Source organism: Ylistrum balloti, unplaced genomic scaffold (genome assembly GCF_031769215.1).
Source record: "Ylistrum balloti isolate Yb309-2 unplaced genomic scaffold, AGI_CSIRO_Ybal_v1 Utg370630, whole genome shotgun sequence".
Lineage (NCBI taxonomy): Eukaryota > Metazoa > Mollusca > Bivalvia > Pectinida > Pectinidae > Ylistrum > Ylistrum balloti.
In genome coordinates this window covers 159,679-231,767 of record NW_026782385.1, presented here as the reverse complement: position 1 = coordinate 231,767, position 72,089 = coordinate 159,679, and the positions used below count along the sequence as shown (strand labels likewise).

The following is a 72,089-nucleotide window of genomic DNA, read 5'->3' as shown; positions in this document are numbered from 1 at the left end:
CTTGCAAAAAACATAAAAAGGCGAACACAATACTAGAATATATAGCTTTTTTTAACACACTGACAAAGGAATCCAGTTTGTTCAAGAGTCTAACCTTACCTTTATTCTCTCTGTGCCAGGAGGCACACAAGACTTGGACATCCCTTCTCCACTGTTTTAGATCTTCGTCGGCACGGCGTGCAGAGTTCAAGGTACTCCAGCCAGCACCATTCCGCTCCATCTCCACCATTCTTCGCCATGTTGTTTTTGGGCGGCCTTTTTTCCTTTCCCCCCCTCTTTTGTCCATCCGAGTGCAACAGCACAGTCATCTCGTTGATCCTTCCTCTGGGCGTGTCCAATCCAGCTCCATCTCCTTCTTCTCACCTCCTGGTTTATCTTCATTGTCCCTGCCATCTCCAGAACTGTGTTATTCGAGATATGCTGCTCCCATCGAATCCCGAAGATCCTTCTGAGACAACAATAGCGCACCTCCAAGAATCAATACAACTTCCCATTAGGGAGGGTAAAATAATAATTACTGACAGTATGGAGGCGTCTAGTGATACTTTTTCGAGCATAAAACAATACATCATCCGAGTAACAATATAACATATATAGTAGGAAGTAGAGGTTTGTGAGGAAAGTTGAAAGTAGGGGTTGGTTCGAGAGAGAAGAAAGTGAGTTTCGACACAAAGGAAGGAATAAGGGAAGCAATGGAACAAAGTTTAGGAAAGAAAGTCGATAAGTTCAGGAATATTGAGATAGAAAGGGAAATAGAAAGGCAAGATAAAGTAACAGAAAGCATGAATATATACATATTTAAGGTGAGGGTAATCAACTCAGTCCTGATACAGATTGATATACAATGGTTTGATTATAAATAGCATTGTAACGTTAAGGTACGTTCTTATCAAAGCCGAATAATGTAATCATACAAAGTTGTTTTTGGTGTTTAGAAAGTGAATAGATCAAATCAAAGAATAATAACAGTAATAATAATAGAATGATAACTATCAGTGGTAAATTCCAAGTTTAGAATGACAATAATAATGATGATATTAATTTGAGATGCAATCGGCCTCAACCTGGAGGTACATATGGCGGTGTAAAATTTTATTTTAGCTATATACATGTGCTACTTTCATATCGTACATGTGTATACAAAATACTCACAAGCTGAGTTAGATGTGAACGAAACTTCAAAACAGTACAAACTGTACTCGGGGCTGAAACATAATCAGGGTACCCAAAAACTATATTTTTGTATGTCTTACAGTTCAAAACATTTCGTAAGAATGAACTATGTGTAGAACTAGACACACGATTTAACATGACACATAGTGATGTCAAGTAGATATATAGATACTACCTGTCATGGATATATCTTCTATAAATACAGATTGCACTATGTAGTACATATCGTACGGAAAGAAACAAATAATTCTGTACGTATACACTCAAACCGAAAATGAAACATAATGATCATATATAGTTGTAGTCTCTTCTATTGGTTTTATTATTACAATATATCAAAACTGGCAGCCATACCATTATAGACTTACATTTACATATAAATGATTTCGACTAGCGCTAGCCTGATCAACAAATTTCCACACCTACCATACATTTTATATTTGATTAACCCGTGTTTTTAAATCTATGTGATTTGATACCTGAAATGTCATACTAGATACTATAGACAGGGACACGTGATACTGGTGTGATTTATTTCTTTTAAATCAATGGTGTCAGGCGTTGAAAGCTACGTTCTCAAATGTCATAGAACCAATTAAATTTATTGAATTATCGAAGATCTTTTTTTGTCCTTATTTTCAGTAGCATATTAATAATAAGTAAGAATAAGTAAACCCTGAGTGACTATTTAAACTCTCAAGGAAATTCCAATCATTTCATGTGATATCAGCTTTTAACATAGAGTAGATGATACAAGTAACCACAGGTAAGTCAAATGTAAACGAACAGGTAAATTCATCTGAAATATACTATATTCCTTCTAACAACATCCCACTGGCCATGTTATTTTAAAAAAAGTGAGCAAATCGGGATACACCCAGCCGCCAAACCAGTGGTATAACCGACAATACCTGTACATTTCAATTTATATCTCCAAATGAAAATGATTTACATAGGCGTTACATAGCAAATGCGTGACACCTGTTTAACTTTTTAGGACGTCTCTGATTATGTGCGGCAGACCATATCATATTCATTACCACAGCATGTCAGGTAATGCACTTGTAATTGTACCACGCAACACATCACCATCCTTCGACTGTGTTGCATTTAATAGAGACGAGCCTTTTGATGCTTACTAATGGTTTTGGCTTCATTTGCAATTATTTATTTTTTATGTATTCATTTGTATTTTCTTATGCTCATCGAACCATTTAGGGGTGGGGGTTGGGAAGCATATAGTCTCCACCTTGTCCGTCCGTCAGTCCGTCTGTCCTTTCGTGTCCGGAGCATAACTTTGCCCACGAGAAACAATGATCATGAAATTTGTTGTAAATTTACCAAATATCCTTCGACGCCTCAATTAGAGTTATTGCTTTTCGTGTTTCGGAGCATTACTTTGCTTGCATTTCAATTAGAGTAATGAAACTTCTTGTATACATTGATCATACTGAGACTATGTGCAGTGTGCAAAATTCATGACCTGCAACCAATTAGTTAGGGAGTTATTGCCATTTGCGAAATGTATGTGTCTCTTTACAGCAAAAAACTTTTGATTGCTTGCACGTAAACTAGGATATCGAAACTGGGTTTATAAATTGTTTATACAACGACATTGTGCAATACAAAAATGTTAGGGCCTACAACCCCTCAATTACAGAGTTATTGCCCTTCGATAACACCTTCTTGTCCGGAGCATAACTTTGCTCACTATTAAGCAAGTATCACGGATCTTAGTGTATACACTGACTATATTAAGACAATATGCTGTGTACAAAATTCGGGGTCATCAATCCTTCATTTACAGATGTATTGCCCTTTGTCAAATATCATATCCAGAGTATAAAATTGCTTGCGTTTAAAATAGGATAATGAAAATTGGCGTATACATAGATCATACGATCTCACGGTTGATCATTATCACATTCTCATCGAAAGTGCTGTTGATTGGAGGAAAGTATTAAGAAAAATATGAATATCGATGTCATCATTAGATAACGATCTTGCTAGCTTTATCAACATGATATTATCATTAATGTTGTCCACAACAGAACAATATTTAGACTTGATCTAATAAATACAAAACAATTCCACCACATTTACCATGAAGTCTTTGGAACAAAAAACTTTCATGCTTTTTCCATTCTATCGCGTTATCTTTTTCAACCCAGTATTCACACGGACAAATAATATTATGTTTTGTTATAATATCAACAAAGTCTTCGGACTCTAATTTACCATAAACATCTACAAATGTTCCATGATGATATAGAGATTCCCTCCACACAATCCTTACAGCTGATATCTTGTTGGCGGTGTCTGTTATACCTTGGTCTTGCTTCAGAAAAAAATGCACAATGTCAGCAACGTTACTTCCAACGCCAAAGGCGGGCTGTGGGCTGTTGTTGTATCAAACATGTTACTTATGGACTGTGCAGATTCTTCAAATTCTCTTCTTTTATTCCGGATTTAGAACTGGTTAGTTACCATCAGTTCTATTTTCGCTTTGCAAACCATACTTTTTCAAAAACCGATGCGGTTTCTGTTTCGTAGACTTTCGATATTGTTGAATCTACCGCTTATGTTATATAGAAGCTTTGTCTACCAGTGTGCACTTTGTGATTAAAGGTTGAGTCGGCGAAAGCTTTCCCGTTCAGACGTTTATACATCACTGCCTTACTTCCTATTCTTTGAAACCAAACCAGCAGATGTCAGACATTTAACCGGGAACATCATGATTCGTTAAGAGTAAAAATGAGCTCGATTTGTTAGAATTTATTTATTAAATTTCACGATCTCAATGACGCTGACAAAGCGTTATTATGCATTTAGCTTGCTGTTGCTGAATCTTGCATTCTAAATAGAACTAGTAAAATGGTAAAACTTCATATGATATACTCAATATGCGTGTTGATACCGTATACGTGGTTATTTTTTATTAATAATATTTTCAACGTGTCCGCGAAAATTTAATCCGTGAAATAATGAGACACGCATGTCCTTTTATATCCAAGTAGCAACATAGCAATATTTTCGATCGCTTTAAAAGAAAGAAAGACGAAAATGCTTAAAACAGCATGTACAGCTCACTGTTTCTGTACAAAGACGACCAGTGCTTCTATCTGACTCCGGACTAGCTATGACCATGATCTGAAATGTAATGAAGCTCTGACCACGAACTTAGATGTAATGATGCACTGACAACGAACTTAGATGTAATGATGCACTGACCACGAACTTAGATGTAATGATGCACTGACTATGGACTTAAATATAACGATACACTGACCACGAACTTAGATGTAATGATGCACTGACCACGAACTTAGATGTAATGATGCACTAACCACGAACTTAGATGTAATGATGCACTGACCACGACCTTAGATGTAATGATGCACTAACCACGAACTTAGATGTAATGATGCACTGACAACGAACTTAGATGTAATGATGCATTGACCACGACCTTAGATGTAATGATGCACTGACCACGAACTTAGATGTAATGATGCACTGACCACGACCTTAGATGTAATGATGCACTGACCACGAACTTAGATGTAATGATGCACTAACCACGAACTTAGATGCAATGATGCACTGACAACGAACTTAGATGTAATGATGCACTGACCACGAACTTAGATGTTATTATGCACTGACCACGAACTTAGATGTAATGATGCACTGACCACGAACTTAAATGTAATGATGTACTGACCACGAACTTAGATGTTATTATGCACTGACCACGAACTTAGATGTAATGATGCACTGACCACGAACTTAAATGTAATGATGTACTGACCACGAACTTAGATGTAATGATGCACTGACTACGAACTTAGATGTAATGAATCACTGACCACGAACTTAGATGCAATGATGCACTGACCACAAACTTAGATGTAATGATGCACTGACCACGAACTTAGATGTAATGATTCACTGACTACGGACTTAAATATAATGATGCACTGACCACGAACTTAGATGTAATGAATCACTGACCACGAACTTAGATGCAATGATGCACTGACCACGAACTTAGATGTAATGAATCACTGACCACGAACTTAGATGTAATGATGCACTGGCCACGAACTTCAATGTAATGATGCATTGACCACGAACTTAGATGTAATGATGCACTGACAACGAACTTCAATGTAATGATGCACTGACCACGAACTTAGATGTAATGGTGCACTGACAACGAACTTAGATGTAATGATGCACTGACCACGAACTTAGATGTAATGATGCACTGACAACGAACTTAGATGTAATGATGCACTGACCACTTAGATGTAATGATGCACTGACAACGAACTTAGATGTAATGATGCACTGACCACGAACTTAGATGTAATGATGCACTGACTACGAACTTAGATGTAATGATGCACTGACCACGAACTTCAATGTAATGATGCATTGACCACGAACTTAGATGTAATGATGCACTGACAACGAACTTCAATGTAATGATGCACTGACCACGAACTTAGATGTAATGGTGCACTGACCGTGAACTTAGATGTAATGATGCACTGACCACGAACTTAGATGTAATGATGCACTGACCACGAACTTAGATGTAATGATGCACTGACCGTGAACTTAGATGTAATGATGCACTGACTACGGACTTACATATAACGATACACTGACCACGAACTTAGATGTAATGAATCACTGACCACGAACTTAGATGCAATGATGCACTGACCACGAACTTAGATGTAATGATGCACTGACCACGAATTTAGATGTAATGAATCACTGATCACGAACTTAGATGTAATGATGCACTGACCAAGAACTTATATGTAATGATGCACTGACCACGAAATTAGATGTAATGATGCACTGACCGTGAACTTAGATGTAATGATGCACTGACTACGGACTAGGTTTAATGATGCACTGACCACGAACTTGATTTTAATTAAGCTCTGACCACGGACCACTTGATGAAGCATGGACCACGGACTTAAACTTGGAGGAGCTCTCGTCTCAGACTCAGATTTAATGAAGAATGGACAATGGACAAAGATTTATTAAAGCATTGACCACAAAAGGAGACAATAAACTGACGTTAAAGTTAGCTAGTTCTCTTGACACATGAATGTCATCACTATGCCTAGTCGAATAGTGACTAGTAAAGGAAATCTTTAATGGCAGTGGAATTCCAATTTGTCTGGAAAAATATTCTCCGTATAGTAATTTTTAAATGCCAGTAAAAAGACTTTACACATTATTATAAGATATAGGTATGCTTCTAAATATTGAAAAATGAGACACGAAGGTGCACACTTTTCTCAGATCACTGTAATCTGTTTGAATGGTTTCTGATAAATGCTATATATCTGCAGAATATATTCACCCATCATTTAGAAACACATTTTGCTGATATATGAAATGAATTGATTACTAAGTTATTCATTAATAATTTTCATGTTAAAAAATTTTAAAAGTGATTGTTGATTTATATCAACCTCACTGAAAACGACAAAAACATTCAATTCAATTAAGATTTGTTTATACATCATTAATCATATTATGGCCGAATTTCTTGTAGATGTATACCTCGTCGGTTTAAATATATATGACATATACTGCAGCTGACAAGCTGTTTCATTACAACTCTTCATTATCATTCCCTTCGGGTGTTAATAGCGCAAAATAATCATTACAATCTTATGGCAGTTCAACAATAGACAGACACAACAGAAACATTAACAATTACAAGGGCTACACTGGTACGCCAGAATGCATTATTGTGTGTTTTTGGTGACATGAAAATCGAAAGCCACATGTCACACAATACAACACCTGGTACTTAAAACTATAGATGAATCGGAATCAGGACGTTCTGTCCATGCTTCAACTCCATGAGTTATACACATACTTTGTGATCCATAATCTCCTGCACATCTCCACCAACGCCGTTCGTCACCAGCTGGCTAGCCTATCTCTTTGCACTATCATGTTATCTGTCCTCTATTCTAAAGATATTTTTTTTCTGTTCGGACTTTGTACTTGTAATTATTCTATTTTTCATATTTTTACATCATTTTAAAACATGACAGTAACAATGCATATATCCACAAACACACACACACACACACACACACACACACACACACACACACTGAAGTTTCACTTTTCATCCATTTCCATCATCATCTTCATCGTCGTCGTCGTCGCCCTCTTCATTGTCAATGCCAATCATCACAATCAGTTATCATTATAATCAAATGTTCCCACAATAATCAACCATCATCAGCAAAATCATCATCACGATTATCACCGTTACAATTAATCATCCTCATTATAATCATTAATCATCACTTTAATCGTAAATTGGAATTAATCGTTTCAAATTATCCTTAGAATCAATTGATCAATCCATCATCATCATCATCATCATCATCATCATCATCATTATCATCATCATTTGCAGTTAGCAAAGAATTCGTCATTGCTTACAAGCGCATCATTCACACTCGCCACCTCCCCTTCCGCCTTGACACTAGGGCCATTGTAACTTTTAATTCTGGACAAAACACAAACGGCACAACCACTTCATTTATAAGTGTTTCTATCATTGTAGCTATTTTTTAACCTCCTGACATTCCCAAAGAAATGAGGGATTACTTATTGTTCAGAATTGCAGAGATTGATGTACAGACTTATGACTAATGTTGCCTTTAAAAGTCTGTAATTTGTTGTAAGAATGCGGTGAGAAATCATAAACTGGTGTCACTGAAGCTTAATTTATTTTTCATTACCTGCAATGGTCTTTTTAAAGAGATTTTTTTTCAGTTTGTGTTGGTTAGTTAAAACTGTTTCCCTCTATTTTGTTTTACCGGTTTGCTACGTTCATGTGTTCTTTAAAGTATTATAAAAATCCTTGTCCATTTGAACTTTACCAGAAAATCTTAATGTAAAATGATATAATTGGTCGCATCACATTGTTCTCTAAATGCTATTTATTTGATAAGGTTTTAATTAAGATATTATGCCTTAATCTTTAAGACATTTGGCTGTCACATTATATATCTGTAAAACATCTTCAAAACTCAGACCAGATTCACTACTATCAGTCTCTAACAAGTCAGCTATAATTGTTTTTCCTTTTCTATACAATTGCTTGTAAAAACATGTTCTTCATAAATGGTGATATTCTTATTAAATGTAGTAAGTATTTCCAACATCAACTTCTTCCTTTCCATCTACATTTCTTTACAGATCTATAATTCATACCACACTTCAAAGCCATATTTTCAAAATTTATCATTGCAAGCCCTTTGGCAGTTTTTTTATATACTCATTTCCAATATTGAGTAGAACATCAGTATTTATTTAGGTATTTGATATCTAGAACCATGTACCTGGTGTGTGATAAAGTCTTCATATCCAACTCAATTTCAATGAATCTGCAAACGACCTTACATTATCTATTTTAAACCACCACTTAAATAGTTTTGGAGAAGGGTTTCTTTTTTTATTTTGTCAACATAACTATTCAACAAAAATTTTGATAAATTTGAATTGATCTTGTTAAATGTTTTTTCATCTTGGTTTGGTTGTGCTGTAAAAAGGTGATTGAATTGTGAAATCAAAAGAGACTTGATTATATGTATTTTTCCCTTTGGATTTCTTTTCCAAGTGCTTTTAATTTTGTTATCTTCTTGTCATAATCAATTTTGGACATAACATGTAGGTTAATATCAAATTCTACCCAAGAAGATCGAACATTTCCCGTCCCATTGCAGATTGAGTTCTGACATATATATATCATGGCTATATTTTTAGACCTATCCCTGTAATCAATGTTTACCTTAAGTCATGTGATACTTGAAGAGCTGTTTAGCTTTTTTAACATTGAGGTCCCTCTATCCTGAAAAAGCATCGTCAGCGTATCTATACTATCTAACATCTGTGTATATATTTTTTTTATTCAATATCCCTCGTTCTACTTTTTATTAAGAAATGGATATAGTTTCACCTAAGATATTCAATAAAAGAGCCTCTAAAATAACTGATAATTAATAGTTAATTGCACGTCAGCATCCAATATTTGGTATATCCATCCATGTTAAACAGGATCAGTCACCACATACTACAGTTTTTCCCTCCACACACATCACACACAATACAACGATTTACGTTAGGGTGATTTTTCATGGACTGATATAATGAAATTGGCGATGAATCTAATTTTCAAATGAATCTAACGCTAATAAAGCATAGCCATTGCAACATGTTTTTTTCTGATCATTGTTAACTAAAGCAAATATATAACAATCATCAAAATAACCATGGAAGAAAAGTAGTCAAAATTTCATTGTTGGCTTTCAGAAGTGTATATCTTAAGTTTTTTATGTTGATAATATTCTTAATTTTGACGGATAACTTAAGGAAACTAAGAATTGAAAAACACTAATTACACTTATATATAGTGAAGTTTACTCAAGCTTGAAAAGACACAGAGGACAAAATCATGAAAATGATGTAAGAACCTCAAATAGCCTATTGGCATACCTTTCTAACTGTGTCTCTCTGTTTCCTTACCTTTTTTATCTTCATACAGGGCTGAATTTACAGAAGAGCATATAAAAAGTAGGTCACAAAGACCCTTTGAAGAGCTTCATTTTCACTTTTAGATATATTGATGAGGTCTTGTTTCCCGTTATTGACCATGTCCATCGTAAACACCTACAACAAATGAAAATCAAGTCCACGAAAAACTCTTATCAAGTGGCTGTTTACATTGACCGTTTTCTATAACGAAACCAAAAGCGACAGCTTTCTACTAGTGTAATGAATAGCGTTATGTTGTTAATTTCCTATTTGCGATCTTTTCACTTTTGGATAGAAGCATAACAGCATTTTCAATCTATTGATTACATGTCCCAGTGTATTAAATATTGAAGGGTTTGTTCCCAATGTCAAAACTATCGTGCAATTGTCCGCAACTGACAAACTCTCAAAAAAGGTTTATGAAAAGTATGGAGAAGTTTTATGGTCGTTGTAATTGTCACTGAGGGAAATAATATGTTTCCTTGTGCGATGTGAAACTTGGCGTGTTTTTGATGCTCTTTAATTTGGCTGGTGGGTTCGTTACTATTAACCATGTTCTCATTCGGGTTTCTTTATTTGCATGGCGGATGTCGTCGATGAAGCAGAATATATTTACCCTTCCGAAACACTTGACCTTATTCCCCTATGTATCTTCTCATATCTCACCGTGTAAATTTGTCTTTTGTTTATATCTAGATTCAGTTTCATCAAATTCAGACTGCATCAAGATTATTTTACAATAGCGACGACGACTACGACAACTGAAAAACGATGTTTACAGGGATTTAAAGTTTCCTTTACTCTTTCACTCAAGTGGTTTTCCTATTAGTCATCCCGATGAATATGTACATTGACACACTAAGGTATCGCTCTAAAATTGTTGTTTTATCTATTTCACCCGCTAACGGAGCATTTACGTAACTGGTATCTGTATATCAGTATGCCATAAACAAACTGAGTTTGTAAGAGCGCGTCATAGAGAGACTGCCACGAAATGCATCACATTAACCAGGTACATTATACATAGGTGCAAGTCATGAGAACATGAATGATCACACACTTAAATGTACAATCATGTAGATTGAAACGCAACAGCCGTTCTTACATAAGTTTATGTGGAGACGCTATGTTTGTACACTAATGACCGATCATTTGCTTGATCGACGTTAACCTCACCACCAGAAGTATATAAAATCAAGCGATTTTAAGCATAGTAAAATCACTTGAGTAAAGGAGTTAAGGAAATGTTAAATTACTGTAACCGACAACTTTGGTAAAAGAGGAAATGAAACTTTAGATAAATTTTGGTAAACTATCTCTGGATTTTAAGTTTTATTGTGAAACACTTGCCTGATCATTCCCCCGAAGCGGTAAAAAATGACTTGGTTTGATTTGCGATTTATTTGTTACTTTCGTTTATATCTAGTGTCTACAATCAATCAGTTTATCTTGTATGTAAAAAGCATATACATACATATTTATATATAATATCTTAAAGCATTGATGATTGATATGCAACATAAAAGAAAATATCTCATTTATAATTTTACTAAGTTTTCAAACAATCTATCTTAATGTCAAAAATTCAAGTCTCTTATGGTTTTGCAGGTTTTATAACCCGTAGGTAAAAAGGCTAATCCGGACATTGCGGTCCGCCTTCCGTTAATTAGAAAGAAGGTGGGAAAAGAATTCGAGGTGGCAAAATGTCAAGTTACCCACCCTCCCTTCCCAATGCAGGTACTTTTCTGGCGCCAGTTTTATTTCTAATTACAGTTGCTGTTTTGAACACTGATCGTCTTGGTATTGGTCTTTAGCTGATTCCTTAGGACAGTTTGGTGGAAATTGTGTCAGAGACTGTTTTATGTCTGGCTGTGTATGCCTAGCATGTGGCATAAATTCGCGATCACCTTTTTCTAGCTCAGCTCAGAGGTAAATTGACACACCTCAATTTTCAAGTTTGCTATAAAGTTTTTGGATGATTCAGTGTTCCCACTGGTCACTCCAAATTATTTTGTATATCACGACAATAACTTGCCAAACCAAATAAATATAAATTCAAATGTATTTCCTGTGTTACTTGATTTGTGACTAATTGATAAATGTTTTATTATTTCATATCTCCTATCAATAATCCTTACGAGGAATAAGAACTGGCCCACGTGACAACTGAAGAAATGGGCGTCCGTCGACCCACAGAATTGTAAAGAATCGAGGATGACCTAAGGAGAATTTAAGGTACAAGGACATTAATTGTGAACATGTCTTTATCTATAGTGTTGATATCAATCATTTGGACAGGCTATTAAAATTCCTTTAAAATATAAGACGACACTTTACTCGTAAGAAATGAGATATGTTCTAGTCCAAACACCTGACCTTAGGATGATCAAAGGCTGTAAGTGCTGAATAGGAAAACATAATTTAAACATACCAATCAGTTCGGTTTTCACATTCTCCATAATAACCCCATCGTTGATATTAAAAATATTAAACTCAGACATATTTTTACATGTTTTGTCTAGACATGCACCTGTAATCTACATATTTTAGCAATTACTATTTTTATTATTCTGAATACATTCTACCTGACATGAGGTATGTATGTGTTGACTCGTAATGTGTATATCAAAAGATGTAAGATAGATATTGACAGAGACGTAACACGCTCTGTGTTATACACGTGTCTGATATTGATGTTTTGGTTCTTACTTCAGAATCATTTTGATAAGGGTAAAAATTACATGTAATCAATCGCTGACTCAGATATTTTTCACTGTCTTGTATCTGAATGGCATAAAGTTCATGAAACTAACTCTGTTTTTTTCCAATTTTGGCAACAATAATCAGTGTTGGGTGTCATAGTTCCATATTTCAGTTTTTAATTGTGTTTTGCATTTTTTCAAACAAGATGTTTAACACCCATAAGCATATTCATCATTCACAACATAATTGTGACAATTTTGGTATTACCACAAATAACAGAAGAATAAAATATTCTATTTTGAAATCCATTTCATGCCTGTAACGACTCACATATTTTTGACAATCACTAAGAAAAGTGTTTATCTAAATATCTTCAATTGAAATATGTGAAGACAAAATAAGAATAGTGTTCCCTTCGGCCTTCCGCCATTTTCCTAGCGTTAAGGCGGACATTTTCGCATTTTTGTTTGTATACCTGTTCTTTCCTGGGGTAGGTGTATAATTTGTACTCGTACAACACGTCGGTTTATATATTTGATAGGTCTTATGATATAGGTAACATACATATACAAAATGTTTACTCCTGTGGTAATTACATAACAGAGAAAATACAGGGGCGTTAGGTGACGACCGGCACATTTTTCAAAATATATTTTCTACGAAGCTCAATGCAATTATTGAATGTAGATTTCACAACTTGGCGGGAAATTATTCTTTCCTACCTACAGATGTAAATCACAGCAAATGAACTGATACAGTATATAAATATACCATTGAAAAAAGGCGAAGATCGTAATACATAATATCTAAAGTTTGAATTTTATGACGGTATAGCAAGAAAGGATCAGATGATTTGTATAAAACTGAAATAAGAACTGTAGAAAATTTGTTAATTATATTCAAAATGCAGTTCACAACACATGTAGGTAAACAAACATCTTGACAATTGAAGCGATTACAATAATGAGTTATATTTCTTCCCGCATTAAATTTGTAACCGTTTGCAGCTGCACGCATATACTTATACTTAATTTACTCCAGGTTCACGCCCCATCGGAAATTGAAAGCGCATGGACACGTTAAATGTAATCGTAGTCTGTGATAACAATGAACCTAGTTTGAATGTCACTTTGACAGTTGAAGCTTTCGATACTTCAATATAGTGACATTGTTACTTGCTCAGTGATCGGGATTATTCGAAAGACTTACACTGAATTGCAGAATATTAATTTTGATAATTATATTTTAAGTCTATGATTCTAATTATGTTCTACCCTTAGTAACGCCTACCTGAATACCCAGATGCAGAATCGGAACAATCGACATCTTTGAACAACTCGGTATGCTGATAAATCCAGTTATATCATGTATATGTTAATTTGAGAACAATGGTGCAACCGAGGAAAGTGTGATCTTTTATGTTGATTTCATACATTTCATGCATTGTATGTCACACAATTTCTCACTTGACTAAACAGAAACTTAACAGAAGATCGGTTTGATGCTGAAGTCGCAAATATTTGACTTGTAAATGTACAATATACATATACAGCGAGATAACATCGTAATCGCGTGACAGTAGCCGTTAATATTAAAAAATAATTCCAGTCACCCGTCACCTTGGCGATTTCCCTATTCACTGATGCACGTATCTCTGAACCGTATACAATAAGTACATCCCTGTGGCCCGACTTCAACGCGATGTCGCGGCGGCTGGATCTACCAATTTATCCTGCGATACCGCCGCGATCCACCTTGCGATCCCGCATCGGCTACGATCGACAGGTCAGCAAATCGAACTCTCTCGCAGGGTTTGAGAGCCAAGTCAACTGTACTGTACGTGTATGGAATGGAAGTTTGAATATAAATGAATGAACGAACGAACGCTCGAACGAACGAACGAATGAGTTGGGCCTTATTATGTGTGTTTCCGCATATATTTTGTATCTTTGAAAAATATTTAAGATGTTTTCACAAAAATAAACTGTCATCATCAAGGTCAAAAATGATTCTGCATTTGAATATCTGTTGCTGGATTTATGTGTATGAAATAGTAGGTTTCTTTTTATATATAAATGAATAAATGATGGATGATAACATGTGATCAAATCTAGATCATATGAACGACCAAGGCATGAGGCGATGTTGACTGGAGTAGGACATACATATATGAATATAGCCGTCCCGAATTCCCACCTGTGTTTGACAGTTGGTGGATCTATAAACTGTCTGTCGTATTGATCATATTCGATTATTTCATCACTCAGGGACGCGATAAATGTACATGCCAGGCAGCTATGGTTGATATGATCTCGACATTAAAGTATGATAGAAACGACTCTAAAAGCTTGACAATAAAATATTGACAATGCTTCACTAAATGGGAATGTTTTATTCAACAATTCGTAAACCATATCTTTGTTCGTAGTAAAAGCCATTTTAAAATCCTCAAATCCAGACGTCACTGTTTGTAGGTATGACTACAGATTACCAAACATAACGTTGACCTTACATATGCAGCAATTTCTACGGAATATCATGGCACGAGAGCCCACAAGTAGAATGGGGCCAGTCATGGATGAGTGATTTTATCAAACTTAGTAGGCACCATTTTACTCGGAGACCCGTAAAGCCATAGTTATTTCAATTTCAATTTTATCTCATTCTGTATGCAACAGCATATAAGGTTGACGATATACATACAAATAATAATATTTAGCCATAACCAATAAGATTAAGACACAAAATTCATAAGTAAAATATTAACACCATGGTATCTACCCGTTTCAACATTCAACACATGTGAGCTCAGCCTATACTTAGACAGTATCATTTTTATTTTCATAGTTAGTGGTTTGTTGAGGCACGATTGTGTAACAAGCCGATCAATTATATGTTTATACGATGTACACTTTGAGGAGCTTTCAAATCTACTTCCTAAGTCTTGAACAAATATATTCTGTATACGTTGTTTATATATCAATAAGAAATACATTTCATTGGAAACACATTGTGCCAACAATACATCACCAAAACCAAATCGATATAAATCTTGTTTCAAATGAAAAATCCAATTTGACTTACAATTAGGCTTCTTGGTATCAAGATCAACTAATTCATAACAAGCTCTTAATATACCATTATCTGTCTTCAAAAGTTGTAACCAATACTTAACAATAGTAACCTTTCGCGGAACATAATAAGGAAAGCGACATAGCTCAAAATACACCATAGCATTATTAACAGTTTTCGTCACGCCCAAAAGAGATTTAAAAAACGACAAATGTACCTTTTTCAATCTGTGGTGCTATATCAAAGCCCTAGACCTCGCAACCATAATTCAAAATACATGATACGTAAGTATCAAATAATGATAACTTTGTTTTTGCATTCAAAACAAGCTTGTTTATTCTACGACTGAGAGGATAATACGCCTTTCTCCCTTGTGCAGCTATGTTTTTATGTGCTGTTGTAAATTTATCGTTATAATAGTATACCAATCCTAAATAACAAAATTTATCTACAATTTCTATATATTTTCGATCAAAATACCACCGTTCATTTGGTATTAATCGTTTACGTTTTCTAAATACTACTATCTTGGTCTTATCGACATTCGCTGTCAAGTTCCAATGATCCGAATAATTAAAAAAAAAACAATATTTTGGAGCTCCACAATGTCTTCAGAAAATAGCACAGTATTATCTGCATACATGATTAAAAACAAATTATGGAATTGTATATGATAGCTTTGACAACTGGATACAAGAAGTTCTTATTCCATGTCATTAACAAACAAGGAAAACATAATCGGTAATAAAGATTCACCTTGTAATAAACCGACTTGCAAGTCCTATATTGGAGACAATTTACCATGCAACTTCACGCACGATTTAACATATTCACATATAGATTTTATCACATTCAGCAAACTTCCCCTGGCCGCAGATTTCCACAACTTTAACCATAACTTATTATGTGAAATGCTAATGAACACTTACTTGCAATCAACAAATACACGGTAAAGCTTTTTGTTACTTTGTAAGGATTTTGTAATTAAGAACGAACATTGCATCTCTAGTACCACTACCTAGTTTAAAGCCAAACTGAGCATTCGACATAACATGTTCGCTCTCACTCCATTTAAGCAAACATTTATTCAAAAGAGACGTAAATAACTTAGTTATTAGTTATTAACCTTATTTTTATCTCCCTTGTTATGTAGTGGTATGATAGCACCTTGCGACCACGCTTTAGAAAAATAACTTACATGTGATATGGTATTAAACAACTTTAATAGAATCAGTACAAACACGTCCCTATAATTAATTAAAAAAAACTCATTAAGTATCCTGTCAAGCCCTGGTGACTTACCACTTGATAATCCCTTAATTGAAATTTTCAGCTTATCAAGACTAAAAACACTAACCCAGGGTAAACACATTCATTATCTGTCACCTGTTGGTCAGTTTTTCCAGAGTATTAAACATCTATATCAGAAAGCGCTCTAAAGTAATTGTAAAACTGCTCTAGAAGTAAATTCCCCACGTCCCGAGTCTTAGGCCTCGGAAATGTTTATAAAATGATTTTGGGTCATTCCTCTTTAAAATGCTTAACATGTCACCTTCCATCTGGAGATATTTACGTTTCACTCTTGCTACATACATCTTGTTTATTTTCTTTTGGCGAACTAAGAATTCCCTATTGCCTGGAGAAAGATAAACAAAGCATTCCTATACAATTTATGAAGACGCTTACATTCATGGTCGAATCATGGCTTACGACTTTATCTTTGGAACAAAACCTATCACAGTCATAATGGATATTATTTAGAAACACTTCAAGACAAGAATCAATACTAACTTCGGTATTTTCTAACCCGTATACTGAGCTAGCAATTAATTATGTGTTTTCATTTAAACATTCAGCAGGATTCATTCTAGCATCGTCTGTCCAATTGACAGATTTTATTGTACAACAGTTATCTGGTTAATCACAACATTTACAACGACTAGTAGCTGCATACAAGCTAAGATACAATGGTGCAAGGTCAGAAAACTAATTGAAATTATCAACTCTGCAATGTTCAATAAAGTCTATATGATCTGAATGGACAAGAACATAGTCTATAGCGTTTGTTCCTAAAGCATTAAAAATGTACGTCTACTGTCAATACCGCCTGAAGTCCGACCATTCAAAATTCGTAAACCATTAACTTTACACAGTTGAATCAGACGACGCCCAAATTGATTCACACACGAATCCTGAGAATTACGAATGACATTACATTTATATTTTCATGTGAATAAAAAGTAAACGCTTTATCATATGAGTACATATGATCAGTTATTTCGATAGTCGCGCCAGTAAAACCCCAACTGAGAACCCCTGTAGTTTACTGGACAGGTGTGAACTGTAGTCATTTCTTTCATGGGCTAATTTCTCATCGTCTGACTCTATGTCCTATATGATTTCACACATTACTACAGTCAATAAACGAAGAAATCATCTGATTTGGTCAGGGGCATATGGATTACATCCCTGGATTTGGTTAAACGAATAAAACTGCAATGATCCAGAATTTGAAAATACATTTGAACAGAACAATTGATTAGTTCTGGAGCAATTAAAATTTTAAGATTAACAACTGAAAATTCTTCATCAAGGATTCGGATGGGAAGGGATCTACAACATCTACCGTTAACTTTATCTTAAAGTAACTCATTACACTAAGGAAAAGGACAGTGATTAGAAATTGATTAACCACAGCATTTTAGAAGGACTTTTTCCTCTACTGTGGCCATGCTTCTATCCGTTTCAAATACATAGTACAGAGCAAATATCGAATTAATTGAACTCGTACATTTTATGTCTGATAAGAATATGACTTACATTTATAAATAGCAGTCAATAAGTCAACTTTTTTTTTGTAATCCACATTTGCTTTGTTGTTACAACGTCAGACTATAGTCTTCATTTTTTTTCAAGACTAAAGTAATGATATACAATGTACTACATGCGGTACTAGCTCGCCAACATAATTAAATCTTCTTTTAAGCAAGTCTTGCAAATCAGTTTTTTTCATGTTAAATCAGAAACATATAATGGGGGGATTTGAGACTGTCTTTCTACCGATTTCTAGATCGTTTCAAATGCTAGAAAATGCATGTTTGCATCTATTTTGATATCTGATTATTATTATTGTCTCGAGACGTGCTACTTATAACGTATAAATTGATAATTTCTGTATGATTATTGTATTATGGAATATATTGAATTAAAATACTGTACAAGTTAGAGTTAATAAGCGCTGCTGTGTTTGATTGCCACTTTTCTCCGAAAGTTCCGAATATTTTTTTTCTAAACAAACAGTGTAGTAGAAATTTCAATACTTGAATTGATCTCGCCAACTTCTGTGACAGATACCGTCTGTTCACTTTAGATTTTTTTGAAAACAAAGGTATTCACAACTGAATTATCACCCTATATCGAAGAAAGTAATTTGGGAATCAGTGGCACTAGAAATCTCAATAATATCCTGTCTGACTAATGTAATTTCTATGATCCGTCATTTTTATCTATTAGTATTATTTTTGTTACGAAAATGAGATTCTGTGAATGGGGCACACGTAACAAACAAATTGAAGGCTTTCACGGCTCAATGAGCTCACAGAAAAGCTAACACCCTCTGTAATATGTCCCGGGGCAAAATGACTGTTTATAATTTTGAATCTGAGATCTAAATGGCTCTGTTTTTATTTTAACATGTTGGCCGGCTCGGGAAGGAAAAGGTACGGCTTGATAAGTCGTGGTTTGCTTTAATGATTGGAACGGGTAACAGGTAAATACAGCACCTATATAAAACAGACTATAATTACCCTCCCTTTGATGTTTCTACCCATTGCCCTAGACATCTATGCGTTCCGGGAACAATGTAGCAATAATGAAATTTGGAAATTACCACATTTAACACCCCATTTGATAGTAAATTCACAATAGGCCATTCATTATCACGTCATCTCTGATAGGACGGAAAGGACAAAAAGCCTGCCGTCGAGGTGTGAAGGCAACTGCCTGAGGGCGTAGAAAACAATCATTAAAAAGTACCATGTCTAGGACACGGGTAAACATAATAATAACAACCCATTTGGTACCTGGGCAATTTTGGGGTGGTGTGACAAACGTCTCAAATGTGAGTTGTGCACAGATGATGTAAGTATTGTGAGAAAATAATTATTATGTTCACAATGCGCTATAAATAGCCGTGATGTATAAGGAATTGTCAATTTAAAAGATTTGATCGGAGTTACTCAGTATCTCCTTGCATATTCATATAGGTATATGTACAAATGTGTGTGCACTTTACTATTAAAGAGGGGTATGGAATAGATTTCGAATGACAAGATGTTCTGTATAACTTTGCACAGTACAACAATTGTCATTACGACCATTACTTAAGGATCACTTCGTCCGATAGTTATTGACACGGAACTGGTTATAAAAATTAGTTATAGAAACACGGACATTGATTGAGAAATAACTGAAAAATAAAACAAACAGACAACAAAGCATTAGCCGTGACTTTTACGTGATCATGTCCGTACACGTTTTTTCTTAAAAATCTAATCGAATAGGTCTATCTATTATTGTATGATATGGACGTCTCTCCTACCTGTTTAAAATTCCCGAAAGTTTATGAAAACATTCTGAACCCAGATAAGACGAGATCAAGAAGGAATATCATCTTGTGATATTACGACAAAGACCGAACTGTTTTGCGGCAATGTTTACTTCCGTCGACTCACACACGTGTTTTTGACAGATGGCATCGGGAGGTTCCCCAGCCCTGAAGGAAAAAGAAAAAATATACATGTTTGCATAAACTTACCATTTGACGGAAGTAAAACATTGCCGCAAAACAGTTCGGTCTTTGTCGTAATATCACAAGATGACTAAGTTATAATAACGAGATAACAAAGTCGTAATTATGAGATAGTTAAGTCGTAATTACGAGATAACGTAATCGGAATTACGAGAGAGTATGTCGTAAATACGAGATAACTAAGTCGTAATTACTAGATAATTATGTCGTAATATCGAGATAACTAAGTCGTAATTACGAGATAGCTATGTCGTAATTACGAGATGCTAAGTCGTAATTACGACTTTAAAAAAATTTAACTCATGAAATAATTGGCACTAACCGGCTTCCGTATTGTTATGATCATGCCTGCATCATACACTTTTCTTAAAATATACATTGTACACTTCTCAACAAAGCACACATGATTCGTCATTATCGTTTTATTTACTGTAAGTGAATCGGTCCGTATATATTCACATCAATGATTACAAATGTCAGTCGGAAACTGTAAACATGCCTTAGAAATTGCATTGCATATATGCAAATATAATGTATACAGTGATAAACTTAAAGATAAATAAAGAGGAAGAAAAAGATAACCGAGATATTAAGATAAACTCCAGTGATTGTTGATATTCACATAACGTATATCATCTGAGCCCAAAAATATTATAATCAAAAATTATATAGTGGAAATGATATCACAATAGTTTATATTATTTTGGAATATACAACAAAAATAATATAACATCATTAAAAATTGCATAATAATTACATGTACATTATGTCACCATATATATTTTCATTATATTACGTCTTTAATTATTTTTATTTTATTTCCTTTTTTGGCTGAGTTTTTTTTTTATACATGTACAGCCAACATATTCTATTTTAGTTTAGGGCAAAGGTAATGTTGTTACAGGGGGAGAACAATAGGTACTCATGATACGTACGGCATAATAATTACATGTACATTATGTTTAATAATTACATGGGAAACAGCCATTTTATGTCTACACGGCATAATAAACATGTACATTATGTCACCATACACGGCATAATAATTACATTACATGTACATTATGTGCATTAATTACATGTTTATGTCTATACACGTAATAATATATTTTACCAGCATAATAATTACATTATTAGTGTGAATCTTTGTGGGTCACGCACCATATATATTTTTGTGAATCTCAATTAAAATATAATAATTACATGACAGTTAATTATAATTTATCATTTTTACATAATACAAAAGTAATAATTACATGTACATTATGACACCATACACGGCATAATAATTACATGTACATTATGTCACCATACACGGCATAATAATTACAGTACATTATGTTGTACATTATGTCACCATATATATTTTCATTATATTACGTCTTTAATTATTTTTATTTTATTTCCTTTTTTGGCTGAGTTTTTTTTTATACATGTACAGCGTACGGCTATAGTCTGTTTTGGGAAACAGCCATTTCTCAGGTAAAAACTTACCTGTAGCATTGTTCTAGTATTATATTTTAGAGCTCTTACTTATTAGTGTGAATCTTTGTGGGTCACGCAAGATATATATTTTTGTGAATCTCAATGAAAATATTGACAGTTAATTATAATTTATCGTTTTTACAAACTCAAAAGTTGTCGATGATTCAGCTAATCTTTGGAGGTTGTTGTCTTGTCCTAAACACTATGATTCTCTCTCCCGTGGCGTTGCTATCATCACACAGAAGGAAGCGGTTCCCGGATGATGTCTCCTTCCATCTTTCTTGTAGCTCTATATCTCCCTGGGTAGCTGGAAGCTTAGGCATGACCTTCGACTGGCTTCGGTATAAGGAGGATTTACAACTGTTGAAAGTTGGAATCTTCTGAATCATTTCCTCAACATCAGCATCAAAATCCCTGTCGTAAAGATTTCCAAGTTCCTCATCAAACACAGACGGCATTGGCTCAATCTCCTCACGGCATCTCTTCTTCACGTTGTTAAGGAAAAGGCAAAAGCAGCGAGACCAATGGTATCGCCAGGATGGTTATGGTTGTTTGTGAAATTCACAGGGATGTTGTTGACAGTTGTCACTGTCGCTGGACATTGGCGATCAACACATCTCCAATAACATCTATCATTTCGCCTTGTCCTCACTGAATACTTGAATCCGTCTTGAACTAAGTAGTATCTACCCCCTAAGGAAGTCTACTCTAATCTGTGTATTTGACATGGCATAAAGATGGCTAGTAGTTTACAGTATAAAAGTCAAACAGTTTATAACTCTACCAGAAAAAATGATATGAAATAAAAAATCATTGGTACAAATTTCATAATTACATGTATATTACCTACTCACAGTTAGAGTAAATAATAATTAATTGATTTTATGTTGACAACAAAAATGATTTTAAAACCGGAATCAATGCTTTAATAAACTGTTATGATCTTATTATTATTATTGATCTGAAGCAATACAGCTTATGGATTCTAATACATAAATATACAACATGTATCGTATACAATAGAGGAGAGACAGACATTGTTTCTATATTCATAGTTACATACAAAAACTTAGTGAGTTTATTACAATAGACTAGATCGCAGTTTGAGAGCATGATACAAATACTTTCCCAAGTTACATCAAGAGTTTTAAGTAAATCTACTAATTTGAAAACGGAGGTATTACTCCTATCGTATGATTTAATATATTTACAACGCAAATTGTTATAAAAAGGACATTTAGTAAACTATATCTAGTTGTTTATAAAAGACAAGTATTCAATTTGGTTGAAACAACACATTGAGATGCCAATATAAAACGATATAATTGATTAAACTTTCATGAATATATATTTTGAACTTTGTCTCTATAATGACAATTATGTAAATGTATTTTAAAAGAAGTTATTTTTTCTTCCTCATCTTTACTACTTTTTATTTTTTTTAAATACATTTTTTTTTATTTCATTCTGAGTTGAACAGATAATTTGATTCGCTCATAAATACTGAAATAGACTAAAGCCAACTTTGCCCAGAGGCTGAGAGATAAGCAAAATATGATGGCAAAGATAGCAGTTTCTTCAAAAGGTAGAATATATCAATATCTTATAGACATTCACTGTATTCAGTTTTATCTCCTTAAATCTATTGAGTCTAAATACAAATGTGTGCTAAGTTTAGAAATCGTCTCATAAATTAAATATCGAAATAGGTAGACACAATAACATCATTCGAAGAAATAGGAACTGTAGCAAATGTAACTTGGAAGACGTCGAGGACGAGTTCATTTCATTTTTTTAATGTCCTTTTTATAATGATTTGAGGTCAAAATATATAAAGAAGTATTATTATAAAAGTCCATCTGTTTACAAACTTGTCCAGCTATTATCTGTGAATAGCTTTAAAGAGTTGTCAAATTTAGGAAACTATTTATATCTAGCCACTAAGAGGCGTAATTGATTAGTAAGTCAGTTATAATTTTGTGTGTTCGTAATATGTTCAGTGTTTATAGTTTGCACACGTATGCATTAGACACTCTCCTATAACATATATACATGTATATGAATAGCTTGCACCTATAAGTCGTAAGACATTTGGTGAAATAAAGTACAGCTATATAATCTGTAGTTAAATATCGTTCACCTGGAGCGAGAAAAGCGCGTATGCGCGTCACGGTGTGGTCCTCAATAGCTTCATATGAGGAGCGCTATGGCGTGTAATCAATATTCATCATTTCCATAAAACATATTGGATGTCCCTAGATATGAATAATTATGTACGAAAGTAATTGCTACAATAATCAAATGCCCTCAACCATTTAACTGAAACAGCATCTACACACAACCTCTATGGTCACAAACATTGGATGTTTGTGTTTAAATCTTAAGAATCTGCAACATTAATGTTGAACCGGATGTTTTGTCAGTATTATGATCAAGATGTTGGAAGGGATAAAAGAGAACGGACCATTACACGATGGTGGAAATCGGGGTTAATTAGAATTTCATTACGCTGAGGTTTATTGGGTGTAATACCACGGGAAAAGGCTCGCTGACAGTGGCTTAATCAATTTTACGCGCGTCCTGGAAGTTCAGGGCTTGTCTTCAGTGGTGAATTGATCGGTAGTAAGAATGTAGGCCTAGTAGACTGTACCGTGGAGAATATGGATTTCAGGTAAATGGTATACACTTGATTTCAATGAGCTGCTGTTACAAACAGTTGCCGTGAACTCATTAAATGTTACAAGATCAATATTCGTAACGGTTAGGGAAAACCAGTTGTTTTAACTTCGCAATGTTTCTCATACACGGAAAGTAAATCGATTTGTGGATAATATTTTATTTGAAATGAGATTGAGGGTAAAAGATACAACTACTTTCAAATTTATCATTTTCTTTATTGAAGAGGTGATCTCAAATCTGACATTTCAAAATGACGGCTCACTGGTTTTCATGATAAGGGAAGTAACTGCTGGTAGGACAACATAGCCACATTGACTCTGCCAGCCTCGAAAGAGTTGTCTCCCATACCAGAACAACTGTTCGTATTAACATCTGCAAAAATGTGACAATTGACAAAATAAAATATATTACAAAATTAATTTCAACTAAAAATTTTAAATGAAATAATTTCTGTAATATATTGATTAACTAGTTCAATGAAAATGAATAGATTGAAAAACAAACGCTGTAAATCTGATTAGTGGGAAAAACAAACGCTGTAAATCTGATTAGTGGTAAAAACAAACGCTGTAAATCTGATTAGTGGTAAAAACAAACGCTGTAAATCTGATTAGTGGTAAAAACAAACGCTGTTAATCTGATGAGTGGTAAAAACAAACGCTGTAAATCTGATTAGTGGTAAAAACAAACGCTGTAAATCTGATTAGTGGTAAAAACAAACGCTGTTAATCTGATGAGTGGTAAAAACAAACGCTGTAAATCTGATTAGTGGTAAAAACAAACGCTGTAAATCTGATTAGTGGTGAAAACAAACGCTGTAAATCTGATTAGTGGTGAAAACAAACGCTGTAAATCTGATTAGTGGTGAAAACAAACGCTGTAAATCTGATTAGTGGTAAAAACAAACGCTGTAAATCTGATTAGTGGTAAAAACAAACGCTGTAAATCTGATTAGTGGTAAAAACAAACGCTGATTGATTAGTGGTAAAAACAAACGCTGTAAATCTGATTAGTGGTAAAAACAAACGCTGTAAATCTGATTAGTGGTAAAAACAAACGCTGTAAATCTGATTAGTGGTAAAAACAAACGCTGTAAATCTGATTAGTGGTAAAAACAAACGCTGTAAATCTGATTAGTGGTAAAAACAAACGCTGTAAATCTGATTAGTGGTAAAAACAAACGCTGTAAATCTGATTAGTGGTAAAAACAAACGCTGTAAATCTGATTAGTGGTAAAAACACACGCTGTAAATCTGATTAGTGGTAAAAACAAACGCTGTAAATCTGATTAGTGGTAAAAACAAACGCTGTAAATCTGATTAGTGGTAAAAACAAACGCTGTAAATCTGATTAGTGGTAAAAACAAACGCTGTAAATCTGATTAGTGGTAAAAACAAACGCTGTAAATCTGATTAGTGGTAAAAACAAACGCTGTAAATCTGATTAGTGGTAAAAACAAACGCTGTAAATCTGATTAGTGGTAAAAACAAACGCTGTAAATCTGATTAGTGGTAAAAACAAACGCTGTAAATCTGATTAGTGGTAAAAACAAACGCTGTAAATCTGATTAGTGGTAAAAACAAACGCTGTAAATCTGATTAGTGGTAAAAACAAACGCTGTAAATCTGATTAGTGGTAAAAACAAACGCTGTAAATCTGATTAGTGGTTGCTAATGACAAACTGTCAAATCCGTTGTTGTACATCAAGTCGCCAGAACACCGACATTAGTCGGCAAGACACCGCCAAGGGATAGGGCAAGTCAAGGGGACGGAAAATACGACACCAACCAACTACCAACCAACCAAACAAACAAACAACTGCTGTTGTAACCCCATGTATGAGCCTTTTTTTCAATGGAACGTAAAAGATGACACTATACAGTACACGCCACAACATGGCAATATCTTAAAGCACACACACACAAACACACACATATACACACACACACACACACGCACGCACGCACGCACGCACACCCTCACACCTACACACACACACCCCTCCACACACAAACACACACACGCACATCCTCAAACCTACACCCCCCTCCCCCCCCCCACACACACACACGCACATCATATATATATAAATAAATAAATAAATAAATAAATAAATAAATAAATAAAAGATAATAAATTATCATACAAATTGGAATTCATGGCTTCATATTCCTATTGCTCGTTTGTTTTTCCAAGTGACCATAATGTGCCGGATTAGTGTAATGTTTGTATATGTGATTGTACCCATCTTATTATCTCATTATTGTTCGGTCTTGTTATCGGAAATCTCAGGCTATACCCGATAATTGGCATACAATTGGTAGGTTGCAACTAAACGTATTGCCACATCAAGAGCATTTGAATATTATTACATTTTCTCTATTTTTGTTTTTTTTACAAACAATCTTATTCACGACAACTGAAAATATTCGTTACCCATGAGCCGTTTCTATTTTAAACTCAAAATATGATCATTTCACTTTATTTCTTGATCTCGGTGGAAAAACGAAATTTTTGGTGAAAATTACAAAAAAAAATAATAAATAAATAAATAAGCACATCAAACCCCCATGACACGCCCCTCCCCCTCCCCCTCCTCCTCCTCCTCTACCCAACCGTTCACAGATTCCGGATCGAGTTGGTTTTAATTTTATTTAATGCACAATATATCCGTTCCAAGTGGTTTGACGTCGTCTGCTTCTGCAAAAATTGCTTGACATATCATCAAGAAAGAAAAAGAGCACAGAGAAAGAAACGGTAATGAAACATGGCGATATAATGCTTAAAACTGTTTAATTTTACGGCTTCCATATAAACACACTAATTCCAAACACTTAACTATACGATAAAGCTTGAAGTACGCTGTCGTGTTTCTCCAGTTGTACGAGTTATGTCCCTTTATTCATGTAAACTAGCTTGTCATGATAATGTGAATGACGAATGACTTCAGAAATTCGCTTTTTACAATTCGAACTTTACTTCAAAATTATTCTGGCACAATGATCTCCCTGATATGGTCTGTGCTGTGACTAAGTGATGTCATATCCAATTTGAATTGACTTTTCATTGGTAATTAGTTTGGATATTGCGATTTTCCTTGACAATTTTATACACTGTTGAAATTCTTTTATAAACAGCGACCAGGCTATGGAGTAGGGAAATCTAACCTATTTCAAGATGAATCGGGCGACATTGTTAGACAAACAAAACAACTATAGAACTTTACTCGGAAAACAACCAGGTGGGTAATAGCATAAACTATGTATATATATATATTAAACGAGATGATATGGAAAATCAACTTGTCAGTTATTGTATGTACAGGCACATATATACATGATACTGTAATTTGATTTGTTGGTAACGCGTTATCGTATGACGTGATTTTTAAATCATCATCATATTTTTTTTTGTGTGAAGGCGTGTGTGTATGGTGATTAGCCTTTTGTGGAAAATACAGTCGTTTTGATTTACAAAATAAATAAATAGCCATTATCACATTTAGAGAAAAGAAATGGTTGTCAGTGCAAAGGCGAATCTTACTGTAGCTGCTTTTAGAAATGAAATTTTTATCAAAATGTCTGCTATTGAAGGGTCTTGATTTTTTATTTATCGCCTACATTACCATGACGACCATGACGATGCAATCAGACATTTTTTTAATGATAACAAGTGAAGGAAAGCTTTATATAGCACTGTTCTAATTCCCTCCGATTATACTAACACCTAGCGATATCATTGGGATTGGTAGATCATAGTTGTAAGTGTCATCATTTTGTCTTTAAAATCACAAAAATTGCAAATGCACTGTACTTGTCTGTAGCATTAAAAATCACGATAATGGGTCCACAACCAGCGCTATCTACTTTGAATGATAACTGACAAAATGTTCAATAAAACATATGTATTATGTTTATCTACAAGTCTACGTAAGCTTGCAAATATGAATATAAATAAAAGTAACTTCAAATAAAAATTCTGCTTTCAAATAACACCAGAGTGACATCTTAGCGTTAACGAAAATTGTGTTTTTTATAGCGCGGACATTTTTGCTCGACGCTTCGCCTCCTTTGCCAAATCTCCCTGTAGCGGAGGACTTGTGTGCCAGCTTAGAGAATGTCCTCTCGATGGCCTGTAACATAGGAGGACCGTCAAGGATGCCATTTCTTAGCATGCTGGTACTTACTTCCTACCCAGAGGTCAGTTTATAGAGGGTTCTTGTGATGATGATGGTATTTAAGGTATAAAGTGTTTTTGAATGTAGTTACAGTCGATATAACTGCACTTGAAAGCCAATGAATGGTTTCTTGGAATAATACTGCTTGTATTTATCTTTACGTTACCAACATTTTTTATGCAATACCGGGAATATTCAGTAGGTTCCTGGTTGAATTTAACAAAAATGTTCATCTCATACGAAGGAGTAAAGCCAGTTACGTGAACAGCCTAAGCATGGAATGGCCAGCAAGACCTTTGTGATGTCACAATACAGCGGGCCCTGTTGTATTAATATTGCTTTTCGTTATAGTGACAATCTACTACTGTTGTTGTAATGGAACGACTGCAGACAAATTTTAATATAACGGTGAGCAAATGAAGAAACCAAACAACGATAAGTTTTCTCGGGAATGCAGATAATAAAGTCTGAGAACATCGAAATGTCTTCATCTGAAGCGCTAATGCTTTTGATGATTAACAACTAAGTTTGTTTTAATTACATTAGTTGACGGGGTCAAACGAATTCTTGCTAAGAGTCGTAGACTCAGAATGAAGATATACAACACAATACAATAGAGATTGTTAAAAATATGTCATCTTTCGGATTTGATGATTTCGTGCGCTCGACCTCCTGAACTCTGGTCGCGAGGAAATGATCGTCTCGTTAAAAAATGACTTTTTTGATGCTCGTTAGTAAGCCTGTTGGTTCCTTTGTTTTATACCTAGTTCTCATTTGTGAACGTGACGTTACTACGTCAGAATGACCAAGATTTCCATGGCGGGTGTCGTTGTTGAAGCAGAAAGCGCTTACTCTTCCGGAACACTTAGTCTTATTCTACTTGTATTTTTTTCTGGAGTCTCAGTGTAATTCTTTCTTCTGTTCATATTTTGCCACATTTTTATGGAAATTGAGTTTGGACTATGCGTATGTTGACATGTTGGTATGTTCTTGATGTTTTTTCATGACGTCATCAGTTTAAAACAGATTCATCTCAGTCCTTAAACACCATTTTTTATTACATTTTATCTCCTAGCTTTCCGTTGTGTAATCAAAACATTTCTAAAATTTGATGCCTATGAATATTTTCATTATATGATAAAAACTAGTTTGATTATAAAATCCATTTGATATATAGAAAAAAAAATCTCCGGAAGTGACTTTTTTATATTTCAGTTGTTGCTCCCACTGTCCTACGTTAAAAATAACTTTGTGAGGCTACAGCAGGCTTGTACAGACCTGAGAACGGCTATAGGCGATGCAAGGAACCAGACTGTGTCCGGTGGTAAGGGTTGTGTGGTTCAGGGTCTACAGGAGGCATGCGCACATTTTCAGAGACAGACGCACAACATGGTACAGGTACGTTTGCTGGTGCCCATATTTCTTGTTTTGTGCAAACATTATTGAGTGATATATTGTAACAGATATAACTGTAGTTATAATCAAAATCACAACAAAGGATTTCGGGAGAAGCAGGTTGATGAAGAGTACGGCTGTTTCACAAATGGTATCGATCATTATCTCATTGGAAAACATTCAGTTTCCGAGAGCGATAGAAAGTTTGACATGTTTTACCGTTAGATTGTATGTTAGGGAACACAGCATTTCTTACCCCGATTGGCGAGTATCGTCGATGAAACAGAAGACACTTCCCCTTCATGAACACATGGTCTTATCTTCTGCGACTCTTTCAGAGGTCTCCATGTAAAGTTTTCTTTTTTTCATATTCTGTCCTCCTTTTAGAAGATCCAGATTTGAATTAAGATTCTGTTGACCTGTCGGTATCTTTTGTTGATTTAATGATATCATTGTAAGCGTTTGTTTGTTTGATTTTTGATAAAATATCATTAGGGAAACGCCCATTTAAAGTTGACTTATTTTATTTGTGAAGTATATATATATCTATACAAACATAGCTTGTCGGAAACCCGCGAGACTGTGCTCTGTCGTTTGACTCAAACGACAGGCTCTAGGGTTTCCGACGATAACAAACACATAGGTATACATAATATGCATATTAATTTTAATAGAATACATCTGAAATTATAGGATAATTTACGATAGTTTGATGCCCAGTGAGAAAAGTGACTTATTTGACACGATCTGTTTCAAGCAATGTTCATCATTAATAAATAAGGCACTGAATACCCGACATGATAATATATACCACGTAGAATTTTTCTAAAAAATGATTAAAATAATAGACATACCACCACTTAATTTTATATCTCACTTTTCCGATTCTAGTTTGATTATTTTTTTATATAAAAAAAGAAAAAAAAAGAAAAAAATTTGAGAATCCATCCGAAACGAAAATCCGATATCTTTTTACATTTTGAAATACCCTGAAAATATGAAAAGTCTACAAATTTTCGATTAAAGTTCTTTTTCTGGTGGTTCCTCAGCCTATCCTCAATATCTGTTCTTGTGCTGCCTTCAGTATCACACCTTCCTATTGTTGTCTTTCATTTGTTTTGATGTCTCTATGGTTACTGTCCCTTCCCTTTTTGTTTACTTTGCTTTGCTTTTTTGAAATATGTATTTCCTTTTGATTCCTTATCTTGTAGGCTCCTGTATTTTGTCCGTTTTGTTACCGTGTTCTATTAGTGCCTTTCCCGTTGTTCGGTTTCGCTGTTTTGTTGTGGATTTTCTTCGGTACCTAGTGGTTTTTGTTTTAGTGTATCTATGTGTTCTGTCCTTCCCTTCGTTTTCGGTATGCATTTAGTTCCTGTAGTTGTCTTACCGACAGTTTTGATAGGTGGTGATTTATTCTGATCCTGTTCCTTATCTATCAATTTCGAGTTCGGATGTCAATCTACTAGTTAATTTGGATATTACTGACTTGATTTGAGTTGTATTGAAGAAATAGATACCTGGATAAGACACCGGTCATCAGAAAGGTACCTTACGAATCCTTGATATACTGTAACGATGCATGTTTAATCTTTACAAGAGAAAATACTACATTCAATTATGTATTCCTTAAATTTTTGAATGAAAAGTAAATTTTTGTTTTAGTATTTTCAAAATAGCGGAGAAATTTTACAGAACGAAGATATGAAGGAAAAAGAAACTTTTGCGAGACTTCGAATGACGTTAAATCTGACATACAGTTTTCAGTGAACACTGTAATTGCGGAAGAAATTCGTAGGTTAAGATTAGAAAAAAAACCCCGTAATATTCACGGCTGAGTACCAGCTGCCCCAATTGATGATATCTTTGACATATGGTCATTGTTTGACCATCACTCTAATTACTGACCACAACAAGAGTTAAAGATTACTTTGAGAACAATATGCGATTTCATCAGGTAATATGCAAAATCTTATAATTAAGGTATAATTAATTTGGTGTTTATTATATATGTAACGGATATTTGACCATAATCTAGTATCGATAGACTGATCAATTATCAACAAGGTAGTTCGCTGGCGGCTATAACGTTGTTTACAAACAAACATAATTCAGTAATCCTGTGTTTATTCTGCATGATCAATGAATAGGATTGATGCCAGAGTTTGATAGAGTATTATTGTACTTGACCTCCCTATGATTACCAATGAAAAATGTAAATGAAGCAAACTTTGTAAAAAGTCGAACATCAGCACTCGTAAACCTAGCTATGGAACAGTTCTACCTTCTTTGTCGGATCAGTTTCATGACCTAAAGACGTAAGGTCTGCCCAGTGATACTTTTACTACATGTTCAGTTTAATGAGTCTGTCGCCTCAGATTGATTCTTTGTTTAAGTACAAGTTGTACTGAATATAATTTAGATATAATGCTTCACTGATTATCTAAAATTCTGGAATAACATCTATCTACCAGTATAGTGATAAACACTAGAAAATAATAGGAAAAATCTTAACAAGAATAAACGTTTGAGGACATCATGTATAAACACCAGAGTATACAATCAATGCTAAGTATAAGCTACATTTTTATATTATTTCACATATACTGGATTACATGTGCATAACATTGTGATAAACGTTCATAAGCTTCTCAAAGTTCATATGTATATTTCAGAGACGTTCCTTTCAGTTGCTTGTCCAGGAACTCGTTAAACTTTTCGTTTTGTGCTACGGTAAACCAGTTCTTCCAGTCTCCAACAATTCCTGTGAGGACCAGAAATGTTAATGTAGATCTTGCATTCTATATTTAATTCATCAATCTAACTTTATCAGTTGTGATTCGTACAATCTACACACAGGTAGTGTATTTATATTGACAACAAACCAAAAAACGGACGAAAGATAGAATACAAGTCCTTACGTATAACACAACCATTAGATCAGAGCCAGAACTCATAAGAACTTATATTCTATTGACATTACAAACCAGAAGAAAATGTTTCCAAGTAACTGGCGCCAGATTCATTGATATCGATAGCAATGATATAGCCTCAATTTTACTCTCCTGTACATTCATCAGCGATCTACAAACGTTCATGATCAACAGTATAATAATAATGTCGTACTAATCAAAACATCAACGATTAGATAACCTAAATATGTCACTAGCTCCGGAAGTTCAAATCGGTCAAACGGCAAAAATGACAGGAAGAAAGCGAATTAGGAATATGAGCTGCTTGCTATGGTTTTACGTCACGTGACTGAAATATTTCGTTATCTCTGTCGTTATCCTTATATGCTTGAGTGGTTTGAATAGACTGAGTTTTTGACGTATTAGATATTTACCTTTCCTAAAAAGGAAATGATTTCCGCCTTCCACAATCTTCACTGGACCGGTTTTTATAGTGACTACTGCATCCAAGAACTTTTTGAATGAGCATTTATCTGCAATTTCCTTCGCGAGTTCATCGTCTTCAGGCAGCTCTAGATGCTTAGCAAGGCGTTTGATTTCTGTCACTGGATCCTGCAAGAGAAATACATATATATTCTTACATAAACAAACAAAATGAAAAAAAGTAATGTTTTTCATACTTTTTTTTCGAGGTAAATACATGTTTTTACTTGTTGCCTTTTCCCTATCCCTACTCAGGACATGTAAGTGCATGGGGACCATTTGATAGTTTATTGAGCACCAAGATGAATTGTTTTTAAGCTATTCGTACAAAGGAACTTTCCAAATGCCACGACCACCGCATGCTATACAAAGCGACATGTAAGACATGAAACACAACTCAAATCTAGAATTGTGTCACGTCATTATGGTCTACCAATCTTGCAGTTGCCAACTATAAAACTTTTTAATGAATAATTTTCAATACACTTATTGGAAAGGATTAGAAGAAGATATATTCATTTACTTTTGTTTAAAATAGGCGTACTGTATTAACATATATGTAATATGAGAATACATTAGTCTTATATATAATCGACAGATCAGTTGAACGAATAGTAGCCATACCCTCTTAAGTTCCTCATAGAAAATCGTATGCACATTTGTGACTTGTTTTGTCCTGATGGCTTCATCCCACGCCTTCTCGTAATTAAAGAAACCATCGTAGAAATCTGAAAACAAGAGATGAAGAAAAGCATCAATAAAAGATCCAATATGAACCATCACAAATGGAATTGATTTAGAAATATCAGATATTACGTTATGTGGTAGAACCCTATGTGATCAGACAGGATGATGATCCGTATACAGAATTTTATGAGAAAACGAAATCCATCTCGAATGACCATGATACAATGCCATGGTCGCTTATCTCTATTTTGACATTTCCTTATTTGGACACTACCTTTAGCAATTTTTTTATATGTTTGTTATTGGAAATGATTTACATTTAAATAAGATCTCGATAAATATACTTTTTTCACGAGGAAATTGAATTGGAGGGTGTGTGCTTAATACTTTGAACCTAAATATACAGTCACTGACCATACGTATTGGCTCATAAAAATGACGTCATTAAGTAGATTTAGTGAATTCCTATTGTTTTCAGATCTATCTTTTTCCAAACAGCACATATTCTGACGAAACTTATAACGGAACAATTCGCAGGATATACGACAGTTTGTATACATGTACAATGAAATAGTGTTGTACCCCTACTCTGTGTTTATAATGTCGTCTGCCAGTCGATGGCTCCCAAAGACCCCGAATTGACACAGCAGCTAAAAAAGACATTGTAAAATTGTTTAAAATGTTATTTTGACAAAAAATGTTTTTTAGAACTTAAACCAAGAACTGATCGGATTTTTTAAAGTGGTTCCATGAGAAGGAAAGCATAGAAATTTTACCGAGAAGTGGGCGGGGCAGAAAATCAGATGTGATGGTAGGATCATTCGGATCGTTTAAGAACAATAGAAGAGGGACTTAAAATGATGTGACTTCACTTTATGATAATGCTCCGATAGGTAATTTGCCAATAAGAAATGTTAGAAGAAGACTTTTTGAGTTTGGATTTCAAATGTGAACTGTTTTAAAGAAAAGTACCATTGGACATGTAAACAAGGAATGACGGCTTCACTTTTGTTGGCCAAAACTTCATTGGACAGTTGCAAATAATTGGTCAAATAATGATATTGAATGATGAAACAAACAAAAAACTCGGTGCTGACAGAAAGTGTTTGTATGGAGGAAAACAAGTGAGTAGTTACATCCCGACTTTGTGAAGGTTGTATCAAACACTGCTCGAAATGTGTGTTTCTCGGCGATGTTTTTGGGATGCATTTCTTATTTTGGCGTCAGAACACATACATCTGTTGATGGAAAAATAAACACTGATAAGTATATTTCCATTCTGGAAGAACATATAAGGCCTGTTGTTGCGAGACATTATGCAATTACACACAGGATTTTACAAGATAACACGCCGTGTCATGTCTCGGGGAAAGCTACCGAATGGAAAACATTCAATAATGTCAGAAGTTTACGTGGCCATCCCAAAGTGCAGATCTTAATGTGAGTGAACACGGGTGGAAAACTATGAAAACTCGACTGTCAGAGTTGTAAATGACATATGGTCAAGTTTGCCTTTGGTGCTATATTCGGAATCTGTACAATTCACTGCCAGTGAGATTACCAAGTGTACTTAGTGTAAAATTTGCATGTAATTACCTTATTTGTTTATTGAGATATTCAACTTTTAAATATCCCCCCTCATGAATTTTCAGCTGAAACATAAATCACGTCGCCGAAATGCACCAATACTAATGACTAGTGACTGTATGAAATTGAAAGGGAACATACTATGTTTGTTTTCCATCTGATCTTTGAGGAAGTGCTCCCAAGTTCCGGGAAATTCTTCATCCTCTGATGTACTGGGATTAGAAATACGCTCGTCATGTTTCGAGTGGTTATACCAAGATACGAAGACATCTTTAGGATTGCGACGAGAGAGGATTATTTTGCACCCCTTTTCCAAGTGCTGCTTTGGTAGATGGCGAAATGGAACATGCGTACTCAGAATACGAGGGGACTTTAACTCGTCCAATTTTGAGAAGTCCTCTACGGCTTCCAGCATACCTGAATGATCGATGCAATTTTATTCGGCATTTTTATAAGTCTAACGCCTCTTTTCAATAATATAGTATACTTTTATTATTATTACTCGTGTTATTTTATTACTACCCTATGATAGGGAGTCATGACAATTCCTTGACAAATTGAAATAATTCCTATTGTTGAGAAATTTATGTCGTATATTAAGAAAAAAGAAATATAAATAAACAGTAATAACCTTAAATGTATGTTTATTGCACACTTTACTTTATATATTGTTTTTACGTAAACATAAAGCATACAATGTCACAAAAAAGGAAAATAACATTTCAGCTTTAGTATCTTAATATAGACATTTTATTGCGAAGGGAAATACGTTTTATTGGATTTATATTTTATTTAAAAATATTTAAGCTTTAAAAAGGTTTGAATTAAACATACCCGCTATTTTAGCCCCCTTGGCATACGTGGCGTGTCCTTGTACCAGCATTGACAATATTTCATAGCACCAATTAGTACCTGTAAATGCAAAGTGAAAAATAGATAAGTTGTAATTCATTTATGGTAAGAATATAAAGGCCTTATAAGTTTATAGATGTTTGCTAATTTTTCTAGTCAATTTGATTTTAACTTTGAATAGATATGTAACTGTAAACATTGCTAATTCAAAACTCTTTTAAGTTGTTTTACCTTTAATATATCCGTAAATATCACGGCAAAATCTTGATATCACACAGCATTGGGAACGACCAGAAAATACAAACACGTGAACAAAAATTTAAACTCAAGATCGATGAAACAGGGGGAAAATTAGGACAAAAAAATGGTTTAGACATCGTCATCGACACCCGTCATTTAAACCGTGGACAACACATGTGAAAACAGTTACGTTTGCAAATGAGAACACAATGTATAATTTGAGTGTAATTATACTTTTTAATACATGAAAACTGAAACACCATGGTCGTTCTACCTGTTTTGGGGATACTGCAGATTAAGATATCGCTATCTTTTGATTCAAAGTCTCTGACAGCAGCCATTTGTTTATCTGGTACAGGAAGTAGAGGCGGAAAGCTCGGTAAAATGTAACCATCGTATACTGGAAACACACTGCAGTGTTCACGTTTCGAAGACATTGTTGATTTGATACCTAAAAGAAGACGATAGATGTCAATTTTGCGATTGTAGTTTTGATTGTTAAGTACGATTGTAGGATTATCACTGGGAATCATCTTGATAGTAGCTATAATTTTACATGTAACTTGTGACATCAGTTACTTTATTTTGTACTACAAACGTGTTCATAAATATATCAACCAGTGTATAGTGATATAATATATCACAATATATAAACAATATTCTTTATTCATAAATGAACAGGTATAGACTTTTATATTATTATCCATACATTTTGCTGTTCGATTAAAACCACGGTCAAATGTTATGTTCACTCACGCACAAGGTAGACCCTATCGTACACCAGTCATATTGATCGTATTTGAACGTAGTTGACAGTATCGACATGTTATTCAACCCATTAAAACTTTGTGGATATTTCCTCTTTGATCAATTTGGGACGTTCTGCGAACCTACTTTAACCATCTTCAATTTAGTCACCGTAGTAGTGTATAAAAATCAGAGATTTCCGTTTAAAACTTTCCTACTCACAGCCAGTAAAATTGGTTTGATTATTTACACGATGATAACTAGAGTCGTCCTATTTATGCTGTACAGCTTAAGTTGACAGTGGAGTGATTTCTTACCTGTGATAGCTAACCTGATACAGTAGTCATGTTAACTGGTGAAAAACTGGATGAGATATAAGATATGAGAGATAAAAGCAAACAAACAAACAGTCGTGAACGCCATGAACGGACTCATATGACACATCAAGGGGGAAAGGGGCAACAACGAGGTTTCCGTCAAAGGACACAGATTCATTGATAAAACCTCCATAATATGAGAGTTAGTTTGAAATACACAAAATGCATGTATGTGGACTGGTCTAGAAGACAGATATAAGAATGATTGTAAATATCTATATAAAAATGCATGTAGGGTGGATTGGTCTAGAAGACAAATATCAGAATGATTTTAAATATCTATATAAAAATACATGTATGTGGACTGGTCTAGAAGACAGATATCAGAATGATTGTGCATATCTATATGAAAATGCATATATGTGGACTGGTCTCGAAGACAGATGTAAAAATGATTGTATATATCTATATAAAAATGCATGTATGTGGACTGGTCTAGAAGACAGATATCAGAATGACTGTACATACTTATATAAATTGCATGCATGTAGCCTGGTGTTTACGATTATCGCATTCACTAAACAATGGTTACATCATGTAACAGCTAACATGGTTGAATGCTTGATTATTAACAAATGCGTAGGTACACATACTTCCTCGTAAATATCTTTTTTACGCTAAGTTTGCACTTACTTACTGAAAACAGGTTAAGATCGTATTGGAATGCTCATTTTGAAACATTGTATACATATATCGTGGCATCACTTGAGGTGGATACAATAAGCAGCTTTATGAATGCCATTTGCCAGGGGTGAATCATACAGGATACATATACATTTGAATGCACATATACAATTTGGGTAGCAATGTAATGTATGCATTACATGAACGGAATCAGTACAAACTACAATACAAATATACTCGCACAGATATGTGTTTTCATAGGCTGTAATGTGTAATCACAGAGAAAGAAAAGTCCTATTTAATCTTACCTGTTTAATGTTTATCATCAAAGTAAGTCCTCCTTTGCCAAGATGATAGGTACATGTGCTATTGCTTGTTGAGATATGACCTATATAACAAAATCAGCGCCACCTATTGGTATTTTATTTATAGACGTACTTAAAGACACACAAGCATAATGCTACCAGCGCAATTTCACTCAAAATAATTCAAAATGAAAATGTTGTATAACTATCTCTATAAAATTGAGAATTTCTGGCCTTCTTAAACATTAGATTTTATGTTTGAGTGGGTGGAAATTGAAGTAATTCATATTAATGTACAGGCACGAATTCAGGTGATAATGATTATGCCTAACGGAAAAGTAAATGGATTTTACAATACATATTTCACATGAGTGAGCGAGATCTGTGCTGATATTTTCAGTCGGTAGATAGTTGCTATAAATGACCTATATATCACGTCTCATTGCAGATTGTCGTTGACTTACACAGGATAGTAGTCGACGAGAATTAACTTTAAGCAGTATATCTCGTATAATACCATGTGATTCAATGCAGCTGTGTTGGAATCAATTGATAAATGTACATGTTTATATTTTGAACTGCCTTCATATACAATGTTAATAAAGATCATGAAAAGTTCCCAGATTGTGTATGATTATAACATGTGTAGTAGTGGTTCGGGATTATAAAGTAAGTTTGTATATCGTGTTACAGTGGAAGTTCAGATGGTTTTCACTCGTTTCTGAATGGTTGCCATACGAAGGCTGCATATTTTGTTAATCATCTTGGGAAGCATTAATGAAAAAGAATTGACTTCCATTATTCATACCTTATGAAACCATGAATGGCACGAGGTCTCTTTCAAGGTTACAGGTTATGGATGAAATGTGATAAATTTTCTGAAATAACCAAGAAGCCAGAGCTATGATATTTGACCAGAATTTTGATATTTGGCCAGCAGCATACTGGGGTAAATTATCTAATATCGGCTACTTCTTTATAGCCAACAAGCCCTTAGTTGTGATATTTGGCTAGCAGCATGCTGGGGTAAGGACGTTCAAATTTGTACAAACGGATGATTCACATTCAAGGTCAAAAGGTCTAGATATTTAAAGCTAGGCATGCTTGACAGAAAATCTTTCCAGTTTTCTTGATTGTGTAATCTATCGCATTATAAATAGTAGCAAAGATAACACTTATAAGCTTAGTTAACTAAATGACATTATTGTTGCTTTAAAATGAAAAGATTTCAACAGATTCCAAGAGAACAGTATAAACACACCGAAAGATCATCAACTATTTATGAACTGTAAGAAGAGCCTATTGTCATGGTATTTTATCCGTAATATAGTAAGGAGACGGGCTCACAGTTACTTTACAAAGTCGAAACAATGGGATGTGCTCCCCTTACCAACAGGAATTCATAATGCGATTTTTGAAAAAATTGTATACTGTTGTTAGATTTTAATTGAATGGTTCATCTTTGCATATTTTAACGTCCTGCCAATAGAATGTGTTTGCGTGAATGATACAGGGTGAACGAGTCCCTTGTTGGATTCTATAACTGTAACACGTGGCATTTTACTTTCTTATATGGTTGGAAAATATGTTGTACTGTGAAAAAGTGAGAAGTTCTATTGAAGAAAAACGCCTTATATCAATGTAAGAAATTTATGATAAAAACATAAGATGTTTTTGGAAAGTTCCGTAATTACTCAATTAACTATGATGAAAGTAATTTGTAAAAGTGAATGAGCCTTTATTTAAGCCATTCATACTTTGAATGTCTTGCTCACTATAATATAGATTTTTGAGATATGTTCAATTTTACAGCAAGGAGGACTTTGTAACCAGTTGGAAGTAATTATAGTGTCCTGTCGGAAAGCAGAGTCCATACAGAAACAAATTGAAGATGCAATCTCGTCATTGGCTTTAGAAGCCCTCAAAGTGAGTATAAATATCATTATGTCGTTTTAAATCTGCAGCGTAAAAAGACGAAAGACATATGTGTAACTAAAAATGTATCAGACGTTAAGGTTTCACTCTTTTCAAATCAACTTTGTTTTAAAAAGAATATTTGTGATGCTCCAAATCCATCCTTTTTACATTATCAATGCTATCTGCTGATTTCATATGTCAGACGTCATATAAGAGATCTTGGAAAAAGAATGTAATTCAAGTTTGTTTTCCAATGAAAACTAGGACGTATGTGTAATTTTGTTGATTATTGAATGCAGTATTGTTTACATTAAGAAGGCCTATTTAATTGAAAAGTAATTGAAATTCTCAGAAAGATGTGTTCTTACAAATCGGTATATTGTCCTCATTCGACCACTGAGAATTTATTTGATAGAAGTGCTGAAGCGACACCTGGTTTTAAATGTATATCCATATAACTGGTTTTAAAATATTCACTATAGCTTGTCAGAGGATCAGATGTGATATCCTAATTTTGAGAAGATTTTTTCTTTTCATTTCCCCAGATCAAATTTTGTACAAGCTTGCTGCTATAAATATATTCATCTCGCGGAAAAAAATATTTCGAGATTATTTTTTAGATGCCCTGTCGAAGGTTTTAATGCATCTTTATTTTCGCTGTACTGTTAACTTTTCCCAGGTGCATTTCATGATACGAATAATAAAACAAGACAATTTAGCGAATTACAGTCACTAAACGAAAGTGATATTGTATGCCAAGAATATACTTTAACTGAACCCATGCCTCAAGTATGAAGTTCTAGTCGCAAAAAGTGTAGGAAATAGAGCTCATGGGTCAAAACATGCAGTGATGAAGTGTCATAGATTAATACGTAAGTCAGAGTGATCAACGTTTGATACACGACACATTGCCTTACCAAGGTGAACCTTCAGCCCAAATGTGAAGTTACAGTGACCAGTAGTATCGGAGATAGAGTCTTGACATACCTTTTCTTTGATGAAGGTGAAAGGTCAAAGAGTGACCTAGTTTTTCATTTCCTTACCAAGGTGGACACATACCCTAAGTGTGAAACTGAAGTAAATAGTTAAGTTGATTAAGCCCAGACAAACGTTTCCTTTGGTGTAGGTCAGAGTCACTTCTGATACACGACCTTGCCGAGATGAACCAATATCCCATGTATAAAGATCACGTGACAAAAAGTGTGATAGATCCTAGAAAATTATCTTTAATGTCGGTCAAAGTTCAAAATGGAAATACTTGTGACGTTATTATAATACATGACATGCCGCTTTACCAAGATAAGTATTAAATACCTGTGATATGTAAAGATCCCTGGCAAGGCAGTAGACGTACGCCGGGTCACAGCTCAAAAGTATAGCCCCCTCCCTCGATTTCTGAACTTTGCAAAGAAGGAGCAATGTGAACATTTAATGTAATAATTCAAAATCAATATTAGTATCCTATCCTATCACACGATGTACACGATGCTATGAAATATATTTCTAAATATGGATATATTGTCCTAGGCAGACCAGAATTACACAAATGAAAACTGAAGAAAGATTTGGATAACAAAACACTAATCAAGAAAGTGGTTTCCTACTTTCATTTTTATATCGGGTGTTTATATAGTCTTATGTCGTCAAGAAATTAGTTTCAAAACGTAATGAATCTCGTTAAAAGAAATACTGATTTTCGCAAGCTCTGACATTACACGAAGTAATGATTTCATCAACACCTGGAGTGTGGTGTGAAAACAATGGCAATTTGATTTATACAGTTGTAATATCGTACAACGCACCAAAATCTTCGCCCGCACATCGTATCTAGTGGTGTATTACCTAGCCACTATTGTGCTATCGGATCGCACATTTTGTGCTGTTTGGTAAAAAAAGGGGTTGATTAATATTACAGATTGAAAATTAGACGGAAAACTGGTGTAGTTATGACTAAAAAAACGGTCATAGTGTATTAAATATTGACCGGTGATTATTTTGAATTTGACTTTATCGAAATACAACCAGACCATGACCGGAAGTTGGAAATTAGTGTAACGAACACAACTAGGTAGATGTGGCAACTTGTGAACAAACAAACTGTCTGACCATTAAATCAATTCCTTATTAGGAAATATACTCAGCTATATATGAAATACGTTTACCTTATCCACACTTATTCAAAAGTGATTTCTGAATTCATATGAACCACGATAGCAACACCTTTTCGATAGAACCGCATATCGTTCGCACATCGATGACACATTTCGTTTAGTTTTCCTATCGTGCTCAAATTGCATATCGTGTGTAACATTATACGTTCCCACTACTGTAGCATGTTGTCTTGTGGCGACATACAATGCGATCGTTTTTTCACTATTATAAATTTTAACCCTCCTCTTCTATGTTCAGCGAATTCAAGTGGTGTCTTTAACTAATCTAACTGATTCAATGGCTGATGAACAATCTGATGAGTGCACTAGCCAGGGAAGTGCTTCCTCCAACAACAGTGGAATCAGTGGTCTTGTTGATGTTGTTCACTTAGATACAGGTAATATGACGAATTGTATATAAGATCTTATTGAATTGATAATTAATGGGAAGTTTGACGATTCCGATAAAGCAACCAATAAATAGTTTACGTGTTGGTTTTGTTTTTCCTCTATTGTTATTTTCATTATTACACTTTGGAAACGTCGGCGTTATTGAAAAAAAGAGAACATATAGGGAAAATGAAGACTTCGAGACGGCAAGTAGTAGCGGTAGACAACGCCGGTGGACTTTAAGTTCCTGGTATTTGCAGTATCGTGCATGCCACGTTTTCACTCATTTGATTGGTGGAACGTTTCAGGATATACACATGTATTCGATATTCTTCTAAAGTCATAAAATAAATATAAGTTGTAACATTTACTGAATCATCTGCTAAGTTCACCTTCCCATCTAAATTTTGACATTTATTTCTTTCACTTTCGATTTGGCTAGGTCGCCTGTATGTTTGAAAACCAGACCTTTAGTATAACTGACAATTTAATTCATTGTTTTGCTCTACAATATTTACTTGTACCTTAGGTTCAAAACGTGCTTTTCACTTGTGTGAGTGTTTTGTACAATTTGTTGTTTTTTTTATCATTTAAATGCAAAAGAGTTTCAAGTAAACACTCTCCATTGTGGATATTTTTGTCCGATTGGGTAAAAATCTCAATCTTAATTTTGAAAATGTATTTGGCAATAACCTAAAGCTAAGAGAATGTTTTTACTAGAATAGAGGTTACCTGAACATTATACACAATATGGAAACATCTTTTTATCTCAGTCTTTGTAGAAGATAAGCTTGCGAACTATTTGTGTAAAACACACTGATGGCTGTATAGAATACAAGGAATCATGATATTCATTGAAAATGTACTCAATATAAGAAAAGGCGTTACAATAGAGGAACTATACAAACACCATTAATTACATATTTATAATGTCGTATGAACTAGAGGTTTGATTAAACTATAGCCTTGTCAACATTGAAGAAACAATGGGGACGCATCAGTTTAAATAAAGAGCAAGACTTGGAATTAGCTTCAAAGTTAAACACATGGAAGACTTAATTTGTCTGATTTGTCGTCGGCCCTTGTTACCAATGATATACTGAATCCAGATCACAGACGCGTATAGTTTTTGTAACGCTTCAATGCTCCGTTGTGAAACTGTAAAACTAACATTGCATGTATATTACATGCTGGGATGACCTTTACTTAAACAGGTTTTACTATGTATGTAACAGCCAATAATTTCTGTAGAGTATATAGATTTGATGTTAATCTGGATTTAAACCTTGACCAGTGTCATTACCGCACCTTATTTTGGCGCCAGTGATACTCTTAATTACGACGACTGTTCCAAAGTTTATTGACCCTGTAATTAGTTAGTACTGTCGAATAGATTAAATTTCTCTCCAGCATCGTTCGCACATATTGCTACATTTTGAAAGGTAAGGTTTCATCTCGTACAATTTGTTTTAATGACTTTAATGACCGAGGTGGTGACTCAGTTCATTCGATTAATTTCTTCTTCTTGACAACGTTTCCCTTCAATCGATCGGACCCAAAGCATGTGTTATTACAGGAGTATATCATTGCAAAGCATATCTGCCTTGAACAATTATTTTTTCTAATAAAATCCATCCATCCATCCATCCATCCATCAATCCAAGTTTTACGCATTTTGACCCGTTAAAGCTATTTTTTTCTTATTCTTATTACTTTTATCCGCCTCAGGCGCTATTTTCATTTTTTCGTTAATCTTAATGTATTTTGTCCAATCCTCTTAAATTGCAGCTGTACTTGTATACGCATGTCCGGTCACATGCCGTTTAATATATCTCTACATTTTCTTAATATATCAAACTTATGCCTAAGGTTTTTTATTATTTCTTCATTGCATCTGTTCATGTCCATTGATGAATCTTGTATGTCATTTCAGGAAATATATCTCCTTCGTTACCTTGATTTCATAGTTGTATTGAATTGTCATCTATTGCACAAATAAATTCTAAAACAATACCCCAGCATCCATATGTTTCAAACACCATTCATGTCCCGTACATTAAGGCGTCAGTTACATTTAAAATCTTACCCACGTGTGTATTTAGATAACCACGATTAATTTACCTATTGTTACATACATTTTGTATCGTTAATGAACAGTGTAACTGCAAATTAAGTCATAAAAGTCAGTTCATGTTGATTTTTTGTTAACTTGCTTTGACTCCAAGCGCTTTTCAAACTTTTCTGATCAAATGCAGTCGAATTTCAAGCGAATCTTTCTCTCTCTCTTTTTATCTCTTCCTTTTCCTTGTTTCAAACATATAAGTAACTCTTCAACCAAACAAACTCTGCTTATAAAGCTCATTTTGTTATTTAAATGAGGTACCCTAACTTAGTTTCAATTCCTTATCAAAGATAGAGTTTCGAAACACATCAGTTTAGTTTCCTAAACTTCCGTCCCTGTAGATGAATATTTTAAGGTAACTTACTACATTTATATAGTGACAGAAGTGGATATAGATCTGATACATTATGATTTTATCCAATATACATTTCAGATCCGCTGTGCTTACAAAACTTCTTCAGTAGTTGGTTAATTGACAGCAGTACGGACAGTGAACATCTGCATATTATCCTTCCACCAGCATTAACAGGTAAGAGTTTGTAAGTGTGCGTGTTTCGTTTTAAATAACTGAGATGTGAAGTCTTTCCCAGACTAAATTTAAAAACTGCTGTATAATAAAATATACCATATGACATGATATGAGATGATTCATAATGGACACAGGCTTCAAGCCTCTATATCCATATCATAACATACATGTACAACAAAATAATCTTCAATTGTCAATTGAGAGTGACATCGTCATGTTTACAGTTTTGACCAAAGTCAATTTCAAACTGTAGAACATTTATTCGACTCCACTATATTCTGAGGAAGACTGTTCCGTACATCAACAATATGGAAAGTATAGAATAGTTTTCCTAACACCAAGATGACAGTGTGTTTTTTAAACAATGTGAATTACCTCTTGTTCTTTTATTTCTGTCACGCTGAATTATGCTTTCTGTCAATCATAAGGTCTTTAAGGTTAGTAGATTTAGTCTCTGCAGACGCTCTGTATACGTCATATTTCTATATCCGAGTATGATATATTCTCGTCTTTGCACGTTTAAATTAAATCAAAACCCTATCCTCTTATATCCTATTCTATCCTTGTGTGATTCGTCAAACGCGGAAAATTATCACCGTATTTGCTAATTTCGCCATGTATAGATTCAAAACCAATTTGAGGAAGCAACGATTAAGTTCGTTCCAACATTATATAATAAATTGCTTAACTGTTTGGATATTGTGACAATTTTGAATTAAAACAAGAAATGATAGATCTGTGTACACAATATGTTCGTTAAAATATGCTAACTGTGACGTTGCATTTTAATGGCACATTTACCATCGCATTTCTTCTTTACTAGCATGTCCTTGTACAGATTCGGTTAAAGATGTCAACACGCAGATGATGTATTAAGAGATTGTGTCAAAAATGAAACACTACATAAGACATTGAACGTATATCTTTATCATAAAAATATATCACAAACATCAAGGATTCAAAAGGAAACAGGATGCGGTATCCAAAAAAGAAAACCCTCATACTGGGTAATGATGTGCCGGGTATTGGACCCTTTATTATTACGGTTATGTTAGGTAATTATGATATCGAAAACACACATACATAATTAAAACTATATACCCGTGTTTTTCTTTGTATTTCGCAATAAAAAATAAAAATAAATAAAAAGACAATTTAGAGTAAATGCATAACCTGCTTATCGAATGATATGTCTTCTTTCAGCGTTTAAAAATTCAAATTGGTACAGCAGCTATGTATGTAGTTTTCTCATTGCATTACTTCCTCTGCTCCCATTGTAAATTCTATACTTAAAAATTTCTCTCTTTCACATTGTGTGCAATGTACGGTAATAAACTCAACAAATAAAACGTGTATCTTGGTTAATGTGAGAGTTTTGAAAATATTCTTTGTGCGGCATGCAGTTATATATGTTTGATGCGCGTTAGTATGTCTGACGGAAAAGTTATGTACATTCTACTGTTAATGTGTTTTGCCATTGTTTCATCGATTTTAGTTTGAATTAATTTTCTGTTGATATATCTGTAGCAATATCAGGATCCCCCAGTTTTCCCAGTTTGGTCTGATGTATACCTGTAGTAAAAAGGAACTTGGTATAGTATCAACCAGGAGTCTGGTATCAGAGATATGGGGCTTGATAAGGGAAATGTCGGTTCTTAAACATCCTTCTTCGGTATAAGGATATTGATATTGTCAAAGTGGGCATGAAACATTTTTTTGTAAATGGCAAATCTGACGTCTGTTTACCACAAGGCAGAGATCAAATAGGGAATTTATTTCAGAAATTATTTGACATATTTAAAATTCTTTGTTAAATGAATGATGCAGGCCACATGAGCCTTTTGTAGATCTTAAAATAATTAATGATGGAATCAAAGCAACACGTTTCTTAGTTAATATTGATTATAACGAAACGATCGCTGGCAATATCATTTTATTGTCCGAAATTACTTGAGACATTTCCCCAGTGTCTTAAGTCATAGCTGATCACGTATTCTCCTCTTTACTCACCCGGATTTAACAAACGATGCAGCAATCAGACGTAATTCTCTCTCATGTTTAGTCACTAGTCTTTTCTTGGTTCCTATTTCTTCAGCTTCTTTATCTATTCGTTTTGAATCCAATTATGACGTTCAAGATCACGATTTCAACCTATGACATTTTTTTTTACCTATATGGAAGAGCATTTGTGTTTATCAAATCGCCACTCGTCGTTCTACATTGCCTTTTTTACCAAACAAAAACCACAACAGCGCACATCAGCATGTCGATCCGATGTCTCGACATGTGAAATGTAACAACACAGTAATATTGATATAGTGAAATCCAGCTAATACAAGATGAAATGATGCACACACAGATTCTTCCGACATGTCTAGGGAGAACTAAACATATATTGAACCCAAGGTCGGTTCTTATCAAATTATTACATGAAGCCAACTACAATTTACCGCAATTTTTCAGCGGAAACCAAAGTATTTTATTGTAAACGGATTAAAATCTGCAAGCATGATTGATACGATAAAGTAGATAAATCGAGATTGATTGCGCATGAAACCTTTTTCATTTATTTTAGAATGAAATTTCTCTGTTAGCCTCTATCATTCAAAGATTGATTGTGTCACAAGCAGATTATCAGATTAGAATATCTAACTGATTAGCGGTCACGGAATACTTTTTAAAACCTTACAACTGCATGTATTCCTGTTATTCAATACGTAATTTCACTTGGCTTCTTTAGTAGTTGATAAAAACAACAACGCTCGCTATGAAATGAATCATTCCGCATTCATGTATAGTTAGCTCTTTGAATGTAAGCAACACAACAATCAGATTACCTGATAATACTGTTTTGAACTTGAAAAGTGTTGGCTTAAAAGGTAATATTTATTTTACTGGAACTTCAATAAGAAATGTCCATTAAAATGACATCGGTATTAAATTAAAGCTGTATATACGCATCGAATGTTTACAGATCCTAATCCGCAGCTCATTTAGTATCTCCATAAAAATGTACATTTGCACCGGCTGACATGTTATTTTGTTATAATGTTTTTTCCTTATTTATTGTATATATTTTTTATCTCATTTAATCTTATTTATTTTTTGTATTTTTTATGTGTCACTTGAAACGAAAGTGTTAATTGAACTTTATTTATCTTACAACAATTACGGAAAAGATTTTCCAACTTACTCGCTTACTCAATCCAGTTGCCTTTTACGCTTTTACTGTGGTAGAAACCGAGGTACACGGGGAAAACCTACGTTGTCGGGCAGCTGACAACCTTACGTTTTCATTCCTGGAATCAAACCTCGGACGCCTAGGGAAAAGCGAGTGTGTTACCACGTGCCTCCCGACCAATCGAAAATGTAAGCAGCACCGTATGATACCAAATATAAGCGGAATCTTAGCATGAATACACTTTCATTTTCTACTACGCTTCAGTATCGGCTGTCATGGTTTAAGTGGACTTATTTTACCAGTTTGTTGCATTTCTTTAGATGATTATTGTCATGCAATAGCAAAACGAATACCGCTGATGCTGATTTTTCGACGTGTCACTTATGTCATAGAGTACATAAAAACGCGGAGGTGTTTCCAAAACAGCATTAATCATACTCAGACATTTTTTCCTGATAACATGTCTCTGAACTTGATATTTAAATGAAACCCACATTTAGAGGGATAAGCATTCGCATGTGGGGCAGTTTTAAAATTCCCGGATAATTATGTATATACGTTTATTCAGTCAAAAAGCTGCCCTAATTAGAAGACTGGCAGATTATTATGCGAATGATATCTTAAATAATGTGAGCTGAAACTGCTTTTTACATATGGCTGTACACTACCTTTAATGATTTACTAAGTCAAATGGGAATCCGGTTGCGTGATGTATGGAAACATGTCACTCTGATGAAAACATTTGAGCTTTGTTGACTTCACGTGAAAAATTAAATGTAATTAGTTGATAAATTGTCACTGAGGTGATTTTTTGATAAATTTTTTATTTAATGCTGTATTAACGTTCATGTCCTTAAGTTAACAAAATTGATTAACGGCTTTAAAACACTAACACCATAAAATAAAATTTATCAAAATTATCCAAGGCAAAGACACATGTTCATACCAATCGAAAATCGAATAGAAAATTGTGCATTTCTTTGAATTGATACATGCAGATGCATTAGAGTAAAGAAACAGAATAGAATAACACAGAAATTGGTATTGTACATTAAACATGAAATATATATGATACAGACATGGAAGTAGACATGTTAATATTTCGTATGTAGAAACCAATGATGTAAAAATAAAGAGACAAAACAGACTAAAGGGAAAATGACAAAACGTGATTCCCTATACATGTAAAACGAGGGACGACGTCGCCCTTGGCTGACATACTGTGGACGGGAATAGCAAGCTCAAAGGTGGGACTTGCCTTACTTTAACCGCTTTACCACGCAAGTAAACATCACAACATGTAATTAATTAGTTACAATGTAATCAATTTACAACAACACTGTATGTTGCCGAAAGGTTAAACGTAGTAATTTAATCGGATCAAACGCAAACTGCATAGGATTTCTGTTATTAGAAACTTGAGATATGCCTTTGGTTGTCAACAGTACTGTCGTCAGATTGATACCATGGGCATCTTTTCAAGGCTGCGCATGATATTGCTGTTCATAGTTCACGGTGTTTCATTAATGCAGAACACAGTTTTGCTGGTTTGTCGCCAATTGGAATGCAATTTAATATGAAGAGCAACTTGTTATTGTCACGATTAATGTTTGTTACACATGAATATATATAATGTATATTGTACCTGAAAATGATAAAGATTGACCAAGATCGTAAAACGGATGTCCTCGTTGAAGTAGCTGACGCTCAACTTCCGGAAAACCTGGCCTTATTCTTTTCTGACTTTATTTTAACAGATTCTTTTGTTAGTAATTCGTTTCCATGTATTTTGTTTCGTCGATTTTGCTGATGTTTGATGCTCGTTAGTTTACCTGCGGATAATGTTGTTAGTTGACCTTGTTCTCATTTGAGAACATGCCATTACTTGCTTGGAACGACCGAGATATACAAGACGGAAGTCTTCTGGAACACATGGTTTTATTTTCCCTGCACTTTTTCTGGACTCTCCGTCTAAAGTTTTGTTTTGTTCATATTTTGCCCTAGTTTTATTGAATTTGAGTTTGGATTATGATTATATTGACATGTTGGTATTTTCTTGTCGTTTTTGGCCTTTGATATTGAAAACACGTGTACATTTTTATACTATTTGAAAGTGGTTCATTCTGACACCAAAGTATCAAAGCATCAAGTTAAAGCTATATATATGTTGAAGGTCAAATCTCACTAGTGCCCTTTAGAAGTTAAACAGCCTGTATGTAAGATATCTTATGAAATCACATACAAATAAACCATTTTCCGATCAGAGGGAAGAGGTTAATTCAAGCCAACTCCTGCTCCATTTCATGCTTGTCTTTCGCCAACAGATGGATTGTCTATTGGTTACTGTTGTATGAATCGATAGCACAAGGTACACCAAAACACAAACATTAAAGTTGTGCAGTGTCACGTACATGTATTTAGTGATATTGCCCTCGACAAAAAAAGGAGTATTATGGATGTTATGTTTCGAAAAAAATCAGTATCAAGTTATTTCTTTCAAACTGTTTAAGTCTTTAAGTGATTAACTACATAGTCATCCAGCTGAGTCAAGAAATCAGTTCATCAGTGCATCGATGAGAATAAATGCAATGGTTTAAATATTAGATAGAAAAGTACATGCTTCCATCAGTGGTTCCGCAGGTCAGATGTCAGAGTAAATCGCAATAGATGACTTCACAAACACAAAGGTGACGACGCAAATTGTAATACTAGTTTTCATTGGAATATATTTGAGTACTATTAACAGAAGTAATGGCAGAATATATCAAAGGTTTGCGTTTATGTGAAAGGATAATCATATATGATGTAGTAACATGTGATTAAGTTGACGGATAATGTTACCTTAACTGCATTTTAATATATAAAAGTGCACAAATTTCTGAAAGTTTAATTTGAAAGGTACGTTAATCGAAATTAGGGAGATAATGTGGCATTAATATCACGTAATTATTTGTCTTGTCTAGTTTTAAATGTATCAACGTTATATCCCTAATATGTTATGTGAGAGAACATGTAGCATGGCTTATGTATCTGAAGTTCAAACTCTATCGAAAGTGCGTCAGATGATAATTGCAAATTATTGAAAGAAAGTTGTTGATCAGAGCTTCTTTTACGCCCTTAAATATAAGTTACTCATATGGTGGGTTATTTTCACTGCTTTGTTTTAGCAAATTGCACACTGTTCAGTCGTGTCTAATCCAAGATCCAGACAACTTTTGATCAAATTAACATGACAATTACTTGTTTCCGGAACTTTGATACTAACTTATTTTGTAATCACACCACTAAATTATTACATACAGCCAACAGTGTTTCTACGTATGACTTGATACTGAACCGTTCTTCATGTCATGAACACTTTGACCGTTACGCTTGACCCCTAGACCTAAATCCAGACATGAAAATGCAAACAATGGGATTAGCTGCACCATCAAAGTAGATTTATACATGTAGATTTTTTATGATGATTGTCTAGGTTGCTAATGGACACGTATTCAATTAAGTCATTCATTTTATGTGAGTGAATAAGTAGATTTAGAATTCTTAAATCACAATTCAAAACAGCTCAATACGTAATTACATGTAATTAGGCTGGATTGCAATAAAATTGCTGACTTTTTCAATAAGTGCAGTCGTAGGACTGGAACGTGGTTATTCAGTGTTTGCATTATCTGATTGGCATATACTTGTACAAATATTTGAATTGTGATATATAATTTATTACTGAGCTGATATCTTCGGCATTGCCAGTGTACCTGTGTTTTTTTCCAGATCAATGATGAGATTATTACCAATAGGAAGACGCAATTTATTAGCTGTGTAGAAAAATCAGTTGACATGCAGCCTCTAAATAAACATTAAAGATATTCTATCAGTGAATAGAAATCGCTACTAATCTGAGTATAATCAATGAATGTTCATCCCAAGGCATCCTCTAGACACTGTTGTTTTACTATTAATATTATCAGCAAACATCAGGCATGCTTGTCACAATAACGATTGTCCTCATATTGTTTATCGACAATGCAATTCATCTCATTGTTAAGAAATCGAACAATGGGAAAGAGCTGACGACAGATTTTGTAGTGTAATACGAGTGTTGCCGGGGTAATCAGGTTTAAGTGATGTACACAAGCATCGATGGAAACCGCTTTAAACACTAATTCAAATTTCAGATTTTCAATTATTTACATTTATTATATGTGACATAACCAAAAGTTAAATGAGTTATTTGACCAATGAAACAAAATCCATTATAAACTAAGGTAATACCTGTCTTTAAATATCCCAGCTTGACTGCGTAACTGTAGTTTATAGGCAAACAACATTACTGCTTTCAATAGAAACATACTTAAGGCCATTTTGATGGTTTTTCATTGAACGGTTATTACACTGTGTAGTTATAAAATCACAATTGAGCACTATGTACGATATCGCATTGGTTTAAGCACTAAAATATGTTAATTTTTATTTACAACGATGAATGGAAATTGACCAAACAAACCGGATATGTCGTCTTCAAGTCGTAAATTTAACCTAAAACAATTTGAAGTTTAAAACGTTTTACATCTGTCGAAACAAATTAATGCATGGGATTTTCATTGCGTTTCATTGTTTGTAAAATAAATCTGCATTTTCCAGCGAATACTGATGTTGTTATCAAATGTGATTTACACGAGAGACTGATTAATCCGGCACAGCTACCCTTTCACGGACAATTTGTAAGTAAATTTGGTACGCATAATGGGCTCATAATACTTGAAATGATGAACATTATTTCGACACATTTGCTATAACACGATAACATGATCCCATAAACGCTGAAATACGTTTATAAAGGAAAACAAAAAGTTGGGATTTTTGCCCCCGTATGAAATTCAGCACCTGTTGTACTATCAAACAGCTGCAGTAATATTGACACCCAATGATCAATAGTTTGCATATATAAATGTACTGTTGTGATTGTTTTATAGACCTTACATCCTGACTCTGTCATGATGAAAACGTTCCCAACAACCAGCAAAGCTCTTGGCATATCATTGCCGATATTTCGGATACAGGTGAACGGATTGATGAACGCAAGTGCTATGTGTGATTCTATCGTCTTTGGAATGGTAGGTATTAGTAAACAGAAATACTGCCTACTCTATCAATTTTGTTTTCAAGGTATCTGTTTTCACTTCTTTCGAAGATTGAATAAAATTGTTAACATATCTGTTTCATTACTTGTGTGAAAAAATTTCAGTTTTGCTGAAATATTTGACAAAATCTTAAGCTTATTAAAGCCCTCATTGATTAATATTTACATGATATGAAAGATTTTACCATCAGAGATACATCAAAGCGAACATGTGATAATTAATTTCTCATTCTGCTTTTTATGTTTCATTTTTTTCAATCACGTTCCTCGAAGCTCACTTATGGTCTTCCGTGCTTTTTGGTTTTTTTTTTTTTTTTGTCATTTTCGTGCGGCAATATACATGTAAAACAGCTTTTATGAGCGTTTGAGTATACTGAGTGTTACGGTCATGGCGAATCGTTAGAAGATCCCGTAATCTGAGTTCGAGAAGAAATTTGCTTGCTACGCTTGGAATGTTTGTGTTTATATCTCGATTTCACTTTTCAGCTGCATGTACCTGCATATGTCCTATTAAAAATCCATCTACTGATTATATCGCAGCCATAGAGATGTTGAGGAGGATGGGGGTTACGGAAATTAAATAATTTTCCATACACATGTAGACAGGACTTTATCATTGTAAGCAGAAAACATAGTTTTTTCAGAAGGCTCTTTCAAACCTCATATAAAATTGTACAAAAGACACCCAAGTCCATAACATCTTTAAACTGCATTATACAGTTCATTCGTTCCTCAGAGACCCGTCAGTGACATTAAGGGATACATATTTGTAACCTAGGAGGCGGCCAAGGAAAATACAAAGTGACAGAAAAATAAGATGTTGAAGTGCTCTAGCCACATTAATCAATACATTTCATAATTTGTACATATTTCATAATTGCAAAAAAATGTCCAACATATGGGTATGTTCGGAACTACGATGGCTGATTTTGCCGTATCGTTATTTCGTCTTTTCTCCCAGAAAAGATCAGAATTAACAAACATTAATCCACGTCCTGACGAAAAGACGATAAACCACGCTCGAAAAAAGAAATAAATGAACGCTTATTAGTGACCTTTATTCTCGACTTTTCGGGTACAAAAATCTTTTCTTTTTGTGTTTTGGCCCCGAAAAGACCAGAATAAATAAACCCTAAATGTTGCCTTTTCAAATTTTGGCCTCGAAAAGACGAGATTGAACAAATCTAAACTCTGATTTCGCACAAAAAGACGAGAATTAAAATTTGATAAAACCAGAAATTAGAATTTTGATTCTCGTCTTTTCACATGGAAAAGACGAAATTACAAAATGGCATAAGTCAGCCACCGTACTGTGTTCTCTGTTCCAACACATTTTCCAAAATTCGTCAAAGAGAAGAGAAAATTAAAGCTGTCGCTAATAAGGAACAAGGGTATAAGTCAGAATGTATACCACAATTATATTTGTGAGTTGAGGCAGTTGCGACATATGTATAGAATATATTGTGTGGTATCCACCATTGTTAAAGGGCCGCTCTGTCTATCGATATGCCAGCAGAACGGATGAGATCGCAATGTGACCGTGATCATGTTAAAGTAGTGGTATATAGTGGCAAGTGACAGATCAGTAACAAACCTTACAGCGTAATTACGACGATATTCTCATCTCATCTTTCGACACCGAGGATGGCTTCAGACACCAAAGTATACCACCAGCTAGTTGAATTAAGGTATACACCCATACATTATTTTTGTGCAATACCGACAGCACTGAGACAATCTGATCGATATTTAATTCATTTTAATCCGTTCACTGTCAATCTGGCATATCCTATTAGTCGTCTATGTCATGTTTTCTAACCCTGTATTAGGTTCGGCTTGTTTTCACTGTCTTTCTCCAATTAAGCGGCAAACATTTGGCTTTTATCATTGTGTACGAAACAGACTGAACCGTCAATACGGTCTGTGTGACATTGATTTGCCCACAGGGACCTATCTGTATGTGCAAGTGTTGAGTGAGAAATTGTACAGTGATGACGGGTTTTGGTTATTTCATATATCGCATTGATTGAATCCTGCCCTCAAATACGACTTGACATTTTTATTTCAATTTTGTTCAATCAAATAATACTTAATGTGAAGAATAATTTTGATTCGATTTCAAGATGTCACTGACTGATATACTTCCATCTTTTTCACCAAACATTGGACATTTCTATTCCCAGAGCAAGATTTATAAAGATTTATTTCTCTCTCAATTTTTTTGTACATAATGATTCCCTCCAGTACGTTCACCCATTATTTATAATGTGTTTATATATTTTGATTTATCGCCACTGAGAATTACTAGTTTTAATATCTAGATTTTTGTTTCATTTACCATTATGTTATTTATGGCATTTCCATTCAAATGGACACGAAGAAGTCCCACGACATAAGCTAATAATTTGGTCTTCCATTTATCTATATATATGCTGCTCATATTAATATTCTACCTTTTCATATTTCTGATTCGTATTGACAGGATAACTATCTATATCAAATACAATCATTTATCAGCTGGAATCGCGAAAACAACCACAAAAATTGCACCTTTACAAAATCACCACGTACATTGTAAGGTTAACGATCGAACTATTCCGTTCTTTTCTTTGTACTCGTATGCAAAACTTGTAGCAATCTTTTAATACAGTCACATACAGTTATGCATATTTCCGAATGGATAACGATTTACATCTTACGTCTTTCGGACATATTAGTCACATAAAAATGCCATTGTTCTCACAAAAATTGTAATCAATGTCATCATTGCATCAGATGGTGTTTTCAAAATATATCATCAAACAAAACGGCACATGAGAGATAGGACAGGATTAGGATTTTAGTTGTTACTGTCTGCCAAAGGGCAATGGTTGCACCGACCGAAAATCGAAAGATCTGAGGATTTTGCCAATGATATTTGGCCATTGAGATTTCCTTATATGATCTCATCGAATAAGTTCTAAATATGGAATCATCGTATGCGTCTGATAACCGTGGCAATAGGAAATCCACTGCTGCTACTAAAACAAGTAATTCTTTAGGTTTCTTAAGAAAATTCTTTTCAGTTATTCTTCCAATTCAGATTTGAGTATTGTTTTGGTGTATTTTGCCTACTGTCAGTAACGACACAAATACAGCTTGTTTATGATATATATGAATGATATAGATATATAAGATATATACTTTAACTTAAACTTAAACATTACACTGCATTTGAAATTCCCAACGGAGACCACATCTGGTGCAAAAATTATTTGCCATGTTTCACATTAAATGTTATCCAATATATAACGCCCTGAAAATATTCACACTGGAATTGTTTTTTCTTAAATCGCCATAAATCTTAGTTCATCATGGGAAGTTATATATGAATGGTATACACTTTGATAATTTTATGGTTTTGAGACTATGTATGTAGTTCCCATGACACCGATATTGAGTATTTCTCCAGACAAATTCATGTTTCAAATGTATAAATACCGTCTAATTACTAATAAGTTTCGTAAGCTACGATTAAAGACATTATTCCATTATGCGATTTCCTCTTTATTGTTATTTCGTCAGCAGCACCGTGCCTTATTCAAAATGCCCAATGTTTGAAACCTGTTTGATAAGATAAATGAAAATAAATGATTTTGGAGAATGATTGATAAAGGTAATGGTAATTACTGATTATTCATAATAAATGAAGCAGGAATGTTATTTTAGTTTGAACATAATTAACTTAAGCTTGCTTTTCTACAGTGTGATGAAAGAGATTATATCATATTTGATAATGCAGATTTATTGTCAGACATTATCTTAATGCAAACACTTCAGTTGAAAACAAATATGGTTTCCATAATAATTGACGTTAAACGATATACTATGCATGATAATAGTTTTCAATATCTTAGTATTCTTAATTAACGTGCCTGATAATTCGTGTATTTTACAGCCGATGATTGCCCAACCTACGGCGTGTTGGAAAATTGACTGGGATGACTTAGAAAAGAATCAGCAAACATTTAGATGTCTTGTCCATTTGCTACTGAAAAAAGTATGCACTACCTCGAGCTTCGTCATTACTTCTTGATCATATTAAACCTGTCGTCAGGCACACTCATTAATGTATATATTTTAGTCGTTCATTTTACAAAATGGTCATACATTAATATCGGATGAGAAGCCAATACAAAACACTTTTTTTCAAGTACACACTGTAAAAGACAATCAAATTGCTATCGACAACTATTTAGGTAACATCTAGTAAAGTCTATTCTTTATTTGGTGACTGTGTGTATCAGATTACATGGATATGTTAACAACAATTCAATACTATTGGTATATCGGATCTAATCTTAAATATTTAGATTGTGTTAATTGTATTTTCGATAGGAAATGATAATGATAGGTCAGCTTGAAAACGTCCTGTCAAACACCTCCACAAAGCGTCCTCATGGACAAAGTGAGGACAAGCCACAGGGATGTTTCGTGTTTTTACCTGCTGAAAATGGAACACTACTTGTAAAATCAGTTGCTGCGCAAGAGTTATTGCTACCATTCCAGCCACCTCCTGTTATTGATAATTGGTCAGAGGAGACAATTCAAACGTTGCAATCATCGCTCGAGAAGGTACATAGAAGAATGCTCGTACATATCCATTTGATTCTAAAATCATCTCGAAAAGTAATGTTTTATTTTCGTATGAACCTTGACTTGTGAAAGAGCTATTCAAAACAGATTAGAAAAATACTTGATAACCCTTGCTAATATCACTTCATGACAATGTAGATCATAGATATATGTACTTATAGAACTTGATCAAAGACACTTCGGGCTCTTCTACATCAGACGCTTATCTATAAACGATGCAAAGATATGATCTTTACAATGACTTCATTGCGAAAATTCTATTTTTTGCGCGATATGAATTCGATGCTTGTTACTGTGCCTTGGTAATTGTTCTCATTTGAAAAGAAGACTTTATTTACTTGGATTTATATGACGATGCGGAAGAAGACTTTTACCGAACTGGAACACCTAGTCTTATTATCCTTGTACGATGAAACCTGGTGAGTGTCTGCCGATAGATTGAATGAAAAGAACAAGACAAAGCATGTATATGAGAAAATGTAAAAATTGATTTTTTACATATTTTCAGGTGGAAGTGATCGACGTATACAACCCGCTCCTGTGGCATTCTCGACTTTACGAATGTTTGAAGTCAAAACATAAGAAGGCAGAACCGAGACAAACGAAAAAGAGGCAGGATATCACTCCTAATGCAGTAAGTACAATAAAAAAAATCGTATTTCAACCTACATTTATTTAGAATTAACATTAACACATCTACACGAAGCCATCGTATATTTGATACTTATTAAAGCTTAATTCAGCGACTAATGTACCCTGGCTTGTATTTATATAATTTTTTCGACTAATTTTAATTTCCCTCGGCCAAGCTCTAACGAGCTTTGGAATATGGTGCAAACGATAAGCAAGTGAATGAAACCTTTCAATTTCAAACTTCGAATTAGATACAAGGGAGCCGAAAATCATCATACAGCAGTTTCATCTCTCTTTTAATGATGCTAAGAGTTTGAATTGTTTCAACAATGGAGGTACTGCGAAAGTTCCAATTTGGTTGACATCAGGGTCAAAAGCCAACACTCCATATAATGGTAATGTTGAAGGAAGAAAACTATATGGTACAATTCAATTCCGTTTTTTGCTTTACTATATCTCGATTTATATTTGTATTGTAAGATGCTGTTTTGTGTTATTTGTATATTTCTTAGAGACTGCAGGTGATAGACAATGCCTCTTAGATTTGTCATAGTTTACATGTCACGGTTTGTCTGCCTGTAGAAAATAAAATTGTCTGGACATCTTCGCCTATATCTGTGGCCTATTTCATCTTATTAATTTTGGGAATGTTTGGCTCTGCTGTATCTAGCGCTAAATTATTAGAAGATGCTATTCAATTGTGTTACTTTTGTACAATCTTTGCAACAAGTAAAACCTCTCTAGGGAAAATGTTCTTTGTCGTTAGGCTATCTTTCATGACATATCATTCAATAACCTCATACAAACGTATTTTATATATCATCAGAGTAAATGATTGTTCACTTCCGTTTTAAACATATAGGTCGATTTCAGTAACATCCAAAGGAAACGCACATAACACTATGAGTGATTCTAAAGACCATCTTTATGTTTTTGACTGAGATAAGTGTCCTTATTATTGTAATGATTTCATATAAAACTATTTCTAAACTTGTGAAAATTGCGAATACATTTATTACGCCTTATATGATGTTTTCAATTGATGGATTTATTACTATATTATTGTTAAAGGCGTTGATATCATCATCAGTTGCCGTTTCAAGCAATCAACGGAAAAGGACGTCATTATTTAACCCAGTTGTTGCCGGTAACAGATATTCAAGTTCTCCAGCTGTGCAATCGGTTACCGACAGACTTCCACAAACATTTAACGGGAAACCACTTTTACCGTTCCCTACAGATCTTTGAAATTTTATTTCAAATTCGCTGTGAATTTTAGGTGAAGCGCCAAGCAATATTTGAGCTCATTTTATCAATACACAATACGCAGTAAAACACGGCTTATAAAAATCGGATGAATTTCAGATTGGATTATTCAATATTGGTATTTTTCAGTCATTTCAACCAATTTCAATGCAGTGTTAATTACAAAATAACATGAATTATATTTCAAATCGTGTGATCAGGGTATCTAAATATTTTATTATTCCACTGTTTGTTAGCTAATATGATGTGTTTTATTGATAATCAATATATCTTAATCATCGTCCTGGGTTGTATTAATCCTGTAAAGTGATTTAGCTGACATTTGGTTTTGATTGAGCAGATCAAGACCTCAGTAATATCAGATTTGATTTCATAGTTATAACTCTATGCATTTAAAAGTTGGTTATGTGTTATGTTTAGCTGTAGTTTTGTTGACGATACTTACTGATATTGTTTCTGCAACTTGTTTCCTAGAATTAAAAGTTTGCCTTCTTTTTTATACCTTTAATAAATAAAATCATCTTATCTTTGTTATTTCGTTATTATGTTATGGTCAGCGACACGGAAGGTAGAAGCTTGGAGATAGTTTTGTGATATTTATTGTCGTTTTACCTACAAAATGTATTAAATATCCGTTAATATTTCTAACTGAATACGTAATTCTGTTCTTATAGAAACACGAGAGCGTGTTATAGAGACTGTTATTCTGTTTTGCGCGGGATATGAACCCTTTCAATTTATTGATGGCGTCATTTGTACGAAACAATCGGCGTAGAAGTTTCGTATACATATTGGAAAACAAAGCACTAGTCGTCTGTGAGACAATAAAATGTGTTGTACATCCAATCATGATGTTAAATATTTGTAAATACATAAACATTTATAGACCTTCTGGTTTCTATCTGACCTGTTTCGATTACTAAAACTCGCTTTGATGATAGGTCTTTTATTGTTACTTCGGCTCCAATCAATAACTCTTCTGAGTTTTAAAGCTTGTCCAGGATGCTCCAACCTGTAGAATTAGGTTCGCATAAATATTTGAATAGGAAATGAAACCTTTTATTGATGGAAATCATACGTTAAAATCGAACAGGTTGTGTGTAAATGCAAATTAAGTGTTTGCATAAATGCATAACTAAGAATGACAAATGTTAAAGCATTTCGTTACTAGAGTCCTTCATACACCTATGTGTGCAACCAACTCTTGTTCGAGAGTTGAGTTTTTCCTAGAGTATAGCACTAAGTTTCATCACATGATAAATACATTCAGTTGTTAAACGCATGTCATTTATAATGTGAAAGGAACGGAAAAAATAGTTTATTAAATGAAGTATAAATATTTGTGATTTTAGTTTTTAAACTTAAATGCCTGATCAGGAAGAATAGCAGATAGCAAAATTTAGATCGGTCATCAACTGGTGTGGAGTCACCTGTAGGACCACGTGGCTTTCCGTTTGGTGTTTTCAATTGGGCAAACTATCTAAAGTTATGGATTCTTATATTTTTAGTATATAGTTTGAAGTCTACATCATATGATAATATCAGATTCGTTTCCTTAGTTTTGTATCGTCCGAATGAAGTTTTTCTAGTTGAAGGTACCATAAAAAATCTTATACTGTTATGCTTATATTTCATTTCATGTTAAGTTGAGCTTTTATCCAAATTCAAAACATGTTCGCTCATTTCGTGGGTAAGAGGAATCAATAGGCTAAAGATGGAATGGCTCCTTCAAGTATTTTTGTTGATAAAAGAGGTGGAAGGAGTCTTAATTTTGCGTATAAATATATTATTTTCAGACATCTTAAAATAGCGGAATTTAACAGTGAACATAGCCAATCACAAATCGTATGTTTAGGTATATCATTTTTTTTTCAAAATAGCATTTACACAGTTCATACTATTTCCTGAAGTCAAATACAACTTTTCTTGCACCACTGAACAACGGGGTACACACATGATACACCTCCCAATGATTCATTTATATTTAAAAAATTGAATGTTATTGACAATATTGACAATATATGAACATGGTGTTGATGGCCACAGTCTAATTATCCATAATTACCGTTTATTTCTCGTGCAGAGAGAAAACCAATCATTTCCCCATGTGTTAACTTGAGATAATACCGTTATTTTTATACCATATCTGATGACTGATCACCTTATAAGAGTAACGAAAAATGCATTTTTGAGAGAAAAACCTTGTATATAAAGAGTGCAATATAATAGTTTCTTTTGTCTTCTTATGTTTTTTCATGCAAACGACAACGATTCTGTTAGAGGTGATGAAGTGACATGTACGTTAATCGTCTTTTTATGATGGCTTGCAATTTAATTCTGCACGACTATTCTTAAAGTGAAAATGAAGGTAGGCACCATTACGAAGTCAACAATTCAGAATGGACATTGTACATATTGTATCAATGCAAAGGATATCCGGATATCGGAGTGCTGCGGACATGAAAATAACAACGCTAAATACAAGTCCATTGAAATATTCCTTTCTGTCATTAAAGGCTCAATCAATACCTTGCGGCTGCGATCCCTGAGCTTTGTTTCTTATGTTTAAGTGATGATATAACCATAAGAATAAATCATAAATCAAATTTAATTGTTATTGGGTAATCTCACAATATCCAGCATGTTACTGAATGCAATTATCATTTTATTTCTTAACGCCATGTATATTGATGTTGAACAGGTACTCGTTTAACTTTCCGGGAACAAGATCGATAGTCATAAAATGAATGAAAGAGTTATGACAGAAATTACCACTGCTTATATCGGCGCTATGAAAGCGCATTCATAAGCAGATAAGGTTTTTAATATCAGTGGTTAATTAGTTACAGGGACCTGATCTCCTTACAGAAGAGAGCAGAGATAATAGTTTTCATGGTCGCTAATTCTTTTTCTTGTCATGGATGGCAAAGATAGCAAAAGGTGATTTCGATTTACATTGCCATTCATCACTATAGGAAACTAACTAATATCTTTACATCAGAACACACTTCCAAAACGACAAGCTACTTGTTTTATCATGTTAACATGTCGACCAATATCTCTCCCGTTTTTATTTAGTGTGGATGTTATGCATGCTTTCCTTCCATTTTAGTGTACATGTCTGTTCAATTACATTATTCTAGTATTCCGTTGTGGAAATAGGTTATCCGTTTTCAATTCAAAATAGCATCTTTCTTTTTACAACAGATATCCAACAAACTGACAGTGTGACTGTCGTAATGAATGCACCTAAGCGAACATCGGTTCCAGACGCACATTTGGCAACGTGGTGGTTTCGTCTGGTTAAGTTCTTTCCCACCAAGTGTTCTTTTCCCTTATCGAAGTCCTTATCAAAACAGTTAATTTTACATGTATTTTTTACTTTGTTAAAATTCGTACAATGTAAATCTGTCTATGATAAAGTAGTTTTCCAAATTTTCAACAGACCTTTTTTTCGCCTTTTCCCCATTCCACGAAAGATAAACACATCCCCCAAAGAAAAAATAAAACGTTTTCAAACGGAATAATATAACTACATTCTCTGTGTAACTATTTCTTTTGTTTATGTGTTGCCATTGTTTTATTGAATAGTATTCTCTATAACGTAGAATGATACAGAAAAAACGAAAATATACGTCTTATTTGTTCATTCGACACTCTAAATATTTTTCTAGAATCCACACTATCGTGTGTCATTTGCTCATTTTTGTTTTTTTTTTTTTTTTTTTTTGCACACTTAATCCACATTGTTCATGTACTGAGCAAAATGTACCACAGGGCTTCACGCAAAATGGCAATAGAATGTTCATGCAGAGGAAAGACTGTTTGTTTAATCAGATGTAAACAGCTGGCGGACCAAAATTGTACTAACCTACAGTGTTGCATAATCAGCAAATATATATTTCAAAACCATTTGAAAATGTAAACTAATACAGTAAATATCGACATGCCACGGAAGCATAAGATTATGCGTTTCGGAAGGATAAGCGTCTCTGCATCACCATCATATTAGTTTCCTTTATCGTGTAAGATTATCAATACTTCAATAGATCTCTAGTGTTGTATGAGTCACTTCTTGTTTTCGTTGTTGTTGATTCCATTTTTGTAGCAATTCATGATACTACTCCTGTGTGAAATTGTGTATTTTCATAGGAATTCATGGGAAAAATTTTGTAGAAATTCTTAATTCTTAACCATCCCTTTGGACGTTTCTGTGGCTCTGGTGCACGTTAGTATGCTATGTTGGTATTTTTGTAGTTCTCGTTTGTGTATTCTTGTACAGACTTAAAGTTTATGTTATATGCATGTTTTGTGAAGCAATGGGACAATTAAGAAATCATAAACCATTTGAAAAAAAATCGCTTGACGGGAGTAAAAAAATATAATGTGCTCAGCATTTTCGAGACAATTTTTATATATAAATTCAGTGTATATAACTCTCTTGGTATGTATTTAGTCATTTAATGTCCAGCTAAATCACGAAGCACAGTGACACTTTTATGCTTAAGGTAATAGTTTAATTAATATATGCATTGTATTGACATTTTATCACACATAAAAGTGGTTGTATGCATGTTCTGAACCAATCCTGTTGTAGCTTATGATGCGGTGGAGGAAACTGATCGCCGGATAGCGTGAGTCTTATTATTAGAGGTTAATGCTATCAGTGCTAAGGCGGAGTAATTACAGAACCCTCCAGCAGATCCCTCATACGTCACATATACGACATAAAAGTACCAAACCAATCAGCAATTTAATTCGAGTGACGAACAGGAATTCAGTGTGTTAAGGTTTAAGAAGTTATTAAATGAACTTAGTAACGTGATTGTTTTTTTCTCTGCACGCTATTTACATTTTTTCCCGTTATGAAAATTGTATATCTTATGAATATGTGTATAGATATATGAAGCAAAATAAACTTCTATGGATCCTTTCTCCTTTGATATAACAAACTAATTTCAATTTTCAATCTATTGATATTTGATTATAGATCTTATTCCAATTAGATATTCTTGAAATTTTTTATATAAATTCTGTGTCGGTCTCCTGAATATATTGTTACAATGTCGATCACCATGTAAGTTAGCGACATCCTTACTGTATCATGATTGCTACCGCTTATGATTAATTAATTGCAAATGCTTTTCCACGCTGGGAGCATTTTAGCTCACTGGCTTGAAGGGCAAAGTGGGCTTATGACATGTCACGGCATCCCGGTTTTGTCGTCCTTCCGTACGCCGACTTAGAGGAAAGGGGTCTTAATTTTGAATTAATAGTTCTGACTCGCCTAGATTTGAGGAATGGGGTTGAATAAGGGGAAATAGAGGGAAATGTTGAATATTCTCCATTTTGATCAAATTTGGCTGTAGGCGTCATGAGGAAGACGAATCATTTTTGTGTTTTGTGGAAATTTTGCAAATACTTTGAATATTTAGAAAGAATTGAAGCACAGAATTTGATAAAGGGAATTTGGTAAATGGAAGACAAGATTTTATATATGAGCTCAGCTTTGTATAAATGGTTAGAATGACTACTCTTGGGAAGTTGTTGATGCCAAAAAGTGCAGGAAAAGTAAGCATTTTAATTTTTGCTGTCAGGATGAAAACACATTTACCGATATTATTCTAAAACATTTCCGTGTAAAGGGGACTGGATTTGAAATAAATGATGGATCCGGGCCAAATTCATATATCGAGTGAAATCCTGCCGTTGAACTGAACATATCTTAATAAAATTTTGGTCCAGATCCGAATTGTCCATTCCAACCCCGGTTCTTCACAAGAGGATGGGGACCAAAAGGGTCAACCATGACTTTCCCCTTTAGTATGGATAAAAAACAACAGGAAAATACCAGCATGTCAACATTAGCATAATCCAAACTCAAATTCCTTGAAACTATGGGAAAATATGACCAAACGAAAGTTTTACACCGGGACCCCTGAAAATGTACAAAGATAATAAAATAAGGTGTCTCGGAAGAGTAAGCGTTTTCTGCTTCATCGACGACACCCGCCTTGTAAATTTTGGTCAATTCAAGGAAGTAATGCCACTTTCTTCAATGAGAATAAGATATATATAAACGGAAACGACAGGCAAACTTACGAGCGTCAAACACATCTAGCATCATATCTCAAAAAGAAATAAAACATTTCTAACTAAGATCACTATGTCGGCCGTAAAATGAAATGGTAACCAAACCAAACCAAGTGAGTGATACATGTCCATAAATGGATGGGTCTGTTGTTCTATGAAAAAAAGGAAAAATTGTCGGAATTATCAAAAGTTTGTATATGATATATACTCTAACACTCTAGCTAGTACCTTTAAACAGGATCCTTGGTTACCTATCCGACTGTCGGGAGGATAAAACGAATACCATATCAGGAAAGAAAGTTGAGGCATTGGTGATTTGATGAGCATTACCGGTAATTAAGGGCTAACAAGACATACACTAGACATTGACGTCAAACTTTTAAACAATGAATTTTAAAGCGAATTAAGTTATTAATACTTAATTATTAATAATAAGGAGGCATTACATGACATGAATATGACGGCATTGTATACAATTGTTTTGACATTTATAGTCTACCATAATGTCTAGTGTCAGAAACCATTAATGAATAAGATAACGTTTTATAGATCTCTTTCGTCATTCGTTGACACTACCATAATGTAAAGGGGTAATGATCAATAATAAATAGAACATTTTAAATCTGTTTCGTCATTCGTAAACTTTGTCAAGGTGTAAAGGGTTAACACCGAATAATGAATAAAACGGCAACATATACAAATAAGTTCTCATTCACAGGCTCTTCTGTGAAACAAAGATAGAAGCCGAATATTAAATAAAAAAAGAAACTCTAATATCATGTGTCAGAGACGATTAATAGATAAATACAGCATTATATACGATTGTTTCGTCATTCTAAGACTATCTTTTTTCAAGGGTGAAAGCCGAATAATAAACAAAAGAGCATTATATAGGATTGTTTTGCGACACGGAGACTCTGTCTTGATGCCAATGGGCAAAACAGGTGGAATTTGAATTGATGTTCGGAACATTAAATCGTCAAAACGTTTACTGAAATACAACAAGATGCAGAAAGATACCCCATCGGCTGTTGCAGTGAAATTAATATCAATGATGGAAGTGTTTCATAAATATCGTGATAATTAAGAACATTTTTTTTTTTTTTTTTTTTGCACCCTGCACAACACCAAACCCAATTCCAAACTGACGGAGCGCCTTTGTTCACCTGTTAGGAGAACTTCTTCTCCAAGAAAGGTTAACGGCAGTATAAATATATGGTTGTGAACAATATTTAAGTGTATTTCGTTAACAAAAATCCAACTCAATGATGAAATATATGGAGGAAAAAATCAAATGTATCGAGTTTCTGATTGACAACATCTACGTCGAGTTCGGTGGTGAGATTTTCCTACAAACTGTTGGCATACCTATGGGAACTAACTGCACCCCTGTTGGCTGACTTGTCTTCTTTTAATACGAGGCTGATTTTATTAACGAGCGGATGAAAACGGGTCACAAACACATTGCAAAGTCGTTTGATTTCTCAGTCAGATATATTAATGACGTCTTGTCGTTAAATAACAAGAAATTGATTGACTTCGTCCGTCGTATATATCCACAAGTATTGGAAATCAAAGGCACGGCAGACTCTTCTACATCAGCTGCATATCTCGATAACTATGTGATAAACATGACGATTTCAATGTCCTGATTGTTAAATTTCTATTTCTGGATAGCAATATTCCTGCATCTCCAAACTATGGTATTTACATGTCACAAATTATTAGATATTCAAGGGCCTGTTCCCATGGTCATGATTTTCGTGCAAAAAGGTCGTCAACTGACGGACAAACTCGTAACACATGGGTTTAAAAGATGGGGAGTGATGAAAATTATGGGAAAGTTGCCATAGTGATCTCCTTGAGAATACTCTATGTGTGGTATGAAGCTGGACGTGTTTGATGTTCGCTAGTTTGCCTTTGTTGTATGCCCTGTTCGTATTCGAGAACGTGACAATACTAACTTGGATTGACCAAGGCTTACGTTGCGGATGTCGTCGATGAAGTAGAAGACTCTTACTCTTCCAGAACATCTGGGAATACCCTCCTTATACATTTTCAGGAATCTGGAGGTTGGATTATGACTATATCTGCCATGTCGGTATTTTCTTGATTGATTTTGTTGATATCTGGCAACATTTGTCTTAAAGACATAACCTAGTTAGCTCTTCCAAATGATTTGATATTGTACTAATATCTCAATTCAATTAAAAAAAATGATAATAAAAACCAACCACTTATACATTTGATACATATGTAAAACAGATGGTATTGGTATTTCTCGATGAAATTATACTAATGTACGGGGAATTCTAATTAGTTTGTTTTTTTATTCGGGGTTCATTACTCTCATTGCGTCATTCTTAAATTTACCAATTGAGGATGGTTATGTGTGCACCGTGCAACGGCATCTTATAGGATAGATTAGCTTCAAATCTCAATTTTACAGGCATGATTTTCCTAAGAGTGCTTTTTTACTTAATTGAAACTCTCTGAAATGGTCTTTTCTAATTGCTTATTTACACGATACTGTAAAAAATGTCCTTACTTTGTGATTGCTAATATTAAACATGAACTTTGTACCGCCATGAGATCGTACGGTTACAGCAAATTGAGTTCAGTTATCGTAAGAATGTTGCATTTGTGATCTTTAATGCATTAAACCTTACATTAAATTGAGATTAGGGTATCTGCAAAATGGAGTTATTGGGTATTTAATGTATACTTAAGTACACATTATGCATCTTTATTACTTTATTATCACAAAAGAAAGAACACACTGATTTCTACGTTGAACTGGTCACCAACTCAATGTTTAGTCTATATGGAAAAGCACAGAATCTATTAAATGAAACTAATTTTTATGTTCCACGGTGGTAAATAGCCTAATCAGTTATATTAAGTTTATTTCTTGATATAATCAGCTCATGTCATTACATTGACGTCGCTGTTTTCAACTTTGATTTTGTTAGGCCGGTACATCTGCATTATTAATTATACGTAATTGAAGGAAAGCGAATCAATTTTGGTCGTATTAATGCACAAGTGGATAAGTTATGATGATAAGTCTATGCCATTTTCACTTTACGCAGTCACAACGAAAATCAATCACAAAATCACTTTGTTTGTCAACAAAAGAACAGCACAACCTTTGTGTTGCGGTTTTGTGAACCATTGTCCATAACAAGAAGAAATCAGTTTTTGTACGCCCTCTTCAAAAAAAGTTAGCGTTTTGTCCAAAGATTTCTTTATCTTAGGTATAAACCAATCTCAATAAAATTTACGGCATACCTTGATATCAATGTATACTTATATCAGTTTCGTAATTTACATTGAAACTTGACATTTTGTTGCTAAAGTCACTGTCCCATTTTAACCTTTTTCGGACATCTCCGTGTCAGGTTTAAGATTATAGAATTTCGAAATCAAGGTTTTATTGGAACAATATTATATTGTTCTTTCTGTTCTATGTTTACCTTAACGTTGTTCTGTCTGCAGCACTCATGGTTCACTTTAAATGGACTAAAATCAATGACTGGCTTCCCATATCGACTGAAGATATAGCCATCCAATATCCAATAAAAGCAAAAGAACGATTTACATGGACACATATATAAAGAGCCAGGAAAAATACATTATGTTCCGGAAGGTTAAGTGTTTCCCACTTCATCTACTAAGCCACCTGTAAATCTTTGTCAATTCAGGATCTAAAAACAGAACAAGGCTAACAACAACGAAACCAACTATCGGGCATTGAACACTTTTAACTTCATGTGAGTGATACCGAATCAGCTTGGACAAACATGTTACGAAGCAGAATAATCATTACATTACACACAAGAGAGTGGATCCCTAAAGGAAAAAAACACATTTTGTAAATCTGCACAATAGGTAAATAAGCAAAGATTAATTGATTAATTTATTCAATTCAAGCATTTAAGATGAGCAGTGCTATCAACAATCATGTAAAACACATGTCTTAGTGTTTCCAAGCATCATTCACAACGTTTCAATCGCATACTAGTGATATCCTGCAAATGCAATATAAATAATATTAGTAAATTGAAAAAAAAAATCGTAAATTGTGCGTTGGGAATATAGCGTATAGCCATGTTGTATAATGCTATAGAACTAGTTACTCCCATAGACATGATTAATTTCGCAACAACTGTCATTCCATTATGTTATTGGTAATAGTGATGCTGTAGGTTTATGTCACATAATGATCTTTCATGCAAAATTAATAAATGTCCGCAGCTAGATCATATAGAGATATGTAAGTAACGCATGTTACATCAGCGCTTTCGTAATAGACTGGCAACCTTAGTCTCTCAACTGATATGATAAAGTTTTTCCAATGTTACTATCACCAAATGAGTGCAGTTGAAATGTCGTTTTCGCATTTAATGGCAGTATATTGCATTTCTAAATCCAATATTAGATTTCTTACTTTTTTCGGGCATGAGAATCCTTATTGTACGGAAGTACTTTAAGGTTTTTCTGCAAGTGACCTTTAATCTTTATTGCTTAACATCGGTGTTAATTACTTCTATCATTTTGATCCAGCCGTCGCACATTCCAAATCTTTAAAGGAAAAGAAAGTTATGTAGGCAGTCTCCGCATTTGATAATCTCAAAAAGGAACAACAGAATGGTTGTAATATAAAAGCAGTCGTTTTATCCAAATTAAGTCAACTTAAGATCGTCTCTGAGTTGGGTAACTCAGCATAAGGATTCTAGGCAGGACCATCGTTTACGATTAATACACTTGTGCAATCGATTCGTAACTGCAGTGGAGACGAAAATACATTGTTTGGGCGTCGTTAGTCTGCCCAAGCATTTTGCAACCGATTGAAATTTTGTATTCTGATGACCCATTTCGCTGCATTGTCACGATAACAAGCGATGTAACCAGACCTGTGTATGTCGTCATTTTGTCTGATGACAAAGGTGATATGTTTTCGGATAACTTCCAATTTTTGCTTTCAACATGGTGGTGAGATGAAAAATTGGAGGCGATATCAAAATTATTTGAAAAATGCTTGAGGACCGCACTGAAGGATACTAAAAGTGTAAAGTGTAAAAAAACATTGAAAGTCTAGTCGGGACATTATAAATGTGACAGGTGTAGGAT

At 34.2% G+C, this 72,089-nt stretch overlaps 2 protein-coding genes across 3 annotated transcripts; one reads left to right on the top strand and one right to left on the bottom strand.

The window, feature by feature from the left end:
* Positions 1-27,694: 27,694 nt before the first annotated feature.
* LOC132557145 (meiosis 1 arrest protein-like) lies at positions 27,695-60,845 on the top strand. The gene is made up of 12 exons (XM_060221636.1): positions 27,695-27,758; positions 28,556-28,716; positions 29,910-30,092; positions 40,713-40,826; positions 43,227-43,365; positions 45,913-46,008; positions 53,831-53,910; positions 54,163-54,303; positions 58,267-58,368; positions 58,707-58,943; positions 59,473-59,598; positions 60,669-60,845. Exons 1-12 carry the CDS (start codon positions 27,695-27,697, stop codon positions 60,843-60,845), a joined length of 1,620 nt encoding a protein of 539 aa, XP_060077619.1.
* Positions 30,596-38,979, bottom strand: LOC132557138 (sulfotransferase 1B1-like). 2 transcript variants are annotated; one of them, XM_060221628.1, is made up of 7 exons: positions 38,904-38,979; positions 37,122-37,298; positions 36,590-36,667; positions 35,897-36,172; positions 34,106-34,209; positions 33,433-33,610; positions 30,596-32,850 (listed from the first exon to the last, which is right to left on the bottom strand). In XM_060221628.1, the coding sequence occupies exons 2-7, from the start codon at positions 37,282-37,284 to the stop codon at positions 32,738-32,740; spliced, it is 912 nt and encodes a 303-aa protein (XP_060077611.1). In that variant the 5' UTR covers positions 37,285-37,298; positions 38,904-38,979; the 3' UTR covers positions 30,596-32,737. The 2 variants fall into 2 exon arrangements, with proteins under 2 accessions (XP_060077611.1, XP_060077612.1); XM_060221629.1 differs by lacking the exon at positions 37,122-37,298 and having other exon boundaries at positions 38,904-38,960.
* Positions 60,846-72,089: the final 11,244 nt, after the last annotated feature.

Bases quoted from the DNA above. Each gene is read 5' to 3' on its own strand.
- LOC132557145 (XM_060221636.1), top strand. From the start codon at position 27,695: ATGAATCGGGCGACATTGTTAGACAAACAAAACAACTATAGAACTTTA. The intron at 28,717-29,909 runs GTCAGTTTATAG...TTTATATTTCAG, and splicing joins TACTTACTTCCTACCCAGAG to TTGTTGCTCCCACTGTCCTA. The intron at 46,009-53,830 runs GTAAGAGTTTGT...TGCATTTTCCAG, and splicing joins CCTTCCACCAGCATTAACAG to CGAATACTGATGTTGTTATC.
- LOC132557138 (XM_060221628.1), bottom strand. From the start codon at position 37,284: ATGTCTTCGAAACGTGAACACTGCAGTGTGTTTCCAGTATACGATGGT. The intron at 34,210-35,896 runs GTATGTTCCCTT...TCTTGTTTTCAG, and splicing joins TCAGATGGAAAACAAACATA to ATTTCTACGATGGTTTCTTT. The intron at 32,851-33,432 runs GTAAATATCTAA...TGGTCCTCACAG, and splicing joins TCATTTCCTTTTTAGGAAAG to GAATTGTTGGAGACTGGAAG.